Genomic DNA, 72,089 nt, shown 5'->3' with positions numbered 1-72,089 from the left:
TCGGGATTGGGCATCCCTCATGCCTTTGCCTTACTCTCATGCAATGACAAGTGAATAAACACTCATCGTGAGAATAACACATCTAGCATGGAAAATATTAGCCACCCCCTCACCGCTCCGCGAGCGGTACGAACACACAAAAGAGAAGTTTATTTTGAAAATTAGAGATGGCACATACAAATTTGCTTAGAACGGGAAAAGAATACCACATATAGGTAGATATAGTGGACTCATGTGGCAAAACTTGTTTAAAGGTTTTTGGATGCACAAGTAGTGATCATACTTAGTGCAAAATGAAGGCTAGCAAAAGATTGAGAAGCGACCAACCAAGAAACGAATAATCTCATAAGCGAGCATTAAGCATAATTAACACCAAATAATGCACCACAAGTAGGATATAATTTCATTGCATAATTATTGACTTTCGTGCTTGCATAGGGAATCACAAACCTTAACACCAATATTCTTACTAAGGCATAATTACTCATCAACATGACTCACATATCACATCATCATATCTCAAAACTATTACTAAGAATCAAGTTTATTTTGTCCAATGATCTTCATGAAAGTTTTTATTATATCCTTCTTGGATATCTATCACTTTGGAACTAATTTTCATGTGTTGCCTTTGATAAGCTCAAACAAATATAATTGAAGATCATGAGCATAATATTTCTTTCTCTCAAATTAATTTAAGTGAAGCAAGATAGAATTTCTTGAAAATCTTACTAACTCTCAAATAAATCTAAGTGAAGCAAGAGAGCATTTCTTGAAAAATACTAAAGCACACCGTGCTCAAAAATATATAAGTGAAGCACTAGAGCAAGTCCATAGCTCATAAAAATTTCAGTGAAGCATAGAGAGCAATTCTAACAAGTCATGACATTATTTTGGCTCTCTCAAATAGGTGTGTCCAGCAAGGAATCAAGACTTAAAACACAAAATAAAACAAGCAAAGACTCATATCATACAAGACGCTCCAAGCAAAACACATACTATGTGACGAAAAAAAATATAGCTTCGAGTAAAATACCGATGGTCGGTAGAAGAAAGAGGGGATGCCACTCGGGGCATCCCCAAGCTTAGTTGCTTGCTATCTTTTGGATAATAGCTTGGGATGCCGGGGCATCCCCAAGCTTAGGCTCTTCTTACTCCTTATTCGTTCATCCATCGTAAGATAACCCAAAACTTGAAAACTTCAATCACACAAAACTCAACAAAACCTTCATGAGATCCGTTAGTATAAGAAAACAAATCACTACTATAAGTACTATAGCAAACCAATTCATATTTTGTTCTTGCATTATATCTACTGTATTCCAACTTTTCTATGGCAAAAACTCATCAAAGAAAACCATAGAGCCATCAAAACAACCACAGAACACAAAGAAAACAGAATATGTCAAAACAGAACAGTCTGTAGCAATCTGGATATTTCGAATACTTTTGAAACTCAAAAAAATTCTGAAAAATTAGGAAGACATGAGCAATTTGTATATTAATCTTATGCAATAAGAATTGGAATTTTATCATGCTCTGGTAAAAAATGAGAATTGTTTTCGTGAGCGCATTAGTTTCTGTTTTTCAGCAGGATCAAACAACTATCACCCAAGAAGATCCTAAAGGCTTTACTTCGCACAAACACTAATTAAAACACAAACATAACAGTAGCATAATTGTGCAAATACTCAAGAATAGAAAGCAAAAGGCAAAAATAAATTTTATTCATTGGGTTGCCTCCCAACAAGCGCTATAGTTTTACGCCCTTAGCTGGGCATAAAGCAAGGATCTAAGTTTTGTCATCTTTGTTTTGAGATCCATAAGATGCCCTCATGATTGATTCATATGGAGGCCTAATTCTTGTTCTAGGAAAGTGTTCCATACCCTTCCTCAAAGGAAATTGGAACTTAATATTGCCTTCTTTCATATCAATCACGACACCGATGTGCGTAAAAATAGTCTACCAAGAATAATTGGATGTCGGTGTACAAAGATAGGGGCTCTCCTTTGTACCCCTTACTTGTGCACGGGCAGTCAGAGCCGCGCCTGCGGCCACACCTAACATGGCAAGGGAGGGAGGCCGAAGCACAAGGCCACCAAAAACAACGCCAAGACAAAGAACACAAAGAGCAGAGGGACGAAGTAGGTTCCCCCGACAAGAACCTTGCCAGGGCAGCCTCAGCAGCCCCGGCAAGAGCCTTGCCGGGGCAGCTCGCCCAACACCAGCGGGGCGTGCCACCCTTGAGCCCACGGCTTCCAACATAACCAACCACAACGGGAGGAAGGCTCGGGAGGCGCCTCCATGGTGGCATGCAGATCTTTGTCAAGATCATAGGTACACAAGTTCAGATGAGGACTAGAAGACGACGATCATCGGCAAGATCCTTGCCGAGGAGATCCACAAGACCCCCGGCGAGATCCTTGCCGGGGACAACCATGCTACCGCGGCAAGACCCTTGCTGGGGCCCCAGCAAGACCCTTGCCGAGGATGCCTGCGGGTCCACAGCCAGGCCCGCATCAAGCAAGACTCCGCCGCCGTTCGCATGCAGTTGCCAGCCCAACCAGCTGGGCAGGCACCTGCGTGGTGGCATGCAGATCTTTGTGAAGGCCCTGCCACCGCGCCACCTCAGCAGCTTGCCTGCCTACATGGCGCTGCACACATCGCTGGCCTGGGCGCATGTCGAAGCGAGGCGGAGTGGCGACGGACGGGACGGGCTCGTTCCCGTCCTCGATAAAGCTAATGGACACCTAAGTAGCGCATTTAATGCACTTTGTCCCGTAATGTCGGGCGATAAGCTCGCGCACTGCACACCTTTCCACCTCCTGTGTGCCACTGTGGCAACCCCTTTTCGACTATAAATGGAGGCCCGAGGCATACTGGAGGGGGATTCGGCTCTTTGGAACTACGCAGCCACCATAGCTAGTTCGAGAGCTCAAGAACACTCTGAAGTACACCAACGCAGGACTAGGGTATTACGCATCCTCGCGGCCCAAACTTGGGTAAACGATCTTTGTTCTAGCTCCTAAACCTGCTCTTCTCACAACCCCGTGCCCGCCGACCGTAGAAGGGATTCCAGTGATCCCGTAGGTGTCGTTTCCCCGACATCTTTGGCGCGCTAGGTAGGGGGTGCAGTTGTGATAATCTGGTTTAGTAGTTAGCTAGTGGTTCTTCATCGCCATGGCTCCCAAGAAGAAGGCGATCACCGCGATAGATTCATCTGGAGCCGAACGGCCCTTGCCAGTGCGGGCGGGCGACGGGGTGGTCGCGGATGGAAGCCGAGGCGCGGCCCACGAACCCCCACGTCGCTCTAGTAGTCGAAGCCTGGCGAGCGGCGTCGTTCGTGCGCAAGACAACGAGCCGCACGCCACCAAGTCCACAGACGGAGCCGGGCCCCCCGCAGGCGGCGCGGGGCCCTCCAAGGGCGGCGTCGTGCCACATACGGCCGGCGCGGCGACCTCTAAGACACCCACACCGGCGCCCACAGCGCGCTCCTCCCAGATTGTGCACGATGAACAGCGTCGCCACGCTGATGACCCTGGCGCTGCCGCGAGAAGAGTCCCGTGCATCATTCGCAGGACACAGAAGACCAACACGCTTGCCGAGGCGCTGGCGAAGACGGCGTGTAGCCGCAGGGCCGTGATAGAGCTCCTCCTAGCGTGGTTAGAAGTCAGAGCGCGTCATGGTCCACGCAGGCTTCGCCGCCGCCGACGCCGACAGAGGCCTTAGCGCGCGCACAGTTGCTCCTCGACTTCCCCCTGCTGCGGAGAAGCTCGACGAGTGGAGAGCTACCATCCGGAGCCTCGTCGGTATCGCCAACAAGGACGAGACACAACCAGCGGGGCCCTCGGGCCGGTGCTCCATCGAAGCACCATACGCTAGTGGTGAGAGGACCAGAGGCGCTGGGGCTACAGTGCATTCTCCTCCTCCTCACCAGTTACCGCGGGCGCCGGTCCATCATGACGACGCGTGTGATAACATTTCCATAGCATTGTCCGACTTACAGACCCACCGCGACCAGCGCCCAGTTCTTCGGGAGCAAGCCCATGAAGACGCTCGAACCACCATCGAGCGCCGGCATGAAGCGCGCCACTAGTTAGATAGGCGAGCAGGACCCACTACGGACCACTCAGCACCGGGAGGCCCTGGGGGCTTACCTTACGAGGTAGGCTGTCCGGCCTTTACCCGTGAGCTGCGGCAGTTCTAGTGGCCCACTCACCGCACGTTCAAACCTGACGTTGGTGAAAAGTACAACGGCAAGACTCACCCGTCAGAGTTCCTCAGCATATACACCATCGCGATGCAAGCTGCCGGAGCCCGCGACGACAAGGTGCTTGCCAATTACTTCCCGTTGGCGCTTAAGCCCAACGTTATGTCATGGTTGATGCACTTGCTAGTAGATTCTATTTCTTCCTAGTCGGATTTGTGCCATGAGTTTGTTGGCGCCTTTACGGGAGTCCACCAAGCTCATGGCCAGGCGAGCGACTTGCATGTCATCCCCCAGAAAGAAGGCAAAAGCCTGCGCAAGTACATACAGAGGTTTAGCCGAGTGCAGTACAACATCCCAGACGTTCACCCTGCCGCCATCATCAGCGCATTCCATCAGAATGCGCGAAATCGCAAGATGCGTGAAGAGCTGGCGATGAACAAGGTGAAGGATGTGGCAGAGCTCTACATTCTGGCCGATAGGTGTGCTCGGGCTGAAGAAGGAAGGAAGTACCCCGGCGAAGATGCCGGCGTCAAAACCGACTCCTCAGACGAAGACGTTGCCGCCCCGGCAAAGAAGGGTCGGCGCCGCAACAGGAAGCGGAAGGGCTAGACTGTGCTTGCCGTCGAGGGGTCCGACGACACCGGTGCTGCCAAGAAAGCCAAGGAAGACGACCCCGGCAAGGAAATTGCCGGGTGCGTCGCCTGCTGGGCCTTGGCAGCTGCCGAGAAGCCAGGAGGTTCCGACAGTATTGCAAGATCCATCGCACCAAAGGCCACGACCTCCAGAACTACCGACAAGTTGAGCTACTCGCTGAAAAGCAGAAGGCTGAGTATGAGAGGCGGGACAAGGAGAAGGGTCAGGATGGTGCCGAGGGATCCGGCAAGAAGCGTGGCGGTCAAGGAGGTCACCACGGCAAGGATAACCAACAAGAGAGGCCCGCTCGGGGCCGCAACAAGAAGCAAGAAGATGATGATCACGATGAGGACGACGAGTCCGGCGAGCAAGAGTTCCAGAAGCCTACGGAGGCCCTGTGCGTCTACGGTGGTGCCTCCCTGCATAGCTCTCACCGCCAGCTCAAGCAGTGGGCGCGTGAGATTACAGCAGCAGAACCATCATTCGACGCCCAGAAGCCGCTGAAGTGGTCCAGCACGCCTATCATTTTTGATACCGAGGACCACCCTGATCGCACAACTGCGGTCGGGTGTTTGCCGTTGTTGGTTTCTCCAACAATACGCAACCTCAAGGTGACAAAAATGCTAGTTGACGGTGGGGCCGGCCTGAATTTGATTTCGCCTGCCGTGATCAAAAGGCTGCAGATCCCTGACGAGGACCTCGAAGAAACAGGCACTTTCCAAGGGGTCAATCCAGGAAGGAGTCGGCCGAAGGGAAAGGTTACACTACCCGTTACATTCGGAGGCGAACCGAACCACAGGACGGAGAGGATTGTCTTTGATGTTGCCAAGATCCCCTTGCCTTACAACGGGATCCTTGGCCGCCCATCGCTGGCCAAGTTCATGGCGGCATCGCACTATGCCTACAACACGCTAAAAATGCCAGGGCCGATGACCATCATCACCGTCCCCTCCGACAAGAAGGATGCGCTGATCTGCACTAACCAACTCTACCGGGAGGCGGTTGCAGCAACTGCCGCCAAGGCACTTGCTCCTGCCGCTGAAGCCCCAGGGGGGGGGGAGAAGACCGGCAAGATCTCTCACACCCACTCCGGCAAGCGCACCTCTTCGGAGTGTAGTGCTCCCGTCGAGGACGTGCCGGAGAGCTCCACTGGCAAGAGCAAGAAATCCAGAGCTGCACCGCCAGAGACCAAGAAGGTGTCCGTCAAGGGGGATGGCACGGGAGGGGCTTTCACCATAAGCTCCACCCTCGACAGCAAATAGGAAAGCGTGCTCGTCACTTTCCTGCGGGCGAATGTCGATGTGTTTGTGTGGCAAGCATCCGACATCCCCGGCGTTCCCAAGGAAGTGATTGAGCACCATCTTGTGTCTGTCCCCATGCGCGTCCCGTCAAGCAGAAGGTCAGGAAGCAAGCTTTGGAATGACAGGAGTTCATCACAGAGGAGATCAGGAAATTGGAAGCGGCAGGCTTGGTGAGAGGAGTGCTCCATCCGACGTGGTTGGCCAATCCGGTGGTGGTGCGCAAGGCAAACAAGAAGTGGAGGCTGTGTATTGACTACACAGATATCAATAAGGCTTGTCCTAAGGACCCCTTCCCGTTGCCGCGTATCGACCAGATTGTTGACTCCATGGCCGGGTGTGACCTGTTGTCATTCCTTGACGCCTACTCAAGCTACCACCAGATCTTCATGACAAGGAAGACGAAGAGAAGAAACATTCATCACCCCATGTGGTATGTATTGCTTTTTACGGATGCCTTTCGGGTTGAAGAGTGCTGGCTCAACGTTTGCAAGGGCAGTCCAAATTGGTTTTGAGCCCCAGCTACATAGAAATATGGAAGCTTATATGGATGACATAGTGGTCAAAACCAAGGACAGGGCAACACTCATACCAGATTTAGAAGAGACGTTTGCGAACTTGCGCAAGATCAACCTCAAGCTGAACCCGGAGAAGTGTGTCTTCGGCGTCCCGTCCGGCAAGCTTCTCGGGTTCTTTGTATCCTAGCGTGGGATCGAGGCGAATCTGGACAAGATCAGGGCCATTGAGCAGATTGAGGCGCCCAGGCGGATCAAAGATGTGCGTCGGCTTGCTGGCTGCGTTGCCGCCATGAGCAGATTAATCTCCAAGTCTACCGAGCGCGCCCTTCCCTTTTTCAAGATTTCGAAAAAGGCGGGCCCAATGGAATGGACCCCAGAGGCCGAAGCAGCACTGCAAGATCTGAAGAAATACCTCTCCTCTACGCCAATACTAGTTGCGCCTAAACCACAAGAGCCGTTGCTGCTGTACTTAGCGGCAACGAATCAAGTGGTCAGTGTTGCGCTAGTGGCACAGAGAGAGGTTGACACAGAAGTGATAGCAACAACAGAGCCTAACGCCACTGGGGCAAAAGCGATGCAACCAAGCGGAGTGGTGCAGAAGAAGAAGATGATGCAACACCCGATCTACTTTGTTAGCTCCCTCCTGCAGGGGGCTAGATCAAGGTACTCCGGCGTGCAGAAATTGCTCTTCGACCTCCTTATGGCCTCGAGGAAGCTGCATCATTACTTCCAAGCACACGAAATCACCGTCGTCACTCGCCTCCCGTTGCAACGGATATTGCATAACCCAGACGTGACCAGGAGGATTGTGGAGTGGGCCTTGGAGCTATCAAGTTTTGGTTTAAAGTTTGAGAGCACCTCAACAATCCAGAGTAGAGTCCTGGCGGAGTTCATTGCAGAATGGACCTCAACGCCTGAGGAAGAGATCCAGGAGACCACTCTCCCCGGCAAAGAAACAGCTCGCGACTGGATTATGTACTTTGACGGGGCTTTCTCGCTGCAAGGCGCCAGTGCTGGTGTGCTGCTCATCGCACCCACCGGAGAGCACCTCAAGTATGTGGTCCAGATGCACTTCCCCAGGGAGATGTCGACGAACAACACTGCTGAGTACGAGGGACTGCTTGCCGATCTCAGGATCGCGACAGACCTCGGAATCAAGGAACTCATCGTCAGGGGTGATTCACAGCTTGTCATCAAGCAAGTTAATAAGGATTATCAAAGTCCATTGATGGAGGCCTATGTAGATGAAGTGAGGAAGCTGAAGGAGATTTTTGACGGTATACAAGCGGAGCATATCCCTCGAGTGGAGAACGGCATCGCCGATTACTTGTTGAAACGCGCTGCCCTCAAACTACCTGTGGAACCAGGTACTTTTGTGCTTCGATTAACTCAGGCATCCGTTGAACCATCAAAAGAGCAGAACAAGCGGAGAAAATCAGGACCCGGCAAGTACTTTCCCGCCGAGTTCCCCGATGCCGCCGACAAAGATGTTGCAGAGGACACTGAGCCTGCCGTGGGACGACAGACTTCGGCAGAGCGTCAAGCCCTTGCCGTAGAGGCAACTGCTCCCATAGCAGAAGAGATGCCTTTAGTCCTTGCCGTCGAGCCTCAGGCTCCGGCATGGGCGCAGCATACCGTCCGATTTCTCCAAACAGGGGAGCTTCCTGAGGAGCAGGAAGAAGCAGAGAGAGTAGCCCGTCGGTCTGCCATGTATCAATTCATCGATGATGTTCTATATAGAAAAAGGCCGAACGGTGTGAAATAGAAGTTCATTCCCCGGGAGGAAGGATTGGAGCTGTTGGCAGAGATACATGGAGGCATATGTGGCTCCTACATAGGGTCGAGGGCCCTTGTCGGCAAGGCGTTCCGGCAAGGTTTCTTCTGGCCCACTGCCCTCCAGGATGCAACGGCGCTAGTAACCAGGTGTGAAGCGTGCCAGTTCCATTCAAAGAAGCTTCATCAGCCAGCTCAAGCCCTTCAAACAATTCCTCTCTCCTGGCCATTTTCGGTCTGGGGGCTCGACATACTGGGCCCTTTCCCCCGCGCTGTCGGGGGCTTTGAGTACTTGTACGTTGCAATCGACAAGTTCACAAAGTGGCCGGAGGTGGAAGCAGTGAGGAAACAGTCAGCCGTCAAGTTTTTCAAGGGGCTAGTCTGCCGTTTTGGTGTGCCAAACAGAGTCATCACCGACAACGGCACGTAGTTCACAAGCCACACCTTCATGCAATACATCCAAGACCTCGGCAGCAAGGTCTGTTTCGCTTCCGTGGCACACCCACGGAGCAACGGCCAGGCGGAGAGGGCAAATGTTGAAGTACTGCGAGGCCTGAGGACCAAGACTTTTGATAGGCTGCACAAGTGCGGAAGGCGCTGGATCGATGAATTGCCGGCAGTTCTTTGGTCAATCAGGACGACACCAAATCGAGCCACCGGCCAGACACCCTTCTCCCTCGTTTACGGGGCAGAAGCAGTTCTCCCCATGGAACTCACATACGGGTCACCACGAGTGCTCGCTTATGATGAGCTTGAGCAAGAGCAATTGCGGCAAGATGACGCAACGCTCCTCGAGGAAGATCGTCTTCGGGCGGCTGTGCGAGCAGCGCGCTACCAGAAAGCCTTGCGCCGCTATCATAGCCGCAAGGTTCATGCCCGAAGCTTTGAGGAAGGCGACCTTGTTCTTCGGCGCGTTCAGTCGGCCAAGAATTCCAACAAGTTGACGCCGAAGTGGGAAGGCCCTTATCGGGTAATACGAGTCACTAGGCCTGGCGCAGTCCGCCTGGAGACCGAAGATGGTATTCCAGTGAGCAACTCCTGGAACATCGAACATCTTTGCAAGTTTTACCCATAAGGCGCGGTTGCCGGGCCTCCCGGCAAGCCACCCTTTTGTACAAGCCTTGCCGGCAAGGCATGTAACCCTTTGTACAAAGCCAGGCGCAGACCCTGAGCATAAATAAATGAAGCGCTGGCGCCTTAAGTTTTAGCATGCATGCTAGGTTGAGTCCCTCCCTCGGTTAGGGTTGATAGTGCTTAGCGGCGACTAACCCCTAGCATATGAGGTCGAGTATGCATCTTTATGTTCTTTCCCGTCCTTTTTAGGTTCACAGGATGCATGAACATCTCTGCTGGGCTGTTTGGAGGAAAGAGGACAGGCCGACGTCCCGACCCCGGCAAGCCAAGGTTGCCGGGGGCTGCAGACCCAAAGGTCCGACCGCAACAAGCCAAGGTCGCCGGGGGCTGCTGAACCAGATAAGTCTTTTATCCCCTAGTATGCATTCTAGTACGTAATTGGGACGTATGAAACCTCATTTATTCCTAGACCACCGTGCTCCCCTTTTCCTGTACCCAAGAATTATTCTCTGGGCCAGAACTTGGTTGTAGTGCAGTAGCAAGGAAGTAAACGAGAGGCCTAGACCTATTTCACTCCTGCCTCCGCCGAAAGCGTGAGTGTGGTCATGATTGAAGTAGGGAAACGGCAAGGCCTGTTGCCGGGCGTCGATGTTTATCTTAAAAATAACAAGGATTCGCTCCTTGGCGCGGGTCTCACTCACGCACAAAGAACCCGACAGGCCCCCTTTTTCATTAATACGTTCCTAACAGGTACAGTTCGTACAGAACGTAGGCGTGAGCCAGGGGATTCCAAGATTTAAATTTTACAAAGGCCCATATGCTTAAAGACTAAAAAGAGATAAGGTGCCCGTAATCCCTTTCTTGTCCCTCTCCTCAGGAACCGGAACAAGATAATGGGAGGGCAAAAAGAACGCCTAGGCGAGGCACGAGCAGCAGAAGGCGCCAGGAGAGCATCCCGGTGGCCGCCCCAAAGAGAGCCTGGTGATGATGATGACAGGAGAAGAGCTGGAAGACGAGGCAGCGGGCCGGCAATACGCGATGAAGGCATCGATGCCCGCGCACTCCGACTTGACGGCCCGCCACCCGCCTTCTTCGTCTTCTCCGGCCTCCCAAACCAGCCGCCCAAGGAGGCGACCCCGAGAAGTTCAAGGAGCTGGCGATGCAGATGGAGGTGATGCCGGCGTCGCCTTGGACGGCGCATCCGACACCTAGTCGGACCCGTCATCCTCCCGCCTGCTACCCTCGTCGTCGCTGTCGCTGTCCTCCTCATCACTCTCGCTCGAGGAAGAATCTTCATCATCGGAGGAGCTCTCCACGCAGCACTTTAGGCGAGTTCCCATGTCCCCAAAAACCTTGATGGAGAGCAGGCCGTTCTCCATTAATTTGAAGTAGAGAACGAGCCCCTCCGTCAGGCTATGGACGCGAGCGAAGGTCTTCCATCCGCAACGAAGATACATGACGTGAGGGGCGGGAAAGTCGACGTCGACCCGCGTGCCGCCGTTTCCGCAGCCCCTCATGTGCAACCTCAGGGTCTGCGGCGGGTCGAGCTCCATCTCTCGAGCAAATGGAGTGGGAAGACGAAGACGGCGGCGCACCGGCTGGTGCAGCCTGATGAAGAACTCGCGAGGCTGATCCCCGACGTGGCCCTCCATCGAAGGAGGGGCTGCTGGTGGAGGCGAGGTCGATGCGCCGCCCCGTCCTCCTCTTTCCCGAGCACCACAACGACCTCGCCCTCGCCCCCTCCCCCTTCCTCTCGTGGCCGGCTCCGCCACCACGAGCTCTTGCGGAGGAGGGGCACGCTGTCGAGCGGAAACCCTCGACGCTACCGTGGAAGCACCACCGCGCTCTCCCGCCATAGCAGAGGAAAGAAAGGAGCCAAGATGGGAAGAGATGGATGATGAAGGATTGAGGGATGCCGCCCCCTCCCCATCTTATAAAGGGGCGGGGTCGGGACTCAGCCGCAAGGAATCCGGACCGACCCGCGGCCCCAATCAGCGATGCCCGGCCCCCCGCCCCGGCGTAGAAACCCACGTGTCCTGCGTCCGCTGCCTGCCCTTCTGACGCACGGGGGACACATGGCGAACGAGTCAGGGCTCGAATGGCAAGTGGAGCGGCCGTTTCGCGCCCCGTGATCAGGAAGGCGTGGGAATCATAATGACCACGCCCCAGGTCCACTTAGTAAATGAGCCGCGCCTCTGCGGCTTCCTCTAATTTAGGAGGAAGACGCGAACCACCTCTTTACTGTTTGGCCCGTGGGATGACGCGAGCAGGCCACGATCGCCCTACGCATGACCCCCACGTCACGCATTCAACATGGGTCGTGGGGGAGAACAACGAGCGAAAAAGCTACTGCAGTAAGAAGGATTCGGCCCCGCCTACCCGCGCACCGTTCTGGGCCCAGCCCAAAAACGGGTCGCGCTTATGTGTGGCCCAGGCCCGGGGGCTCCTGTCGGTGTACAAAGATAGGGGCTCTCCTTTGTACCCCTTACTTATGCACGGGCAGTCAGAGCCGCACTTGCTGCCACACCTAACATGGCAAGGGAGGGAGGCCGAAGCACAAGGCCAACAAAAACAACGCCAAGACCAAGGACACAAAGAGCAGAGGGACGAAGCAGGTTCCCTCGGCAAGACCCTTGCCGGGGCAGCCTCAGCAGCCCCGGCAAGAGCCTTGCCGGGGCAGCTCGCCCAACACCAGCGGGGCGCGCCACCCATGAGCCCACGGCTTCCAACATAACCAACCACAACGGGACGAAGGCTCGGGAGGCGCCTCCATGGTGGCATGCAGATCTTTGTCAAGATCATAGACACACAAGTTCAGATGAGGACTAGAAGACGACGATCCTTGGCAAGATCCTTGCCGAGGAGTTCCACAAGACCCCCGGCGAGATCCTTGCCGGGGACAACCATGCTACCGCGGCAAGACCCTTCCCGGGGCCCCAGCAAGACCCTTGCCGAGGGTGCCTGCGGGTCCACAGCTAGGCCCGCATCAAGCAAGACTCCGCCGCCGTTCGCATGCAGTTGCCAGCCCAACCAGCTTAGCAGGCACCCGCGTGGCAACATGCGGCTTCCAGGCCAACTCAGCAAGCACCTGCGTGGTGGCATGCAGATCTTCGTGAAGGCCCTGCCACCACGCCACCTCAGCAGCCTGCCTACCTACATGGCACTGCACACATCGCTAGCCTGGGCGCGTGTCGAAGCGAGGCGGAGCGGCGACGGACGGGCCGGGCCTCGTTCCCGTCCCCGATAAAGCTAATGGACACCTAAGTAGCGCATTTAATGTGCTTTGTCCCGTAATGCCGGGCGATAAGCTCGCGCACTGTACAGCTTTCCACCTCCTGTGTGCCACTGTGGCAACCCCTTTTCGACTATAAAGGAGGCCCGAGGCATACTGGAGGGGGATTTGGCTCTTTGGAACTACGTAGCCACCGTAGCTAGTTCGAGAGCTCAAGAACACTCTGAAGTACACCAACGCAGGACTAGGGTATTACGCATCCTCGCGGCCCGAACCTGGGTAAACGATCTTTGTGCTAGCTCCTAAACCTGCTCTTCTCACAACCCCGCGCCCGCCAACCATAGAAGGGATTCCAGTGATCCCGTAGGTGTCGTTTCCCCGACATTGGACAAGATGGATTGCAATCAATATCAAGAACAATAAAATCTATGGGCACATAATTCCTATTTGCAAGAACATCATTAATTCTTCCCATAGACTTTTTAATAGTAGAATCCGCCAAGTGCAAATTCAAAGAACATGATTCAATATCGGTAAGACCAAGCACATCACATAAAGATTTCGGAATTGTAGAAACACTAGCACCCAAGTCACACAAAGCAAAACACTCATAATTTTTAATCTTGACTTTGATAGTAGGTTCCTGTTCATCATGCAATTTTCTAGGAATTGAAACTTCTAATTCCAATTTTTCTTCTAAAGCTTTAATCATAGCATCAACAATATGTTTATTAAAAGCTATGTTTTGTTCATAAGCATGGGGTAAATTTATCATGGATTGCACAAAGAAATATAATCGATTAAAGAGCAACTATCATAATTAAAGTCTTGTAATCCAAAAGAGTGGGTACATCACTAGTTAAAGTTTTGACCTCTTCAAACCCACTTTTATCAATTTTCTCAACAAGATTTTCACCCTCCAAAATATCGGGACGCCTTCTAGCTAAAGTTGACTCTTCTCCAGTCCCTTTTTCATCAATTTTAATTTTACTAAACAAGGAATCAATAGGAGAAACACCAATCATTTTAAGATCTTCATCACTTTTATCTTATAGCGAGATTGGTTTAGCGGCCATTTGATTTACTAGGGTAGCTTGTGCATCGGATATTTTTCCTAGCAAACTATCAGCAAAGGCATACTTAGATTGGAGATTGCAAACTTCTCTACTAACATCATCAAGTTGTTTTGTTATAGCATCTAGCACAACAGAGTGCTCCTTGAGTTCTTCAGTAAAATACTTATTATGCTCAAATTGTGTAGTCATATATTCCTTAGTACTTTTCTCAATTTCAAGAAAAATGTTGGGGTAAGGAACATCATAATATTTTCTTTGAGGCATCATGACTACGCAAACAAGAACGCATTCAAAAACTGATCCGGCAAGAAAACGACGATCGAAAAAGAGGGGTGAATAAAACGACAAATTTTTGTGAAGTCGGGGAGAGGAAAACGAGAGGCAAATGGCAAATAATGTAAATTGCAGGGAGATGAGATTTGTGATCAGGAACCTGGTATATGTTGAAGATCGTCCCCGGCAACGACGCCAGAAATTCCTTTTGATGCGGCTCGAAGCTACGTCGGTATTTCCCCAAAGAGGAAGGGGTGAGGCAGCACAACAGCGGTAGGTATTTCCCTCAGTGATGAAACCAAGGTTATCGAACCAGTAGGAGAACCAAGAAACACAACGTAAACAACACCTGCACAAAAATAACAACCACTCGCAACCCGACGTGTTAAAGGGGTTGTCAATCCCTTTCGGGTAACGGTGCCAGAAATTGGCACGACGGACGTGAATAAATTGTAGTGGATTGATAGATTGAACGCCGTAAAATATATGAGAATAAAACGCAGCAAGGTATTTTTGTATTTTTGGTTTAATAGATCTAAAAATGAAAGGCAAATAAAATAGATCGCGAAGGCAAATAATATTAGAAAGAGACCCGGGGGCCGTAGGTTTCACTAGTGGCTTCTCTCGAGAAAAATAGAAAACGGTGGGTGAACAAATTACTTTTGGGCAATTGATAGAACTTCAAACAATCATGACGATATCCAGGCAATGATCATTACATAGGCATCACGTCCAAGATTAGTAGACCGACTCCTGCCTGCATCTACTACTATTACTCCACACATCGACCGCTATCCAACATGCATCTAGTGTATTGAGTTCACGGAGAAACAGAGTAATGCAATAAGAACGATGACATGATCTATCTATGTAGAGATAGACCCCATCGTATATCCTTAGTAGCAATGATACATACGTGTCGGTTCCCCTTCTGTCACTAGGATCAAGCACCATAAGATCGAACCCACTACAAAGCACCTCTTCCCATTACAAGATAAATAGATCAAGTTGGCCAAACAAAACCCAAATATCGGAGAAGAAATACGAGGCTATAAGCAATCACGCATAAAAGAGATCAAAGAAACTCAAATAACTTTCATGGATATAAAAAGATAGATCTGATCATAAACTCAAAGTTCATCCGATCCCAACAAACACACCGCAAAAAGAGTTACATCATATGGATCTCCAAGAGACCATTGTATTGAGAATTCAGCGAGAGAGAGGAAGCCATCTAGCTACTAACTACGGACCCGAAGGTCTACCAAGAAATACTCACGCATCATCGGAGAGGAACCAATGGAAGTGGTGAACCCCTCCATCATGGTGTCTAGATTGGATCTGTTGGTTCTGGACTCTACGGCGGCTGGAATAGATTTTCGTTGACTCCCCTAGGGTTTCTGGAATATTGGGGTATTTATAGCAAAGAGGCGGTCCGGGGGCACCAGATGTGGGCACAACCCACCAGGGCGCGCCTGGGCCTCCTGGCACCCCCTGGTGGGTTGTGCTCCCCTCGGAGCACCCCCAGGCGCAACCTTGGTCCATTGGGTGTCTTCTGGTCCAAAAAAAATCTCCGTAAAGTTTAGTTGCATTTGGACTCCGCTTGGTATTGATTTCCTGCGATGTAAAAAACATGCAGAATATAGCAACTAGCACTTGGCACTATGTCAATAGGTTAGTACCAAAAAATGATATAAAATGACTATAAAATGATTATGAAACATCCAAGATTGATAATATAAGAGCATGGAACAATAAAAAATTATAGATACGTTAGAGACGTATCAGTATTCCTTCACACCAGCCTTGGTGTACAACTGCCTAAGATGGTAGTTGTGTTTCTTTATGCTATATGTCAATGAACATGACCATAAATTTTCATCAAAGAATTTCCCTCTAAACTTCTTTGAGAAATTTGATGCCAAATGCCTCATGCATTCTCTATGCTCCACTCCTGGGAACATAGCTTGTACTGCAGTCTCTAGTCCTTTGCGTGCTTCTGTGTGGATAACAAGACCTGGTGGGTGTCCTATAAGCTTTCTTAAATTCTTGAAAAACCAAGTCCAACTCTCTATGTTTTCAATCTCTAGAACTCCATATGCAACTAGGAAGATCCAATTTCAAGCACTCTCCTAAAGCACTCTTTAGTAGTTGCAAGCATCCAAAACACATGCAGTAACTAGTTGCCCTCTAAATCTGCCATTTAATGCAGTGGCATCTACTGCAAGATAAGGCCTACATCCATTCAAAAAACCTAGCCAAGATGCTTTGAAAGAAACAAACACTCTCCTAAAGCACTCTTTCTATCTAGTTTTCCCATTTATTTTCTACTCTACAGTGTGTTTATAAATGTGTACTACAGTACCAGGAGATGCTTTCTCCACCTCTGCGTTGAAAGTGTACAACAACTGGAAATTGTAAGTCCACTTACCATAGATATTGTCAAGTGCCATTTGCTTCCCATAGATAACTCTCATGTATGGAACTGCCAGGCCATACTTCTTCAGTTTTTTTGTAGTTGTGTTGGACCCACTTCCGAATCCTCTAAAACCCAGTTCTTCACTTCATCAACCACCCATCCGCTCTTAGCTGACCTCAATCTTTGCCTCCTGCTGACACTTGGACATGTATGAGCAGTTTTGTTCACCTTAACCTGCATACATGAAAATCCAAACATATGTCAGAATGTGATGTGGTTCAACAAACAAAATGTGACTTACTACACATGCACTATTAGTAGCTAAAGTTAATACCTGAAACAGTGTGATATGTCTCATTAAGGAGGCATGCTTCCTCCATTGACACCTCTTATAGGCACAATGTACTATCAACCTAGTACTGTCACTCTTGTATATCACAAATTCACTTTGAGTTTTTATTGAGAAAGTTGCAACGGCATTCCTACAGTCTAAAGCACCGAAAAAAGAGTTCCCTCTTTTAAAGAAGGATCATCTCTATTTCATTGCACATATGGTCTTTTCTCATCAGATGTCTTAGAATATCCCATTTCCATGTCCTCCTCCTTCTCATCTTCACCTGCCTCAGCAAACATGCCTTCTAGTGATGGAACATAATCGTCATCCCCCTCATCTTTCTCCTTGCCCTTCTTCCTTGTAACAAACTGTGGAAATAGCCTTTCATCCGCATCATCAATAGGCCAATCATCAGGTAGTCCCTCTTCAATGTAGGGATCATCAAAATATCTGCTATTAGTGGGACCTGCATGCCTAGGAACTTATTCAGTAGGTGTTCCTTGTACCTTCATTGAGTTGGCTGCTGCTTCTGTAACTCTACTCTGAGCTACTTTTTTTGTCCCTGGATTGGCTGCTCCCACCTCTACCTCTAGAACTACACTATGATCATGTTTCTCTGCTCTCTAGCTGTCCACTTTTCCTTTGTATGACACTGATTCAAGTTTGGCAAGGAAAGAATCATGTATTGCAAAAATGATCCTCAGCTCATCATCACACTGGACAGGGACCCAAGCTGATTTATCAATGTCATAATACCTGAATTCCACTGCATCATGTTCCCCATGGATATTTAGTGCATATGGAAGATCTAAACTAGTTAAACTTCCATTCACTGTCTGCAACAAAAGGAAATGAGAAGCCTGTATTGGCTGCTTTTGTTCCAACATGACCTAGCAGTGTGGTTTCCATTCTACATTCCATCCCAATTGCTCTATCGGGATCAATCCTATGATAACCATGGAAAACACAAATAGGAACAAATGCCATGAGCAGTATGAAGTAGGTCAATAGATTAAACTACAAGGACTAATCCAACTACGAACGCCATGAGGATGCGGCAGATTTGAAATAAAAAACTTACCCTGCCGAAGAATGCCCCCAAAGAATTCTTCTCTGGCAGTAGTGTGCTCCATGGTTGGCTGCCACCACCAAGACCACTGTTGCCCTCCATCACCTGGCCCTGATCCGTCCTTCCAGCCATAGCAGGTGCACCATGAATCAGATTTGAAGCTCCACCACGGCCGCCATCAGTCGAACGAGCCTTGCTCAATGGGGATCGAGCGAGCTAGGGTTAGGGTTACGGCGCGAGGCGAAGCGATTTGGGGGAGAGAGTGAGAGCATGTGGCTCGGGCGAGAGAGTGTGAGGGAGAGAAAGTGAGTCGGCAAATGGGGCCCAGCCGTAAGGACGAAGGGGCAAAAATGTCAAAGAAACGGCCGGTTAGCGGTCAAATAGCCTTGACTGGACATAAACGCCATGGAAGGGCATTTATATAAGTGCAGATGACGGCAGAGGGCAAATTTGAGAAGCCTTGAAAATTAGGGGCAAATATGAGTGGTGGGTTCCACTTAGGGTCACATATGTAAAATTAGGGGCAAATATGAGTGGTGGGTTCCAAGAAGAAGATACCAGAGTCACGGAGGACTCTATCTCCACTGACGATAAGTCGACTATGATTCGTAACTCTAGGCCCCGAGTACATTATATAAGCCCAGGGGCTAATTCATCGATAGTACACACACACACATACACAATACCTTGGTATTCACGTGTAATTTGTACACACCCCAACACAAATATACACTACATAGGGTATTTCCTCGACCGCAAAGGCCTGGACATTGGTAAAACTTTGCCTCTTATTACCATCTAGCCTAATCGTGAGGGATATCCTACCGAATGATCTGATGGAATCATATCCGCCAACTAATAAGAGAGAGAGGGGGGCAATGTGTGCGAGAGAGGCCTAAAGAGAGTGTGTGTGCGGGAAACACGTAGGGAGATATATGTCTAGAGAGAGGGCTAACAGGGACCGTGCGTTCGTATGCATGTGAGAGAAATAGTGTTTCTGACTGAGATTAGTGAAAAGAGTCGTAGATAGTAGTAAGAGAGAGAGGGAGAGGGAGATATATAGAGAGTGTGTGCGTGAGACACCCCGAGAGAGAGTGTGAGCATGTGTGAGAGAGAAATGCGGATGTATATAAAGTGTGTGCGCTTATATGTCAGATAGAGAGATAGCACGTGTGTGAGGAGGGGCCGAGGCATAGTGCATCTACGAGTAAAAGATGGTTCTACGCATCAACTTAAATATAAATTGTATTAAAAAAATTGGATGGGATCATGAATTTTGCAATTTGTGTATGAACGAACACTAGTCTATCAAACACCCATACTCTATTGAATTCGAGCATGTGTACAGGTTTATTTCACATTATTGATCCATAGAGTGAGAGTGGTTTGAAATCCAGACAATGCATGGCTTTTGCAATTCACATATAAATATGAGTGCACTTTGTGTTGTCAGTGTCAAGCACTTTATACATTTGTCATATACATGGAGACATTCCACATTGCTAGCTACAAACTAGAATACATGTTGAATTTAACATAAAAGTGGTTTTGAAGATTCAAATTCATAGGAAGTGCATTCAACTATTTGAATGCGAGATAATGACATTTGTAAATCACATCTAAAAGGGGGCATCAATCGTTGTTTTGTGTTTGAACATGCTATATATTCATACGCATGTCTAACTATTTTATTGCAACCAAGGAGATTATATCTGTAAGCATGCATGAATTGAGCTAAGCTGCAAAAAAATTAATATATACTCGTGTATAAAGTAGATTCAAATTTACCCCCTCCATTCCAAAATAATTGTAGTTTTAGGATTATCAAGAGTCAAGATTTTAAAGTTTGACAAATCCTAAAAGTTCAATTCAAGAGAATTGTAAACGTTAATGCTTCTGCTCCCAAATATTGAACGAAGTGCCAAACAAGCCTCTCGTCACCCGAAACCACGCGAGACCAATGTTTGGTGGTTGGAAATTACTATCCCGACTCTGACCCGTGTAGCCTATTGGCCTGGCGTTCAAAGGTCTAAACCGGGGTAGGTTTGTAACTTCACCAAGGCGCCAGTCAACCGCCTCCAAAAAAATATTCATACATCATGGGCGCGTCAACACCCATGTGCTCGGCCATAATCGTTCCCGCCCAGTATTTGGGACACCTGAGATTACTGTCCTATCCCCGACCCACAATATGTTTGAAATTTTAGATGTGGGCAAAGTTTGTAACTTTCCCCAAATTTCAAACAAGCACGTACCAAACCGAAACATTCATACTCCATGGGCGCCAAAACGCCCTCTCCACGAGCCACGAAACCCCAGCCTCCTTTGTCCTCCACCCCATCGCGCCCAATCCACCGCCACACTACTCCATCATGCCGGAGCTGGTACCCCACGTCGTCGTCCACCGCAACCGCAACCGCAACCGCAACACCCTCAATGACTTTGCAGCTAAAGCCGAGGCAGAGCTTCCTCCACAACACCGACGTGCGACGTACCCGAACCACTTCGACCACGCTGTGCTGCGCCTCACCGCTGTCGCAACCGTCCACCGCACCAGACCTGTTCCCATTCCGCTGTCATTCGTTGCCTCAAATATGCTTCCACACCGCCGAGAGACGGCAACCGCACCACACTCAACAACTTGGCAATGGGTTCATCCAGGGCTCAACTGCCCTGAACAACATCTTGTTTCCACCGAACCACAAGAAGATCGTCGAAAAAATAAAAGGAGGACACATCACTGCCAGCCGAAAATGGTACTCCTTTTCCCTTATTCATGAAAATCTCACGTCTCTGCTTACACGGTATTCATCCCACAAAAGAAACTAGTCGACCGCTTCTTACTGCACCTTCTTCGTGATACTAAATGTTCCAAGTAACTCGCCATTCACAAGATTTCCCCCCATTTACTATTTCACCTTAGCTAGAGGTCCATTCCCGCCTGGATTTCAATTGTCATTTGATTCCCAATTAAAAGAAGTAGCACCCACTGAGGCGCACGGAGCACCTAGTCCGCCTGTTCACCGTGGAAGCGATGCATGAGTGTCTATCTTAGGGGCGTGGGGCGCAGGAGCTGCTGCCGCATGATCTGGCGGTTGGTGGGGCTTAAAGGGATGGCCAGGGGACAGTGCCAAACATGGCTGTGGGGTGAGGTCGAGGGGAGGGGAGGGCGAGACAGGGGACTAGGCCGGTGGTCGCTTGCGGTTCAAGGAAGATCGTCAACACTGACTAGCTGAAGGTAGATGAAGGCCATCTGTCCGTTCTTTGTACATCGGACGGTGTAGAAAAATTGGACTGGCCTATTTGTTTTCATTCGACTATTATTTTCATAGGACCACACTTGGTGCTTTGCCGGAGGATTACCTGCACTTGCAAACCATCCCCGTGCTCAGATTCAAAATCCTATAATCTAATTTCGTGTGCCATGCATTTCTAGAGCTATCATATGTGTGCCTTCATTTATTTTTGACCAACATACTATCTGCTACATTTGCAGTGTCCTACTTGTGCACACACTTCACCCCTACTCACACTATTGTTTTTTATGCATGGGTATCTCAGACTCTGGCGCACTGTTGTCAAATTCACAAAAGAAAAGACAGAAGTGGCTCCAGTCTAATTCGTTGATAAGTGATACGTCTCCAATGTATCTATAATTTTTGCTTGTTCCATGTTGTTATATTATCATTCTTGGACGTTTTACCATCATTTTATAGCAATTTTATATCATTTTTTGGGACTAACCTATTGACAAGTTCCCAGTGCCAGTTGTTGCCTTTTGCTTGTTTTTTACTTCGCAGAATATCAGTATAAAACGGAGTCCAAACGCACCGAAAGTTTTTGGAGAATTTTTCTGGACCAAAAGACACCTAGTGGGCCAAGAAAGTACCAGAGGGGAGGCCCGTGGGGAGAACTACCCACCAGGGCGCGCCCAGGGAGGTTGTGCCCCCACGGAGACCTCCTGCACCGCCTGTTTGCCCTATAAATTCCCAAATATTCCAGAAACCCTAGGGGAGTGGACGAAACACAATTCCAGCCGCCGCAAGTTCCAGAACCACTAGATCCAATCTAACACCATCACGGAGGGGTTCATCATCCTTATCGGTGCCTATTCAACGATGCGTGAGTAGTCCACCCTAGACCTACGGGTCCGTAGGCAGTAGTTGGATGGCTTCCTCTCTCTCTTTTGATTTGCAATACAATGGTCTCTTGGGGATCTATTTGGTGTAATTCTTTTTGCAGTGTGTTTGTTGGGATCCGATGAACTTTGTGTTTATGATCAGATCTATATTCATGAATATTATTTGAGTCTTATTTTGATATCTTATATGCATAATTATTTATAGCCTCATATTTCTTCTTCGAATCTTTGGTTTAGTTATCGATTTTTCTTGCCATGGGAAGAGGTGCTTTGTGATGGGTTCGATCTTGCGGTGTTGTTTCCCAGTGACAGAAGGGGCAACAAGACACGCATGTATTGTTGCTATTAAGGAGAACAAGATGGGGTCTATTCCTACATGAATAGATCTCGTCTACATCATGTCATCGTTCTTATTGCATTACTCCGTTTCTCCATGTACTTAATACACTAGATGCATGTTGGATAGCGGTCGATGTGTGGAGTAATAGTAGTAGATGAAGGCAGGAGTCAGTCTAGTAATCTTGGACGAGATGCCTATATATTGGTCATTGCCTTGGATATCGTCATAATTATTCGATGTTCTATCAATTTCCCAACAGTAATTCGTTTACCCACCGTGTGCTATTTCTCGAGAGAAGCCACTAGTGAAATCTACGACCCCCGGGTCTATTCTTTATCATATTTGCTTTGAGATCTATTTTTATTCTTTTTTATTTTCAGATCTATTATTCCAAAAGCCCAAAAATACCTTGCTGCACTTTTTATTCGCATCTTTTATTTCATGTGTTATCGAGAGCTATTTATCCAATCTACCACAAATTTATCTATCTTTTTACCGTGGAGGGATTGACAACCCTTCTTATGCGTCGGGTTGCAAGTTTTTGTTCTTTGTTTGCAGGTAACGTTTACATAGTGTTGCTTGGTTCTCCTACTAGATTGATACCTTGGTTTTACAACTGAGGGGAAATACCTACCGTAGCTATACTGCATCATCCCTTCCTCTTTGGGGAAATACCGACGTAGTTTCAAGCGACATCAAAAGGAATTTCTAGCGCCGTTGATGGGGATACATCATCAACATCCATCAGGTTCCTAACCACAAATCTCATCTCCTTGCAATTTACATTATTTGCCATTTGCCTCTCATTTTCATCTCCCCCACTTCACAAAAAATTGCCTTTTTATTCGCCCTCTTTTTCGTTCACCGTTTTCTCATCAGATATATCTTTTTGTTTGCGTGGTTACGATGTCTCAAGAAAATACCAAATTGTGTGATTTTTCCAATATGAATAATAATGATTTTATTAACACTCCGATTGCTCCTCCCGCCACTAGTGCGGAGTCTTGTGATATTAATGCTGCTTTGTTGAATCTTGTGATGAAAGATCTGTTTTCCGGCACTTCCTAATGAGGATGACGCGTCCCATCTAAACATATTCCTAGAATTGTGTGATATGCAAAAGAAGAAAGATGCGGACAATGATATTGTGAAGTTGAAATTATTTCCTTTCTCTTTGAGGGATCGTGCAAAAATTTGGTTTTCTTGTTTGCCTCGCAATAGTATCGATTCTTGGGATAAGTGTAAGGATGCTTTTATTACTAAGTATTTTCCGCTTGCGAAAATTATTTCCCTTAGAACTCAAATCATGAATTTTAAGCAACTTGAGCATGAACATGTTGCACAATCTTGGTAAAGAATGAAATTAATGCTAAGAAATTGTCCTACGCATGGTCTAAATCTTTGGATGATCATACAAATTTTTTATGTGGGATTGAATTCCGTTTCTAGACATCTTTTAGATTCCGCCGCGGGTGGTACTTTTATGGAAATTACTTTGGGTGAAGCTACTGAATTACTTGATAATATTATGGCAAATTATTCACAATGGCATACTGAAAGAGCTTCTACTAGTAAAAAAGTTAATTCTGTTGAAGAAATTTCTACTTTGAGTGAAAAAGTTGATGTTCTTATGAAATTGGTTGCTAGTAAAAGTGCTCCTATTGATCTTAATGATGTGCCTTTGTCTACTTTGATTGAGCAAAATAGTGATCTTGTAGATGTGAATTTTGTCTCGCGAAACAATTTTAATAACAGTGCTTATAGAGGTAATTTTAATCCTAGGCCTTTCCCTGGAAATTCCTCTAATAATTATGGTAATTCCTCTTGCAATAATAATAGGAACCCCTCTGATCTTGAGAATAATATTAAAGAATTTATTAATGCTCAAAAAGTTTTCAATACTACGATAGATGAAAAATTGATTAAATTTGAGGATATGTCTTGAAGCATTGATAGAATTTTGCATGATGTAGAAAATATCAAGATTAATAATTTTCAACCTAAGGTTGATATCAATGAATCAATTAAAGCTTTGTATGTTTCTATGGATGAAAGTAAGAAAAGAACTGCTACGCTTAGAGCTAAAAGAGAAATCTTAGAAAGAGCGTTTTCTAGCGATTGCTTTCATAAAAATGATGAAGGTCTTAAAATGATTGGTGTTTCTTCTATTTATTCCTTGTTTAGTAAAATTAAAATTGATGATAAAGGGACTGAATAAGAGTCAACTTTAGTTAGAAGGCGTCTCGATAATTCGGAGGGTGGAAACCTTGATGAAAAAATTGCTAAAAGTGGGTTTGGAGATGTCAAAACTTTAACTAGTGATGTGCCCACTCTTTTGGATTACAAAGATTTTAATTATGATAATTGCTCTTTGATTGATTGTATTTGTTTGTTGCAATTCATGATAAATTCACCTCATGCCTGTAAACAAAATAAAGCTTTTACTAAACATATCGTAGATGCCGTGATGAAAGCTTTAGAAGAAAAGTTGGAATTAGAAATCTCAATTCCTAGAAAATTATATGATGAGTGGGAACCTACCATTAGAGTCAAGATTAAAAATTCTGAGTGTTTTGCTTTATGTGATTTGGGTGCTAGTGTTTCCACAAGTCCGAAATCTTTATGTGATGTGCTTGATCTTACCGATATTGAAGAATGTTCTCTTAATTTGCACTTGGCGGATTCTACTATTAAAAAGCCTTTGGGAAGAATAAATGATGTTCTTATTCTTGCAAATAGGAACTATGTGCCAGCAGATTTTATTGTTCTTGATATTTATTGTAATCCGTCTTGTCCTACCATACTTGGTAGACCATTTTTACGCACTATAGGTGCCGTGATTGATATGAAAGAAGGGAATATTAAATTTCATTTCAATTTCCACTAAGTAAGGGTATGGAACACTTCCCTAGTACAAGAATTAAGACACCATATGAATCAATCATGAGTGAATCCTATGGATAAAAAACTAAAGATGACAATACTTGAATCTATGCATTATGCCTAGCTAGGGGCATAAAACAATAGCGCTTGTTGAGAGGCAACCCAATGAATAAAATTTATTTTTGCCTTTTTCTTTCTGTTTTTGAGTGTTTGCGCAATTATGCTACAATTATGATTGAGTTTATCATGTTTTAATTATAGTTTGTGCCAAGTAAAGCCTTTGGGATTATGTTTGATGATAGTTGATTTGATCTTGTCGGAAAACAGAAACTTTTGCGTCCAGTAAAATAATTTTAGTAAATCACAGAAGCGACGAAAAATTCTGAATTTTTATACAAGATTTATATACAAATTTCCTACATTTACCTATTTTTTCAGAATTTTTGGAGTTAAATAAGTATGGTAGAAGTCCAGATTACTACAGACTATTCTGTTTTGACAGATTTCGTTTTCGTTGCGTTGTGTGCTTATTTTGATGAATCTATGGATTGTATCGGGGGGTATAATCCATGGTAAAATTGGAATAAGTAGATATAATTAAATAATAAAATATGAATGGGTTTGCAACAGTATTTAGAGTGGTGATTTGCTTTATTATACTAACGGACCTCACGAAGGTTTTGTTAAGTTTTGTGTGATTGAAGTTTTCAAGTTTTAGCTAGGTGAGATCGCGATGGATGAAGGAATAAGGAGTGAAAAGAGCCTAAGCTTGGGGATGCCCCATGGAACCCCAAGTTAATATTCAAGGAGAACCAAGCAACTAAGCTTGGGGATGCCCCGGAAGGCACCCCCTCTTTCTTCTAACGACCATCGATATTTTACTTGGAGCTATATTTTTATTCATCACATATCATGAGTTTTGCTTGGAGCGTCTTGTATTATATGTGTCTTTGCTTGTTTTGTTTTTTTAGTTTGTGTCATCTATCGTTGCTGAACACACCTATTTGAGAAAGCCAAAATTATGCTATGATTTGTTAAAATTGCTCTTTATGCTTCACTTAAATATTTTGAGCTATGGAATTGCTCTAGTGCTTAACTTATATCTTTTTTAGCATGGTGTGCTTTAATATTTTTGGAGAAATACTCCCATGCTTCACTTAGATTTATTTGAGAGTTAGTAAATTTTTGAAGAAATTCTCTCATGCTTCACTTATATTATTTGAGAGATGAAATTTTTATGCTAATGTTCTTCACTTAAATTTGTTTGAGCTCATCAAAAGCAATTGCAACATATGAAATTAGTCCCAAAGTGATAGATATTCAAGAGGGATATAATAAAAACTTTCATGAAGATAAATAAACTTGATTCTTTGTAATAGTTTTGAGATATGATGATAGTGATATGTGAGTCATGTTGGTGAGTAATTATGCTTTAGTAAGAATATTGGTGTTAAGGTTTGTGATTCCCTATGCAATCACGAAAGTCAATAGTTATGCAATGAAATTGCATCCTATTTGTGGTGCATCATTCGGTCTTAGTTATGCTTAATGCTCGCTTATGTGAATTTTTGTTTCTTGGTTGGTTGCTTCTCAATCTTTTTGCTAGACTCCACTTGTACTAAGTAGAAATACTACTCGTGCATCCAAAATCCTTAAAACCAGTTTTGCTATATGAGTCCACCATACCTACGTATATGCGGTATTGCCATGCCTTCTAAGCAAATTTGTATGTGCCATCTCTAAATTTTAAAAATGAATTTCCTTTTTGTGTGCTCGTACCGCTCATGAAGCGGCAGGGGGTGGCCAATATTTTCCATGCTAGATGTGTTATTATCAAGATGAGTGTTTACTCACTTGTCATTGCACGAGAGTACAGTTGTAATAGGGATCCCCAGCCCCAAAATGAAAAATAAATTTACTTTATGTTGTCAAATAATAAATTCCTTGGAAAGTGTTGGTATGGAAGGCACCTGTGGATACGGCTAGCCATGGATTGTGAAAGAATGGTGGAAAAAGGAATAAACTTTATTTTATGTTTGGAACCGCCTATGATATATCTAGCATGGAAAGTGTTGGGAATTACTTAGTCGTTTTCGTTGACGGAAAAAGGAACTACTTAACTTATATCTTTTGGAGCATGCTGATATGTCTCCAACGTATCTATAATTTTTGCTTGTTCCATGCTATTATATTATCATTCTTGGATGTTTTACCATCATTTTATAGCAACTTTATATCATTTTTTGGGACTAACCTATTGACAATTTCCCAGTGCCAGTTGTTGTTTTTTGCTTCGTAGAATATCAGTACCAAATGGAGTCCAAACGCAGTGAAAGTTTTTGGCGAATTTTTCCGGACCAGAAGACACCTAGTGGGCCAAGAAAGTACCAGAGGGGACCCCCGTGGGGAGAACAACCCACCAGGGCGTGCCCAGGAGCCCAGACGCGCCCAGGGGGTTGTGCCCCCACGGAGACCTCCTGCACCGCCTCTTCGCCCTATAAATTCCTAAATATTCTAGAAACCCTAGGGGAGTTGACGGAACACAATTCCAGCCGCCGCAAGTTCCAGAACCACGAGATCCAATATAACACCATCATAAAGGGGTTCATATCCTCATTGGTGCCGATCCGATGATGCGTGGGTAGTCCACCAAAGACCTACGGGTCCATAGGCAGTAGCTAGATGGCTTCCACTCTCTCTTTTGATTCTCAATACAATGGTCTGTTGGAGATCTATTTGATGTAATTCTTTTTTGCGGTGTGTTTATGGGGATCCGATGAACTTTGAGTTTATGATCAGATCTATATCCATGAATATTATTTGAGTCTTCTTTTGATCTCTTATATGCATGATTATTTATAGCCTCGTATTTATTCTTTGAATCTTTGGTTTAGCTAGGCCAACTAGATGGATTTTTCTTGCCACGGGAAGAGGTGCTTTGTGATGGGTTCGATCTTGCGGTGTTGTTTCCCAGTGACAGAAGGGGCAGCAAGACACGCATGTATCGTTGCTATTAAGGATAACAAGATGGGGGTTATTCCTACATGAATAGATCTCGTCTACATCATGTCATCATTCTTATTGCATTACTCTGTTTCTCCCTGAACTTAATACAATAGATGCATGCTCGATAGCGGTCGATGTGTGGAGTAACAATAGTAGATGCAGGCAGGAGTCGGTCTACTAATCTTGGACGTGATGCCTATATATTGATCATTGCCTTGGATATCGTCATAATTATTCAATCTTCCATCAATTGCCCAACAATAATTTGTTTACCGACCGTGTGCTATTTCTCGAGAGAAACCACTAGTGAAATATAATCTATGACCGCTGGGTCTATTCTTTATCATATTTGCTTTGAGATCTATTTTTATTCGCTTTTATTGTCAGATCTATTATTCCAAAAACCCAAAAATACCTTGCTGCACTTTTTATTTTCATATTTTATTCTGCATTTTGTCGAGAGCTATTTATCCAATCTACTACAAATTTATCTATCTTTTTACCATGGAGGGATTGACAACCCCTCTTACGCATCGGGTTGCAAGGTTTTGTTCTTTGTGTGCAGGTACTGTTTACATAGTGTTGCTTGGTTTTCCTACTGGATTGATACCTTGGTTTTACAACTGGGGTAAATACCTACCATAGTTGTACTGCATCGTCCCTTCCTCTTTGGGGAAATACCGACGCAGTTTTAAGCGATATCAATATGCCTGAAGTGTTTCAGCGCTCTAAAGGGTGCAATTTCAGCAGATGGAGAAATTAAACGTAGCTCTGTAGTTTATAATCTCAATCGCCATACACAACCATCCCGGGTGCGTGCTTTAACTTCGCGGTGTTATCTTTGGTTGCATGTTGCATATGGTGTCTAGCTTGTAATGCTTCAATTTGGTTAAACTTCATCTACTTACTTTACACATTATACCTTTGATAATGACATGCCTTCCTGTTTTTGGTACATACTACATTTATCTATTAACCATGTTCTTACATCGAACTAATGCTCTTGTGTATCCCTCGTCAATCACTTATGATGAGATAGTCACGCCAGTGGGTTACTGTGAGACACACTACTCTTTTAAAGAGTGAAGTGTCATCCTCCTCACATGGTTCTCAAGAAACAGCAAGGCTAGATGAAGATAGTCAACATAGCTTTGTAGTTGATGACCGCAATTCCCCTACATCATCATCGCAGGCGCTTTCTCTAACTTGGTAGTGGGATATGTGTTTGCATGTTGCATATGGTGTCTACCTTGTATTGCTTCTAATTAGGGTAAATTGCATCTGCTTAGTTAACACATTATAGATGTGAATATGACATGCCTTCCTGATTTTGGTACATACTACGTCTTTCTACAAATCATGTTGTTACATCAAACTACTTTTCTTGTGTATCCCGCATCAATCACTTCTGATGAGACACCTTTAACTTCACAGTGTGATATTGGTTGCATCTTGCATATCATTTCAAGCATGTACTTCCTCTAATTTGTTGAAATGCCACTTATGATGTGACACTTTTAACTTGGTAGGGTGATTTTGGTTGGATCTTTCATATGGTGTCTAGCTTGCATTGATTCTAATTTGTTAAAATGTCTTATGCTTAGCGTTTTTCTACATATTCCATCCTCCTATAATGTGGTTACCTTACAAAAAAGTAGTGTTCATTAGTATCATGCATCCACGTATTTGGAAGAGCGAATTTCATTCCTTTTTCTTTGGGTTTGACTTGACACGGCAAAATCTAAAAGGATGAATGAATAGGATGATGGTGGTCCTCTAGAGCAACCGAAACGGATGATCTCTGCAGATTCTCCTACTACTCCTATTGCAGTACAAGTTCCAAATCTCATCTCCCCTACTCCACAACCCCAGGTGCTTGCTCTAATATGGCAGTGTGATATCTGGTTGCCTGTTGCATATGGTGCCTAGCTTGTATTGCTTCTAATTTGTTAAATTGCATCTACTTAGCTTACACATTGTACATGTGAATATGATGTTAGGAAACGTAGCATGCAATTTCAAAATATTTCCTACGCTCAGGCAAGATCTATCTAGGAGCTGCATAGCAACGAGAGGGGGAGAGTGTGTCTACGTACCCTCGTAGATCGAAAGCCGAAGCATTTGACAATGTGGGTTATGTAGTCGAACTTCTTCTAGCTCCGACCTACCAAGTACCAAACATACGGCACCTCCGAGTTCTGCACACGTTCAGCGCGATGACGTCCCTCGCCTTCCTGATCCAGCAAGGTGTTGAGGAAGTATATGAGTTCCGTCAGCACGACGGCTTGGTGACAGTGATGGTGAAGTGATTCTCGCAGGGCTTCGCCTAAGCACCGCAAAACTATGACCGGGGTGTAAAATGTGGAGGGGGGCGCCGCACAGGGCTCATGATTGTTTTGTGTGTTCTAGGCGCTCCCTTCCCCACATATATATATAGGTGGGAGGGGAGGAGAGGCAGCCATGGGCCGACCCAAGTAGGATCCGAATCCTACTTGGGGTTTCCCAAGTGGGGCCCCCCGTCCTTATTTCACCGGAGAGGAAAAGGGAAGAGGGAAGGGAGGAATGGAAGGGGGGCCGAACCCCCACTTCCTTCTCCAATTTGGCCTCCTTCCTAAGGGGGTGGGTCGCCAACCCTTGTGGGCTGGTGTGCTCCCCTCTTATGGCCCATATCTTTCCCCCAGGGGTTCCGGTAACCCCTCGGTACTCTGATAAATACCCGATACTATTCGGAACACTTCTGGTGTACGAATACTACCATCCTATATATCAGTCTTTACCTCTCGACCATTTCGAGACTCCTCATCATGTTCGTGATCTCATCCGGGACTCCTAACAACATTCGGTCACCAAATCACATAACTCATATAATACTAAATCGTCATCGAACGTTAAGCGTGCGGACCCTACGGGTTCGAGAACTAGGTAGACATACCGAGACACCTCTCCGGTCAATAACCAATAGCGGAACCTGGATGCTCATATTGGCTCCTACATATTCTACAAAGATCTTTATCGGTCGAACCGTAATGACAACATACGGTATTCCCTTTGTCATCGGTATGTTACTTGCCCGAGATTCGATCGTCGGTATCCACATACCTAGTTCAATCTCGTTACCGGCAAGTCTCTTTACACGTTCCGTAATAAATCATATTGTAACTAAATCATCAGTCACTTTGCTTGCAAGGCTTCTTATGATGTGCATTACCAAGAGGGCCCAGAGATACCTCTCCAATACTCGAAGTGACAAATCCTAATCTCGATCTATGCTAACCCAACAAAAACCTTTGGAGATACCTGTAGAGCATCTTTGTAATCACCCAGTTATGTTGTGATGTTTGATAGCACACAAGGTATTCCTCCGGTCTCCGGGAGTTGCATAATCTCATAGTCGAAGGAATATGTATTTGACATGAAGAAAGCAATAGCAATAAAACTGAACGATCAATATGCTAAGCTAAGGGATGGGTCTTGTCCATCACATCATTCTCCTAATGATGTGATCCCATTCATCAAATGACAACACATGTCTATGGTTAGGAAACTTAACCATCTTTGATTAATGAGCTAGTCTAGTAGAGGTTTACTAGGCACACGATGTTTTGTCTATGTATCCGCACATGTATCAAATTTCTGGTTGGTAAAATTCCAGCATGAATAATAAACATTTATCATGATATAAGGAAATATGAAATAACACTTTATTATTGCCTCTAGGGCATATTTCCTTCAGTCTCCCACTTGCACTAGAGTCAATAATCTAGTTCACATCACGATGTGATTTAACACCAATAGTTCACATCTTTATATGATTAACACCCAAAGTTCACATCGCCATGTGACCAATACCCAAAAGGTTTACTAGATTCAATAATCTAGTTCACATCGCTATGTGATTAACACCCAAAGAGTACTAAGGTGTGATCATGTTTTGCTTGTTAGAGAAGTTTAGTCAACGGGTCTGTCACATTCAGATCCGTATATATTTTGCAAATTTCTATGTCTACAATGCTCTGCATGGAGCTACTCTAGCTAATTGCTCCCACTTTCAATATGTATCCAGATTGAGACTTAGATTCATCTGGATTGGTGTCAAAGCTTGCATCGACGTAACTCTTTTCGACGAACTCTTTATTACCTCCATAACCGAGAAACATTTCCTTAGTCCTCTTTAAGGTACCTAAGGATAATTTTGACCATTGTCGAGTGATCTACTCCTCGATCACTATTGTACCCCCTTGCCAAACTCATGGCAAGGCATACAATAGGTCTAGTACACAGCATGGCATACTTTATAGAACCTATGACTAAGGCATAGGGAATGCCTTTCATTCTCTCTCTATATTCTGCCGTGGTCGGGTTTTGAGTCGTACTCAACTTCACACCTTGTAATACAGGCAAGAAGTCCTTCTTTGGCTGATCCATTTTGAACTCCTTCAAAATCTTGTCAAGGTATGTACTCATTGAAAGTCTTATCAAGCGTCTTGATCTATCTCTATAGATCTTGATGCCCAATGTGTAAGTAGCTTCACCGAGATCTTTCATTGATAAACTCTTATTTAGGTATCCTTCTATGCTATCCAGAAATTCTATATCATTTCCAATCAACAATATGTCATCTACATATAAAAATTAGAAATGCTACAGAGCTCCCACTCACTTTCTTGTAAATACAGGCTTCTCTGAAAGTCTGTATAAAACCATATGCTTTGATCACCTCATCAAGGCATATATTCCAACTCCGAGATGCTTGCACCAGTCCATAGATGGATCGCTGGAGCTTGCACACTTTGTGAGCACCTTTAGGATCAACAAAACCTTCTGGTTGCATCATATACAACTCTTCTTTAAGAAATCTATTAAGGAATGCAATTTTGACGTCCATTTGCCAGATTTCATAAAATGCGGCAATTGCTAACATGATTCGGACAGACTTAAGCATCGCTACGAGTGAGAAAATCTCGTCGTACTCAACACCTTGAACTTGTCAAAAACCTTTTGCGACAAGTCGAGCTTTGTAGATAGTAACACTACCATCAGTGTCCGTCTTCCTCTTGAAGATCCATTTATTCTCAATGGCTTGCCGATCGTTGGGCAAGTCCACCAAAGTCCACACTTTGCTCTCATACATGGATCCTATCTCAGATTTCGTGGCCTCAAGCCATCTATCGGAATCTGGGCTCATCATAGCTTCTTCATAGTTCGTAGGTTCACCATGGTCTAATAACATGACTTCCAGGACAGGATTACCGTTCCACTCTGGTGCGGAATATGCTCTGTTCGACCTACAAGGTCCAGTAGTAACTTGATCCGAAGTTTCATGATCATCATCATTAGCTTCTTCTCTAGTTGGTGTAGGTATCACGGGAACGGATTTCACTGATGTGCTACTTTCCAATTCGAGAGAAGGTAAAATTACCTCATCAAGCTCTACTTTCCTCCCACTCACTCTTTTGAGAGAAACTCCTTCTCTACAAAGGTTCCATTCTCGGCAACAAAGATCTTGCCTTCAGATCTGTGGTAGAAGGTGTACCCAATTGTTTCCTTAGGGTATCCTATGAAGATGCACTTCTCCGATTTGGGTTCGAGCTTATCAGGCTGAAGCCTTTTGACATAAGTGTTGCAAACCCAAACTTTATTAAACGATAGCTTAGGTTTCTTGCCAAACCACAGTTCATATGGTGTCATCTCAACGGATTTAGAAGGTGCCCTATTTAACGTGAATGCAGCTGTCTCTAATGCATAACCCCAAAACGATAGTGGTAAATCGGTAAGAGACATCATATATCGTACCATATCTAATAAAGTACAGTTATGACGTTCAGACACACCATTATGCTTGGTGTTCTAGGTGGCGTGAGTTGTGACACTATTCCACTTTTTTTAAATGAAGGCCAAACTCGTAACTCAAATATTCACCTCCGCGATCAGATTGTAGAAACTGTATTTTCTTGTTACGATGATTCTCCACTTCACTCTGAAATTCCTTGAACTTTTGAAATGTTTCAGACTTGTGTTTCATTAGAAAGATATACCCATATCTGCTTAAATCATCTGTGAAGGTCAGAAAATAAGGATACCCGCCGCGAGCCTCAACACTTGTCGCAGGAAACCACGGCCACCCATGGGACCAGAGGGCCCCTTGCTGGTTCGGCAGGGGGACGTCCCGTTGCACAAAGAACAAACGAGCATGAGGCAGCACGGCGGAGATCATGTAGGCAATTTTACCCAGGTTCGGGCCGTCGTGAGGCATAAAACCGTACTCTTGCTTTTGTGGACTGATGGTGGGAGAGTGGTGGTCGAGCGTAGTACACTTGCCCGACAAGGACGACAGTGGCTACGTGCGTATGGGCGTGTTTGTTCTCCCCCCTTCTAACCCTCTCTACGATTGCCACAAGCATCCTTTTATAGATTAAGGGGCTACCACAATGGCAAAGTAGTCATTATGCACTGATAAGATAGCAAGCAGTGCTATCATACCTAACTCTGCAGGCTGACAGGGTGCATTAAATGCACCGCTTAACGTCACGTCGTTGGTTGCCCGGCAAGCCTTGCTGGGCTATTTTGCCAGCTTCACACCTGCTCGCTTGACACGTCGCAGGACAGGTGTCGTTATTGGGTGTCTTCCGTACAGAATGGCTGCCATGTGGCAAATGGCTTCCACTTAGTCACTTTGCGGCTTGACACCATACTGATTGACGACGCGGGTCGTGGTGGATTGGTTGGGTGAGGTGGTTTCACCCTCGTGAGTCCCGGCAAGCCCTGCCGGGACATCTTGGGCGTCTTCTTCCGGGGGCGGCCCCGCCCCTGCCGAGCTCGTCCGCCCGGCGAGGGAGGCTCTTCTCCTGATGGTATCTTGTTTCTCTGGCTTGACTTTGGTCCTCTTGGTGTGCATGTTGGTCCTTCGATGCTCTTGGTCTCTTTTACTCAGACTTGGGTTGGTGCCTCAGTCCTGTTCTCGTGCCTGTGCACAGTCCGGGCAACAGACCCAGGGTTTGTTGCACCGACAGAAGCCCCCGGGCCTTCCCCGAACACGCTGCCGAGCATCATCGGTGTAGGACCTAATAAGTGCAAGGCGGGGGTGCTGAAGAGGCTGGCCTCTTGAGGTCTCTTTTTTTGCTTCTTCGTCAATCTTGAGTCCAGGCCAGTTTTCGGCTTCCCCGCGTGTCGTGTAAAGCCAATACAGGTGGGGCCGCGCTTGTAATGGCCCGTGAATGACTTTAATGTACGGGGTAGAAACTGCCAATTCACTCTTCCCACCAGGCCCTTATCCCGAGCTACATACGCCGCATGCATCGCGCGGGGTAGGTAACGAAGGCACGTGGCACGGGAGAGTATTAAGGCGAGGGCCCAGCCTCCTCGAATTGGTGGAGGAGGACGGTGGCTGCCGGTTGAGGGAGCGGCTCCCTTCCCCAGCCTGCCTATAAAAGGAGGGGCGAAGGGAGGTCGGAGTCATTCATCCTTGCGTTCCCCCATCCTCTGTTTTCTTTTTTTGTTGGTTATGATGGAGAGAAAATCATGGGGCCAGGCTCCGGGCTCCATTCCGAGGCTTGTATCGCCGAATGTTGGTGCCTGGGGAGTGAGCCTGGTCCATGTTGTGGGAAATTTCTTGGCGTCTTCGGGGCTCGCCCGGGAGACAAGGCTGGAGACCATTGGTAATCCCAGTACCCCCCTCTTGGAGGTCTTGGGGCTGATGGCGATGAGAGGTACACCTTCCTGCCCGCTGAGGTGGGGAGCGGTGCGCCTCGAGCCCCCTGGCCGTCTTGGTCGCTCGCCGTCTCCCCGGAGAAGGTGTCGGACCGCGAGGCCGGCGCTCCCCAGGGATGGTGTCGATGAATATGAAGCCACGGGAGAAGGAGAAGGCGGGAGGTAGGCCGTCCAATCAGAGTACGATAGCATCGACGCGTTCGTCTCGTACTGGTGACCCGCTGCCTATCTGTCTAGCTCTTTCCCCCTTTCCCCGACGCTGTCATCGCCATTTTCCCAGCTGCCGGGGAAAGGCTTGCCCCTCTTGTGCTTCCGCTTCCTCCAGTGGTGTTCCAGCTGGGCCTCGACGTCCTCATCTGCCGGAGCTTGTGCTGGATTCTTCCGACTGGTCCTGGAAGTGGTCACCAGGGGCGCGTTGTGGTGCCCCTTCCGCCCTCCTCCTTCGCAGCCTCTCCACTCCCGATCTATTCAGGCTACGTTTGGCAGGCCCTAACGGGATCGGGGTGGCGTTGTGCCGGTGCGTGCCCGCCCTCTTCTCTTCCCACCTCACTACCTGGGACAAGAGGGATAGGGAGAGGAGTTTACAGAGCACTTATCTTTTTTCAATAATAAATCTGTAGGCATTTGCCAAATTTTAATTCAAATAATGTAATCTCTCGAGTCCATGTTTGTGTTCTGTAATGCTTGTACTTGCATTATCAGCATATTAATGAAAAAGATGAGCCTTGCTGGGAACCCGTGCATGTATATGTCCATGTAGAGGTGGGATGCCTCCTTAGTGTAAATAAACGAGTTTTCCCTGGCAGGCTACCCTGCCGGCACCCTTTTGTTTGCCAAAGAACTGTGTCTACCGGGCAAAAAATAAAGGACCAGCCCCTCACCAACTTCCTTTTACCAAAGGCCACTACGACCATCTTGACTGAAGCAATGTCCGAATCAAGGATGGGAGCACCTAAGTCTCAAAAGAGTGGCGAGACTTTCTCATGCGCAAGTTATAGCTTACAGAACACTAATGGACAAGAGGTAGAACTTATCTGTTTGGCTTGTCGGAGATCGCAATGTTGGTTTATCTTCCCAACTCCTTGTAGGGGCCAAGTTCACGACAGGAACCTGCAGCTTCATGCAGATGGGAGTGATGCAAGATGCGATCCTATCTATATGCATATGCAAATGCTCATGAAATGCTTATGTAATGCTCTTGGAATGCTCATGCATGTGCCCCAGCGCTTTGTTTATTTCTCTGCTGCTTAGGGTCATTGCCTGGCTTTGTACAAGGGGTTACATGCAACTGAGGCAAGGCCTGTACAAAAGGGTGGCTGTCGGGCAGGGACCGACAGCCGCGCCTTACGGGTAGAACTTGCGAAGATGCTCAATATTCCATGATTTTTGCAATTGAATGCCATCTCCGGTCTCCAGACGGACTGCGCCAGGTCTGGTGACTCGTACTACCCGGTAAGGGCCTTCCCACTTTGGCGTCAACTTGTTTGTACCCTTGGCAGACTGAACGCGCCTAAGGACAAGGTCGCCTTCCTCAAAACACCGGGCATGAACCCCGTGGCTATGATAGCGACGCGGGGCCTGCTGATAGCGTGCAACACGCATAGCAGCCCGGAGACGCTTCTCCTCGAGTAGCACAGCGTCGTCACGCCGGTGCTGATCTTGTGCTACTTCATCGTAGGCAAGCACTCGAGCCGACCTGTAAATGAGTTCCGTGGGGATAACTGCTTTTTCCCCATAGACCAGGGAGAAGGGAGTCTTCCTGGTAACTCGATTTGGTGTCGTTCTGAGGGACCAGAGAACTACGAGCAGCTCATCGATCCACCGCCTGCCGTGCTTCCGCAGCATATCAATGGTTCTTGTCTTGAGTCCTCGCAGCACTTTAGCATTCACCCTCTCAGCTTGCCCATCACTCCTGGGATGTGCAACAGAGGAAAATGAGATCTTGCATCCGAGGGCATGAACATATTGCATGAAGGCGCAGCTCGTGAACTGGGTGCCGTTGTCGGTAATGATCCTTGCCGGAACTCCAAAACGGCACACCAATTCTTTTAAGAACTTGATAGCTGACTGAGCAGTCACCTTTCTCACGGCAGTCACTTCCAGCCACTTTGTAAACTTGTCAATGGCAACGAACAAGAATTCAAAGGCCCTGATTGCTCGGGGGAAAGGGCTGAGGATATAGAGCCCCCAGACCGAAAATGGCCATGATAAAGGGATTGGCTAAAGAGCTTGGGCAGGCAGGTGGATGTACTTGGAATGGAACTGGCAGGCTTCACACTTGGTGACTAGCTCGACCGCATCTTGGAGGGTAGTGGGCCAATAGAATCCTTTTCGAAATGCTTTCCCACCAATGCCCTTGATCCAATGTGGGAGCCACACATGCCTTTGTGTATCTCAGCCAGCAGTTCCTTTCCTTCTTCCCGGCAGACGCACTTCAATTTCACACCGTTGGGCCTCCTTCTGTACAGAGTGTCATCGACAAACTGATACATACTGGCCCTCCGGACTACTCTTTCAGCTTCATCTTGGTCGCCGGGAAGCTCTCCGGTTTGGAGGAAGTGGACTATGTGCCCTGCCCAAGTTGGATCCTAGGGCTCGGCAACGAGGACTAGCGGCACCTCCTCAACTGCGGGGGCACATTCCTCGTCCGCGGGGTCCATGAGCCTGGCTGGAGGGTGCAGTCCGGCAGGTGGCAAGGAGTTGTTTCCGGCAGGGTCTCTGCCAGGAGCGGACGGCTCTACCGGGAGAGGCTTACAAGAGTCCAATTTTCTCCTTTTCTGGGCCATTGTTGTTGGGGATACGGTGGGCTGAGTAAGATGGAGAACAAAAGTCCCTGGTTCCACAGGAAGCTTCTGCGCAGCACACTTTGACAGATGATTAGCTATGCTATTTTCCGCTCGGGGTACATGCTCTGTTTGCAATCTGTCAAAGTGTTCCTCCAATCTCCTCACTTCCTCGACGTATGCCTCCATCAATGGGATTTGGTGATCCTTGTTGACTTGTCTCACCACAAGCTGTGAATATCCTTGAATGACCAGCTTTTTAATTCCCAATTTTGCGGCAATCCTGAGCCCGGCAAGGAGCCCTTCATACTCAGCTGTATTGTTGGTTGCCTCTTCCCGGGCAAAATGCATCTGGACGACGTACTTCAAGTGTTCCTCGGAGGGGGCAACAAGAAGCACGCCAACTCTCACACCTTGCAGGGAAAAGGCACCATCAAAATACATAATCCATTCTTGGGGCGGTTCCTTGCCGGGGATAACTGTCTCTGGCACTTCCTCATCAGGGGTTGGCGTCCATTCTGCAATAAACTCTGCCAATGCCCTGCTCTGGATTGTTGATGTGCTCTCAAATTTCAAACCAAAACTGGATAACTCCAAAGCCCACTCCACTATTCTGCCGGTAGCCTCAGGGTTTCGGAGTATCCTTTGTAGCGAGAAATGAGTGACAACCATGATCTCATGGGCTTCGAAGTAGTGGCGCAGTTTCCTTGAGGCCATGATGAGACCAAAGATCAACTTTTGCACGCCAGAGTACCTCGATCTAGCCCCCTGCAGCAAGGAGCTGACGAAGTACACTGGGCGTTGCACCACTTTCTTCCTTACCGTGTCCTTGGGGTTGCTCTCACTATCGTGCTTACTTCTATCATGATTCTTATCTGACTCTGTTGGTACTTGCTCACTTTCTGCTTCATCCACTTCCCGCCGTGCTACAAAGGCTGCGCTAACACTTGGTTGGTTGCCGCTAAGTATAGCAGCAACGGCTCTTGTGGCTTGGGAGCAACCAAGGTAGGCACAAAGGACAAGTAGGTCTTCAACTCTTGCAAAGCCGCATCTGCCTCTGGAGTCCACTTCATGGGCCCTGCCTTCTTCAAAATTTTGAAGAACGGCAGGGCGCGCTCTGCAGACTTGGAAATGAATCTGCTTAGCGCGGCAACGCAGCCTGTCAAACGCCTCACATCCTTGACTGTCCTTGGTGCTTGGATCTGCTCGATAGCTTTAATCTTGTCGGGGTTGGCTTCGATCCCCCGATGGGTGATACGTCTCCAACGTATCCATAATTTTTGATTGTTCCATGCTATTATATTATCTGTTTCGGATGTTTAATGGGCTTTAATATGCTCTTTTATATTTATTTTGGGACTAACCTATTAACCGGAGGCCTAGTGCCGGTTTCTGTTTTTTGCCTATTTTAGAGTTTTGCCGAAAAGGAATACCAAAAGGAGTCCAAACGGAATGACACCTTCGCGATGATCTTTCTTGGACCGAAAGCAAACCAGAAGACTTGGAGAAGAAGTCGGAGACGCAACGAGGCGGCCACGAGGTAGGAGGGCGCGCCCAGGGGGGTTAGGCGCGCCCCCACCCTCGTGGGCGCCTCGTAGCTCCACCGACGTACTTCTTTCACCTATATATACTCTTATACCCTAAAACATCGGGGGGAGCCACGAAACCACTTTTCCACCGCCGCAACCTTCTGTACCTGTGAGATCCCATCTTGGGGCCTTTTCTGGCGATCTGCCGGAGGGGGAATCGATCACGGAGGACTTCTATATCAACACCATAGCCTCTCTGATGAAGCGTGAGTAGTTTACCATAGACCTTAGATGGCTTCTTCTCTCTCTTTGATTCTCAATACAAAGTTCTCCTCGATGTTCTTGGAGATCTATTCGATGTAATACTCTTTTGCGGTGTGTTTGCCGAGATCCGATGAATTGTGGATTTATGAACTTTATTATCTATGAATATTATTTGGCTCTCTGAATTATTATATGCATGATTTGATATCTTTGCAAGTCTCTTTGAATTATCGGTTTAGTTTGGCCTACTAGATTGATCTTTCTTGCAATAGGATAAGTGCTTAGCTTTGGGTTCAATCTTGCGGTGTCCTTTCCCAGTGACAGTAGGGGCCGCAAGGCATGTATTGTATTGTTGCCACCGAGGATAAAAAGATGGAGTTTATATCATATTGCTTGAGTTTATCCCTCTACATCATGTCATCTTGCTTAATGTGTTACTCTGTTCTTATGAACTTAATACTCTAGATGCATGCTGGATAGCGGTCGATGTGTGGAGTAATAGTAGTAGATGCAGAATCGTTTCAGTCTACTTGACACTGATGTGATGCCTATATTCATGATCATTGCCTTAGATATCTTCATAACTATGCGCTTTTCCATCAATTGTTCGGCAGTAATTTGTTCACCCACTGTAATACATGCTATCTTGAGAGAAGTCACTAGTGAAACCTATGGCCCCCGGGTCCCTTTCTTATTATATTTGCATTTCTTTTATTTACATCGCATCTCGTTTACTATTTTGCAATCTTTACTTTCCAATCTATACAACAAAAATACCAAAAATATTTACCTTACTATCTTTATTAGATCTCACTTTTGCGAGTGACCGTGAAGGGATTGACAACCCCTTTATCACGTTGGTTGCAAGGTTCTTGATTTTTTGTGCAGGTACTAGGTGACTTGTGCATTGTCTCCTACTATATTGATACCTTGGTTCTCAAAACTAAGGGAAATACTTATGCTACTTTGCTGCATCACCCTTTCCTCTTCAAGGGAAAACCAACGCATGCTCAAGAGGTAGCAAGAAGGATTTTTGGCGCCGTTGCCGGGGAGATCTACGCCAAGTCAATACATACCAAGTGCCCATCATAAACTCTTCTCCCTCACATTACATTATTTGCCATTCGCCTCTCGTTTTCCTCTCCCCCACTTCTAAAACGATTTTCGAAAACCCTTGCTTTTTCTTCACCTCTTTCCGCTTGCCTCTTGTGTGTTCGCTCTTAGTGCGGTTTGTTGCCATCATGTCTGAAACTTGGGAGGTTATTGTTGAAAAATATAGTAGTAACAATGGGGGAAACTTTGATGCTTTTGATAATCCTCATGAAGAACCTATTATTTTACACACTAAAAAGTTTCGGATTGGTAGTGGTAATATTATTGGAAAAGGAGTTATTCAAGATTTCTTTACTTGCACCGGTGCTTTGCCCACTATGGGTGGGTCTATTCTTCATAGAACTAGTAGTCTTGCGGAAGCTATATATTTGCTCGTGGTTGAACTTGAAAGACAATTTATCCACATGCATCCTTGCATACAAAGGATTTTTCTAGAATTATCCAATATTGAGCATTCTTCTATTAAGCGAGAAGCTACCATCTTTTTAGCACATGAGTTCAGATTTATAATAAAAGAGGCCAACAATTTTTTTGCGTATTATAGGGTAGATGCTGGCCGTCCTCCCATAGAGGCAATCCTTTTTTTATCAAGAAGACATAATGCGTTTACGATCTTTAGATCATGTTGCTTATAATGAAAATCTTAGAAAAAAGGTTCCTACCAATGTTCTAGTTGATAGGATTTCTGAACTTAATGATAATTTTTCTATTAAGAACAATGGGTTAGGATTTTCTCTTGAACAAAGGCTCATGACTTTTTGCCAAAAGAATGCTTATAATGATGAATTGATTGTGCAATATGAGGGACCAAAGGAGGAACCAATACCTCCCGAGCTTTATCTTGGGGACTTTTGTCCCATTAAATTTAGACCTTTTGATTACTTTTGCCCGCCACAAAGAAAACTTGCTGCTGAACGAAGGGAGTATGAGATGAGTTTTCGCGATTTGCCTTATCATTATGGCAATACCTAGATCTATTCTTGCTTTTATGCCTAGCTAGGGGCGTTAAACGATAGCTCTTGTTGGGAGGCAACCCAATTTTTATTTTTGTTCTTTACTTTTTGTTCCTGTTTAGTAATAAATAATTCATCTAGCTTCTGTTTATATGTGGTTTTATGTTTTGATTAGTGTTTGTGCCAAGTAGAACCTTTGGGAAGACTTGGGTGAAGTCTTTGCGATCTTGCTGTAAAAAACAGAAACTTTTGCGCTCACGAGATTAGCTGCCATTTTTTACTGGAGAGTGCTTTTAGGTTGATTCTTTTTGAAGATGATTAATAGAAAAATTCCTCACGTCCATCAATTTATTTCAGAATTTTTGGAGTTCCAGAAGTATTCGATTAAGTCAGATTACTACAGACTATTCTGTTTTTGACAGATTCTGTTTTTGTGTGTTGTTTGCTTATTTTGATGAATCTATGAGTAGTATCGGGGGGTATGAACCATGGAGAAGTCGGAATAAAGTAGGTTTAACACCAATATAAATAAAGAATGAGTTCATTATAGTACCTTAAAGTGGTGGTCTATTTTCTTATACTAACGGAGCTCATGAGATTTTCTGTTGAGTTTTGTGTTGTGAAGTTTTCAAGTTTTTGGGTAAGGATTTGATGGATTTTGGAATAAGGAGTGGCAAGAGCCTAAGCTTGGGGATGCCCAAGGCACCCCAAGTTAAAATTCAAGGACAACCAAAATCCTAAGCTTGGGGATTCCCCGGAAGGCATCCCCTCTTTCGTCTTCGTCTATCGGTAACTTTACTTGAGGCTATATTTTTATTCACCACATAATATGTGTTTTGCTTGGGGCGTCTTGTATGATTTGAGTCTTTGCTTTTTAGGTTACCAAAATCATCCTTGCTGTACAAACCTTTTGGAGAGACACGCATGAATCGTAATTTATTAGAATACTCTATGTGCTTCACTTATATCTTTTGAGCTAGATAATTTTGCTCTAGTGCTTCACTTATATCTTTTTAGAGCACGGTGGTGGTTTTATTTTATAGAAATTATTGATCTCTCATGCTTCACTTATATTATTTTGAGAGTCTTTTAGAACAGTATGGTAATTTGCTTTGGCTATAAAATTAGTCCTAATATGATGGGCATCCAAGATGGGTATAATAAAAACTTGCATATAAATTGCATTGAATACTATGAGAAGTTTGATTCTTTATGATTGTTTTGAGATATGAAGATGGTGATATTAGAGTCATGCTAGTTGAGTAGTTGTGAATTTGAGAGATACTTGTGTTAACGTTTGTGATTCTCGTAGCATGCACGTATGGGGAACCGTTATGTGATGAAGTCGGAGCATATTTATTTTTTGATTGTCTTCCTTATGAGTGGCGGTCGGGGACGAGCGATAGGCTTTTCCTACCAATCTATCCCCTAGGAGCATGCGCATAGTACTTTGTTTCAATAACTAATAGATTTTTGCAATAAGTATGTGAGTTCTTTATGACTAATGTTGAGTCCATGGATTATACGCACTCTCACCCTTCCACCATTGCTAGCCTCCCTAGTACCGCGCAACTTTTGCCGGTACCATAACACCCACCATTATCTTCCTCAAAACAGCAACCATACCGACCTATTATGTCATTTCCATAGCCATTCCGAGATATATTGCCATGCAACTTTCCACCATTCCGTTTATTATGACATGCTCCCTTATTGTCATATTGCCTTGCATGATCATGTAGTTGACATAGTATTTGTGGCAAAGCCACCTTCATAATTTTTATACATGTCACTCCTGATTCATTGCACATCCCGGTACACCGCCGGAGGCATTCACATAGAGTCATATTTTGTTCTAAGTATCGAGTTGTAACTCTTGAGTTGTAAGTAAATAAAAGTGTGATGATCATCATTATTAGAGCATTGTCCCAGTGAGGAAAGGATGATGGAGACTAAAATTCCCCCACAAGTCGGGATGAGACTCCGGACGAAAAAAAGAAAAAAAAAGAGGCCATAAAAAAAGAGAAAAGGCCCAAATAAAAAAAATAAAAAATGAGAGAAAAGGAGAGAAGGGACAATGCTACTATCCTTTTACCACACTTGTGCTTCAAAGTAGCACCATGATCTTCATGACAGAGAGTCTCCTATGTTGTCAATTTCATATAATAGTGGGAATTTTTCATTATAGAACTTGGCTTGTATATTCCAATGATGGGCTTCCTCAAATTGCCCTAGGTCTTCGTGAGCAAGCGAGTTTCTTTTTGATCTTTCATACACTTATAGCTCTAGTGCATCCGTTGCATGGAAATCCCTACTCACTCACATTAATATCTATTGATGGGCATCTCCATAGCCCGTTGATACGCCTAGTCGATGTGAGACTATCTTCTCCTTTTTTGTCTTCTCCTTTTTGTCTATTCCACCTATAGTGCTATGTCCATGGCTCACGCTCATGTATTGCGTGAAGATTGAAAAAGTTTGAGAACATCAAAAGTATGAAACAATTGCTTGGCTTGTCATCGGGGTTGTGCATGATTTAAATATTTTGTGTGATGAAGATAGAGCATAGCCAGACTATATGATTTTGTAGGGATAACTTTCTTTGGCCATGTTATTTTGAGAAGACATGATTGCTTTATTAGTATGCTTGAAGTATTATTGTTTTTATGTCAATATTAAACTTTTGTTTTGAATCTTTCGGATCGGAACATTCATGCCACAATAAAGAAAATTACATTGATAAATATGTTAGGCAGCATTCCACATCAAAAAATTTGTTTTTATCATTTACCTACTCGAGGACGAGCAGGAATTAAGCTTGGGGATGCTTGATACTTCTCCAACGTATGTATAATTTATTATTGTTCCATGCTATTATATTATCTGTTTTGGATGTTTAATGGGCTTTAATATGCTCTTTTATATTATTTTTGGGACTAACCTATTAATCGGAGGTCCAGTGCCAGTTTCTGTTTTTTTGCCTATTTTAGAGTTTTGCAGAAAAGGAATACCAAACGGAGTCCAAACGGAGTGAAACCTTCGCGATGATCTTTCTTGGAACGAAATCAAACCAGAAGACTTGGAGATGAAGTCGGAGACGCAACGAGGCTGCCACGAGGCAGGAGGGCGCGCCCAGGGGGGTAGGCACGCCCCCACCCTCGTGGGCCCCTCGTAGCTCCACTGATGTACTTCTTTCGCCTATATATACTCTTATACCCTAAAAACATCGGGGGGAGCCACGAAACCACTTTTCCACCGCCGCAACCTTCTGTACCCATGAGATCCCATCTTGGGGCCTTTTCCGGCGATCTGCCAGAGGGGGAATCGATCACGGATGGCTTCTACATCAACACCATAGCCTCTCCGATGTAGCGTAGTAGTTTACCACGGACCTTCGGGTCCATAGTTATTAGCTAGATGGCTTCTTCTCTCTCTTTGATTCTCAATACAAAGTTCTCCTCGATGTTCTTGGAGATCTATTCGATGTAATACTCTTTTGCGGTGTGTTTGCCGAGATCCGATGAATTGTGGATTTATGAACTTGATTATCTATGAATATTATTTGGTTCTTCTCTGAATTCTTATATGCATGATTTGATATCTTTGCAAGTCTCTTCAAATTATCGGTTTAGTTTGGCCAACTAGATTGATCTTTCTTGCAATAGGAGAAGTGCTTAGCTTTGGGTTCAATCTTGCGGTGTCCTTTCCCAGTGACAGTAGGGGCAGCAAGGCACGTATTGTATTGTTGCCATCGACGATAAAAAGATGGGGTTTATATCATATTGCTTGAGTTTGTCCCTCTACATCATGTCATCTTGCTTAATGTGTTAATCTGTTCTTGTGAACTTAATACTCTAGATGCATGCTGGATAGCGGTCGATGTGTGGAGTAATAGTAGTAGATGCGGAATCATTTCGGTCTACTTGACACGGACGTGATGCCTATATTCATGATCATTGCCTTAGATATCTTCATAACTATGCGCTTTTCTATCAATTGCTCAGCAGTAATTTGGTCACGCACCGTAATACATGCTATCTTGAGAGAAGCCACTAGTGAAACCTATGGCCCCCGGGTCTCTTTCTTATTATATTTGCATTTCTTTTATTTACATCGCATCTCGTTTACTATTTTGCAATCTTTACTTTCCAATCTATACAAAAAAATACCAAAAATATTTACCTTACTATCTTTATTAGATCTCACTTTTGCGAGTGACCGTGAAGGGATTGAGAACCCCTTTATCGCATTGGTTGCAAGGTTCTTGATTGTTTGTGCAGGTACTAGGTGACTTGTGCGTTGTCTCCTAGTGGATTGATACCTTGGTTCTCAAAACTGAGGGAAATACTTACGCTACTTTGCTGCATCACCCTTTCCTCTTCAAGGGAAAACCAACGCATGCTCAAGAGGTAGCAATGGGACACAAAGAACCCAAGCAACTTGCCAGAAGGAACGCCTAACACACACTTCACCGGGTTGAGCTTCAAGTTGATCTTGTGCAGATTAGCAAATGTCTCCTCCAAATCCTGAATAAAGGTGGCCTATCCTTGGTCTTGACCACAGTATCATCCATATAAGCTTCGATGTTTCTGTGTAGCTGTGGCTCGAAACAAATCTGGGCTGCCCTTGCAAAAGTGAACCCAGCACTCTTTAACCCGAACGGCATGCAAACAAAATAGTACGTACCACATGGAGTGATGAACGATGTCTTCTCTTCATCTTCCTTGGACATGAAGATTTGGTGATACCCAGAATATGCATCCAGAAAGGTGAGCAAATCACAGCCTGAAGTGGAATCCACAATCTGATCGATACGCGGGAAGGGGAACGGGTCTTTCGGGCAAGCTTTGTTGAGATCTGTGAAATCTATGCAAAGCCTCCACTTCCCGTTAGCCTTCCGGACTACCATTGGATTTGCCAACCACGTGGGGTGTAGCACTCCTCTGACCAAACCAGTTGCTTCAAGTTTCTTGATCTCTTCCGCAATAAACTGCTGCCTCTCCAAGGCCTGCTTCCGGACCTTTTGCTTGACAGGTCAGGCGTGTGGGTAGACAACAAGGTGGTGCTCGATTACCTCCCTGGGAACACCGGGGATATCAAATGGGTGCCAGGCAAACACATTGATATTCGCTTGAAGGAAGGCAACAAGCGCGCTTTCCTATTTGTCATTGAGGGTGGCGCTGATAGTGAAAGTACCATCAACGCCAGCCAGCCCTGCCGGGACTTCTTCACTTGGGGTGAAGCGACCTTGGATTTCTTGTTGTTGGAACTTTCCGGCAAGTCATCAATAGGCGCAGCGCACTCTGAAGAGACACGCTTCCTGGACTCCTTGCCAGCATCCCTACTACCCTTCTTCTTTCCTCTGTCCTCCTTGGCGGGAACTGCTGCTGCCGCTGCCTCTGCCGCGACTGCGTCTCGTTACATCTTGTCCACACAAATGATAGCATCCTTCTCGTATGATGGGATGGTAATGACTCCCACAGGCCCAGGCATCTTCAAGGTGTTGTAGGCATAGTGGGATGCCACCATGAATTTAGCTAGGGCTGGGCGTCCAAGGATCCCATTGTACGGCAGGGGGAGGTCGACCACATCAAACACAATCTTCTCGGTCCGGTAGTTCAGCACTCCCCCAAACGTTATCGGCAGCGTGATCTTTCCCTTAGGATGGCTCCTGTTGGGATTAACTCCTTGAAACATGCCGGTAACCTTTAACTCTTCCTCTGCTATCTGAAGTTTGCTGATAATTGCCACGGAGATGAGATTCAACCCGGCCCCGCCGTCCACCAACATTTTTGTGACCTTGAGGTTGCGAATTGTTGGAGAGACCAACAATGGCAAACATCCTACCGCAGTGGTACGGTCAGGATGATCCTCTTCGTCAAAGATGATGGGCATGCATGACCATTTGAGTGGTTTCCGGGCCTGTGGCGCTGGTTCCACGACATTGACTTCCCGTGCCCATCGCTTGAGCTGGTGGTGAGAGGTGTGCAAAGATGCACCCCCGTCAATGCACAGGGCATTAGTGGCCTTCTGAAACTCCTTCTCACTGGTTTCTTCTTCATCCCGTCCATCACTCTCATCATCACAGGCTCCCTTCTCTTGACCTCTGGCAGGCTTTCCTTTGCTCCCGAGGGGTTTGCCCGGGCGATTTACTTCACCGCCTCGGCCCTTACCGCCAGCAACATTCTGACCATTTTCCTTGTCACGCTTCTCATACTCTGCTCTCTGTCTCTTGACGAGCTACTCAACCTGATAGCACTCTTGAAGGTCGTGGCCTTTGGTCTGATGAATCTTGCAATACGGCCCATAACCTTTCCCAGCCTTCTCGGCAGCCGTGGCCTCCCGGCAGTCAGCGCACACGGCAGCTTCCTTCACTCATCCATTCGAGCACACTTATCCACCAAGGCGTAAAGCTCCTTCGTAGTCTTGGGCAACCGCACGTTCATCTTGGAACGGACCCGGCGGTTGCGCACATTGGACTGGAAGGCAGCTATCACAGCTGCCAGATGGATATTTGGGATGTTCCTATGGACCTTGCCGAATCTCTGTAAATACTTACGGAGGGTCTCTCCTTCCTTATGTTGGAGAAGCTACAGGTCGCTGGGTCGGCCTGGCTCTTGATGGCCACCGGTGAAAGCGCCAATGAACTCGTGGCACAGGTCGGCCCATGATGAAATGAAGTTCTCCGGCAGGTGCATCAGCCAAGACCTCACATTGGACTTGAGGGCCAAAGGGAAGTAGTTGGCAAACACCTTCTCATCTCTTCCCCCAGCAGCCTAAACAGCGATGGTGTAGATGCTCAGAAATTCTGCCGGGTTCAGCCTCCCATCGTACTTCTCGGGTATCTCTGGCTTGAATGTGCGAATGGAGGGCCAACGGACTTGCCGCAGCTCATGAGTAAAGGCAGGGCACCCAACCTCGAAAGGTAGGCACCCGCCAATACCGAGCGCAGGCTCGTCGACGTCGGGGCCATCGCCCCCATCGGTCCGGCAGTGGTCGTTGCAGCGTCGCTCGACGGCGACGCGCGCGTCTCACCTTCGCCTATCCTCCGGGGTTCACCGTCGGCCTGGACATGCTCGAGGGTCAGAAGAGGCCATCAAGACGTCGTCAGGTTCTTGATTCTGCTGTGCTCACGCTGGCTGCCGTGGCAGGGACTGCACCGTGGGGGTGGCCCCTTCCGTACGGCCAGCAGCACGAGCCATTGTCGTCGCTTGGGGAGGCCGTGGCGGGCCAGCTCGCTGCGAGCTCCCAGCCTCGGCAAAACCGAGCAGACTTTGGATGGTGGCACGCCATTCGTCCATCTGCTCGGCCGCTGGCGGAAACTTCAGCAACAACTGAGCCTGCGCCATGGCCTCCATGGTTGTACTTGGCATGGGTGATGATGAAGTAGATCGCACCGTCACTCGACTCCTGACGGTGCCAGCGGCGGCAGCACCGCGCCCCCGCTGTTGCGGAGCAGCCACCTGGATGGCAGGGTGGTGCGCCGAAGGCGCTCGAGGGCCAGCGGCTCCGTCGGGCGCAGTGATTTGGTCGACCCGTCCCCGGGGAGGCGCACGCGCTGCGGTCGCTCCCGTGGTGGGGGCGGCCGGAGGGCGGCGATTCGGCCCGGACCGAGCGCCGTTGCTGCAGCTGTGCCCGTCGGTGAGAGGAGGGGGCGCGGACGGAGTAATCCCCTCACCACAGGAGCGTGGCCGTCAGGGCGCTGCTGATGTTGTTCTCCTCTGATGCCTCCTACTCCTTTGTCGGCCGCGGGGGAAGTGGCGACGGTGCCGCCTGCGCCGACCACATCCCCAGCAGCGTCCACGTCGTCATGTGCCTCCACGTCCCTCGTAGCATTAGAGGCCACGAGCAGTGGAGCCTTCGAGATGGATGGATGAGCTGAAGCACCGGATTTCTTCTTGGGCGCCATAGTCGATGGTGTCGGCGTTCTAGGAACGGGGGTGCCCAGACTTGCCTGCCTGCGGCCCACGGCGTGGCTTCATCGACGGCCTGGTATGGCCCAGCTTCAGCAACAAACAAATCAAGACCCTCGCGAGGGGCCAAGCCTCGCGAGGCGGACGACACCAATACCTCCACGGGGGGCAGCCTCCTTAGGCTGGCTCCTGAGGAGCGGAGATCTCTATGGAAGGCTCACCTCGTGAGGTTCGGATGACGTGAGCCATGACGACCAATGCCAGGCGGGTGCCAGCGGGCGTAGTGTACCAGTTTCCTATTTGGTGCTAAGGAGGCAAGCGCAGGCGCGAAGTCCCGAGGAATCAGCCAAAGGTTTCCACTCCGGTACAACAAGACCAAGACTGCCAGGACGGCAGGACAAAGGTCATCATCGAGCCCACCATGGCGTCATGGACAGAGGCTTTTTCCAGGCGAAGACTACTTTTTTCAAGATAGCATGTACTAGTTGTCTCCCTTCGAATTTGGCCATTGTGGGATCCCTTCCCGCCTTCATTTTGGGAAGAGGACCAAGGTCCCTATAAATAGAGCAGCACCACCACCGTAGAGGGGGGATCAGCCGGATCATCCTCACACCCACCAGCTCATCAAGCACAAGAACACTCCTCCTCATGAGGTTGTTCTCCCACTTTACTAGTTCATCCTCAGCCCCTCGAGGCCAATCCACCACAAAGCAGGAGTAGGGTTTTACACCGCAAGGTGGCCCGAACCTGGGTAAACTGTTGTGTCCCGTTTTCTTCCAGTTCATCGAGCTAGGCCATGAGATCGACGAGTGGGCAGACTGGGGATGTCGAGTTCTTCGCACGCACCCCAGAGTTCGAACCTATCAAGGGTCTGCGGAACCCGAAATCTGACATATGGCACCATCGAAGGTGAAGATGGTGATGAAGATGACGCGCTGCACACCCCTTCAGGTTCGAGCAAGCGATTGCCCCCTACCTGGTGCGCCAAAGATGTCGTGGGAAACCATGGCCACCTATGGGACCAGAGGGCCCCTTGCTGGTTCGGCAGGGGGACGTCACGTTGCACAAAGAGCAGACGAGCGTGGGGCAGCACGACAGAGATCACGCATGCAATTTTACCCAGGTTTGGGCCGCCGTGAGGCATAAAACCCTACTGCTGTTTTGATGGATTGATGGTGGAAGAGTGGTGGTGGAGCGTAGTACACTTGCCCGGCAAGGACGACAGTGGCTACACGCGTATGGGCGTGTTTGTTCTCCCCCTTCTAACCCTCTCTATGGTTTCCACGGGCCTCCTTTTATAGATTAAGGGGCCACCACAATGGCAAAGTAGTCATTATGCACTGATAAGATAACAAACAGTGCTATCATACCTAACTCTGCAGGCTGACAGGGTGCATTAAATGCACCGCTTAACGTCACGTTGTTGCTTGCCCGGCAAGCCTTGCCGGGCTATTTTGCCAGCTTCACACCTACTCGCTTGACGCGTCACAAGACGGGTGTCGTTCTTGGGTGTCTTCCGTAGAGAATGGCTGCCATGTGGCGAATGGCTGCCACTTAGTCACTTTGCGGCTTGACACCGCACTGATTGACGACGCGGGTCGTGGCGGAGTGGTTCGGTGAGGTGGTTTCGCCCTCGCGAGTCCCGGCAAGCCCTATCGGGGCGTCTTGGTCGTCTTCTTCCGGGGGCGGCCCCATCCCTATCGAGCTTGTCCGCCCGGCAAGGGAGGCTCTTCTCCTGATGGTATCTTGTTTCTCTGGCTTGACTTTGGTCCTCTTGGTCTGCATGTTGGTCCTTCGAAGCTCTTGGTCTCTTGTACTCTGACTTGGGTTGGTGCCTCAATCTTGTTCCCGTGCCTATGCACAGTCCGCGCAACTGACCCAAACGTTGCACCGACAACACTCATCGAACTACATACATCGGTATTTATTATTTCCTAATAAGTCATTAGCTTGCTCCATTGTTCCGGAGTTTTAGTCATCTTGCCCATGAGGCATGGTTCGCAAGTATCAAATGATTCATAATCAAGTGATTCCAAAAGCCCATCTGCATGGAAGTTTCTTCATGCGCTTTTCACCAATACGACCTAAACGGCAGTGCCACAAATATGTTGCACTATCATTATCAATTTTGCATCTTTTGGCATCAATATTATGAATATGTGTATTACTACGAGCGAGATTCAATAAACCATTCACACTGGATGTATGACCATGGAAGGTCTTATTCACATAAGCAGAACAACAATTATTCTCTGACTTAAATGAATAACCGTATTGCAATAAACATTATCTAATCATATTTACGCTCAATGCAAACACCAATAACATTTATTTAGGTTCAACACTAATCCTGAAGGTAGAGGGAGTGTGCGATGGTGATCGTATCAACCTTGGAATCACTTCCAACACACATCATCACCTCACCCTTAACTAGTCTCTGTTCATTTTGCAACTCCTAATTCGAATTACTAATCTTAGTAACTGAACCGGTATCAAATACCCAGGGGCTACTATGAGTAAGGTACACATCAATAATCTGTATATCAAATATACCTTTGTTCTCTTTGCCATCCTTCTTATCCGCCAAGTATTTGGGGCAGTTCTGCTTCTAGTGACCATTCCCTTTGGAGTATAAGCACTCAATTTCAGGCTTAGGTCCAGCTTTGGGTTTTTTCACGGGAGTGGCAACTTGCTTGCGATTCTTCTTGAAGTTCCCTTTCTTTCCCTTGCCCTTTTACTTGAAACTAGTGGTCTTGTTAACCATCAACACTTGATGCTTTTTCTTGATTTCTACCTTCGCCGATTTCAGCATCGTGAAGAGCTCGGGAATCGTTTTCGTCATCCCTTGCATATTATAGTTCATCACGGAGTTCTAGTAGCTTACTGATGGTGACTATAGAACTTTGTCAATCACTATCTTATATGGAAGATTAACTCCCACTTGATTCAAGCGATTGTAGTACCCAGACATTCTGAGTACATGCTCACTAGCTAAGCGATTCTCCTCCATCTTGTAGGCAAAGTACTTGTCAAATGTCTCTTACCTCTCGACATGGGCATGAGTCTGAAATACCAATTTCAACTCTTGGAACATCTCATATGCTCCGTGGCATTCAAAACATTTTTGAAGTCCCGGTTCTAAGCCGGAAAGCATGGTGCACTAAACTATCAAGTAGTCATCATACCAAGCTTGTCAAACGTTCATAACGTCTGCATCTGCTCCTGTAATAGGTCTGTCACCTAGCGGTGCATCAACGACATAATTCTTCTGTGCAGCAACGAGCATAATCCTCAGATCACGGACCCAGTCCGCATCATTGCTACTATCATCTTTCAACTTTTCTCTAGGAATATATTAAAATATATATAGGATCTATATCGCGAGCTATTGATCTACAACATAGATATGCAAATACTATCAGGACTAAGTTCATGATAAATTAAGTTCAATCAATCAAATTACTTAAGAACCCCCACTTAGATAGACATCCGTCAAGTCATCTAACTGATACGTGATCCAGATCAACTAAACCATGTCCGATCATCACGTGAGATGGAGCAGTCATTAATGGTGAACATCTCTATGTTGATCATATCTACTATATGATTCACGTTCGACCTTTCGGTGTCCAGTGTTTCGAGGCCATGTGTATACATGCCAGGCTCGTCAAGTTTAACCCGAGTATTCCGCATGTGCAAAACTGTCTTGCACCCATTGTATGTGAACGTAGAGTCTATCACACCCGATCATCATGTGGTGTCTCAACACAACGAACTTTCGCAATGGTGCATACTCAGGGAGAACACTTATACCTTGAAATTTTAGTTAAGGGATCATCTTATAATGCTACCGCCATACTAAGCAAAAATAAGATGCATAAAAGATAAACATCACATGCAATCAAAATATGTGACATGATATGGCCATCATCATCTTGTGCTTTTAAGCTCCATATCCAAAGCATCGCCATGATCTCCATTGTCACCGGCTCGACACCTTGATCTCCATCGTAGCGTTGTGGTCGTCTCGCCAATTATTGCTTCTACAACTATCGCTAACGCATAGTTATAAAGTAAAGCAATTACATGGTGTTTGCATTTCATACAATAAAGAGACAACCATAAGGCTCCTGCCGGTTGCCGATAAATTTTACAAAACATGATCATCTCATACAATAGCGTATATCACATCATGTCTTGACCATATCACATCACAGCATGCCCTACAAAAACAAGTTAGACGTCCTCTACTTTGTTGTTGCAAGTTTTACGTGGCTGCTACGAGCTTCTAGCAAGAACCATTCTTACCTACGCATCAAAACCACAACTGTGATTTATTAAGTTTGTTGTTTTAACCTTCAACAAGGACCGGCCGCAGTCAAATTCGATTAAACTAAAGTAGGAGAAACAGACACCCGCCAGCCACCTTTATGCAAAACTAGTTCCATGTCTGTCGGTGGAACCGGTCTCATGTGCGTGGACATGTAAGGTTGGTCCGGGCCGCTTCATCCCACAATACCGTCGAATCAAAATAAGACATTGGTGGTAAGCAGTATGACTATCACCGCCCACAACTCTTTGTGTTCTACTCATGCATATCATCTACCCATAGACCTGGCTCGGATGCCATTGTTGGGAAACATCGCATGCAATTTCAAAATTTTCCTATGCTCATGCAAGATCTATCTAGGAGATGCATAGCAACGAGAGGGGGAGAGTGTGTCCACGTACCCTCGTAGACCGAAAGCGGAAGCGTTTGACAACGTGGTTGATGTAGTCGAACTTCTTCTAGCTCTGGCCGATCAAGTACCGAACATACGATACCTCCGAGTTGTGCACACGTCCAGCGTGAGGACGTCCCTCGCCTTCTTGATCCAGCAAGGTGTCGAGGAAGTAGATGAGTTCCGCCAGCACAACAACGTGGTGACAGTGATGGTGAAGTGATTCTCGCAGGGCTTCGCCTAAGCACAGCAAAACTATAACCGGGGTGTAAACTGTGGAGGGGGGTGCCGCACATGGCTAACGATGGTTGCTGTGTGTTCTAGGTGCCACCCTCCCCACATATATATAGGTGGGAGGGGAGGAGAGGCAGCCATGGGCCGCCCCAAGTAGGATCCGAATCCTACTTGGGGTTTCCCAAGTGGCGCCCCCCTTCCTTATTTCACCGGAGAGGAAAAGGGAAGAGGGAAGGGAGGAAGGAAAGGGGGGCCGAACCCCCTATTCCTTCTCCAATTCGGCCTCCTGCCTAAGGGGGGCGCCAACCCTTGTGGGCTGGTGTGCTCCCCTCTTATGCCCCATATCTTTCCCCCGGGGGTTTCGGTAACCCCCTCGGTACTCCGATAAATACCCGATACTATTCGGAACACTTCCGGTGTCCGAATACTATCATCCTATATATCAATCTTTACCTCTTGACCAATTCGAGACTCCTCATCATGTTCATGATCTTATCCGGGGCTCCTAACAACATTCGGTCACCAAATCACATAATTCATATAATACTAAATCATCATCGAACGTTAAGCGTGCGGACCCTACGGGTTCGAGAACTATGTAGACATACCGAGACACCTCTCCGGTCTATAACCAATAGCGGAACCTGGAAGCTCATATTGGCTCCTACATATTCTACAAAGATCTTTATCGGTCAAACCGTAATGACAACATATGTTATTCCCTTTGTCATCGGTATGTTACTTGCCCGAGATTCGATCGTCGGTATCCACATACCTAGTTCAATCTCGTTACCGGCAAGTCTCTTTACTCGTTCCGTAATAAATCATCTTGTAACTAAATCATTAGTCACTTTGCTTGCAAGGCTTCTTATGATGTGCATTACCAAGATGGCCCAGAGATACCTCTCCGATACTCGGAGTGACAAATCCTAATCTCGATCTATGCCAACCCAACAAACACCTTTGGAGATACCTGTAGAGCATCTTTGTAATCACCCAGTTATGTTGTGACGTTTGATAGCACACAAGGTATTCCTCCAATATCCGGGAGTTGCATAATCTCATAGTCGAAAGAATATGTATTTGACATGAAGAAAGCAGTAGCAATAAAACTGAATGATCAATATGCTAAGCTAACGGATGGGTCTTGTCCATCACATCATTCTCCTAATGATGTGATCCCATTCATCAAATGACAACACATGTCTATGGTTAGGAAACTTAACCATCTTTGATAAACGAGCTAGTCTAGTAGAGGCTTACTAGGGACACGGTGTTTTGTATATGTATCCACACATGTATCAAGTTTTCGGTTAATACAATTCTAGCATGAATAATAAACATTTATCATGATATAAGGAAATATAAAATAACAACTTTATTATTGCCTCTAGGGCATATTTCCTTCATATGACACGCCTTCCTATTTTTGGTACATACTACATGTGCCTATCACACCATGTTCTTACATCAAACTACTGTTCTTTTGTATCCTACATCTATCACTTATGATGAGGCAGTCACGCCCGTGGGTTAGTATGAGACGCGCTGCTCTTATAAATAGTGCAGTTTCATCCTTCCCACATGATTCTCAAAAAACAATAAGTCTAGATGAAGATATTCAATGTTGCTTTGTAGTTGAGGATCGCATTTCCTCTACACCACTGTCGTAGGTGCTTGCTCTAGCTTGGCAGTGTGATATGTGGTTGCATGTTGCGTATGGTGTCTAGCTTATCTTGCTTCTAATTACGGTAAATTGCATCTGCTTAGTTTACACATTATACATGTGAATATGACATGCCTTCTGTTTTTGGTACATACTACATCTATCTATTAACCATGTTCTCACATGAAACTACCATTCTTGTCTATCCTGCACCAATCACTTACGATGAGACACATTTATTCATTACATATTGCATATGATTTTAGCCTATTGCCATGTATTGCTTCTAATTTTGTTAAATACCCTTATGAGGCCACCCTTTTTGAGGGAGTCCTGGACTAAGGGGTCCTCGGGCGTCCGGCCTGTTGGACATGGTCCGGACTGATGGGCTGTGAAGGTACAAGACCGAAGACTCTCACCCGTGTCCGGATGGGACTCTCCTTGGCGTGGAAGGCAAGCTTGGTGTCTGGATATGAAGATTCCTTTCTCTGTAACCGACTTTGTACAACCCTAGTCCCCTCCGGTGTCTATATAAACCGGAGGGTTTAGTCCCTAGAGATAATCATAATCATATAGGCTAGACTTCTAGGGTTTTAGCCATTATGATCTCGTGGTAGATCAACTCTTGTAATACTCATATTCATCAAGAACAATCAAGAAGGAAGTAGGGTATTACCTCCATTGAGAGGGCCTGAACCTGGGTAAACATCGTGTCCCCTGTCTCCTGTTACCATTGACCTTAGACGCACAGTTCGGGATCCCCTACCCGAGATCCCCTGGTTTTGACACCGACATTGGTGCTTTCATTGAGAGGTCCGCTGCGTCGTCTTCAAGAGGCTCGATGGCTTCGTCAATCATCTACAACAAAGCTGTCCAGGGGGAGCTTTTCCTCCCTGGCCAGATCTTCGTGTTCGGCGGCTTCGCACTACGGGCCAACTCACTTGGCCATCTCGAGCAGATCGACAGCTACGCCCCAGGTCACCGGATTAGTTTTGGAAACCTGGACTATGTCGCTGACGTTCCGGGAGACTTGATCTTCTAAGGATTCGTGACCCCGACTTCCACTCTGGCCTTATGTCTGGAGCGCATGGCCAGGTCCGAAGACGGGCTTCCTGAGCCCGCCGGACTATCCGCGGCCACTAAGCCCATTACGGGAGAGTCGGAGGAAGTAGTGTCGCTCGCAACCATCATGAAGCTAGACCCTTCTCCGGACACCAGCCCCGAACCCTCGGAGTCAGCACCGTGTGAGTTCGGCCGAGGAGTCTTCCTCCCACCGTACTCCGCGGACTCTTTTCTTTCTGGACAAACATCGCCTTTAAGCGAGGCTCTGGACTTAATGCGATCCCTTGTTATTACAAAGAAGCAATGTCCGAACTATGCCCAGCCCGGACTAGGGCCTGAGAGCAGGGAACTTCACGTCCCACCCACCACCCACTTTATAGCCACTGTCGAGGACATAACCGACATGCTCGATTACGACTCCGAAGATATCAACGGTATGGACGACGATGCCGGAGAAGAGCAGGCCCAAAACCCGCCGTTTACCGGACGCTGGACGGCCAACTCTTCGTATGACGTGTACATGGTGGATACACCCAAAGAAGCTAACGGCGATGACAAAGAAGACCCAGTCAAGGATAAACCTCCTAAGATACAGCGAAAGCGCCGGCGTCAGCGGCGCCGCTCTAAATCACTCCGTAGAAAAAATAGCAATACCGGCACAGGAGAAAATAATACTCTAGACGATGCTGAAGACAATGAACACCCCGTTGAGCCAACCTTCGAACAGGACGAACGGGAAGATGGGCGAGTCAGCCCTGATGAACAGGCCGTAAACGAATACTTGGAGGACAGTAATTATCTTCCGCTCTCCAAGGATGAGGTGAGCCTCGGCAACGAGGATTTCATCGTGCCTGAGGAACCTCTCAAGCAGGAGCGCTTTAAGCGCCGGCTAATAGCCACTGCAAGGAGCCTGAAAAAGAAGCAGCAGCAGCTTCAAGCTGATCAAGATCTGCTCAACGATAGATGGACTAATGTCCTGGCAGCCGATGAATAAGGCCTCAAGCGCCCAACCAAAAGTTACCCGAAGCGCAAATTGCTACCTCAGTTCGATGACGAGGCGCTGGAGCCCGTTCCATCATCGCGCAATGGGGCTGACCGACCACCACGTGGCCGGGACAAAGCGGCAACTCAAGCCGAACACCAGCCCATACTACCGCACCGTAAAGGCAGAGATAAAACAGCTCGGGGATATACATATGACCTGCGGCAGGGCCTGGACCGTAGAGCAGGACATACCAGATCAATCTACAGATCGAGGGGGCGTGCCTCGACACGGGACGACAGCTACCTAGCCGGACGCGACAAGCATAATCACACCCGGGCCGAAAACCGCAGACGAACTCCATCCGAGCTACGTCACGACGTGGCCCGATATAGAGGCTCCGCACACCCCCTTTGCTTCACTGATGAGGTAATGGAGCACGAATTCCCAGAAGGGTTTAAACCCGTGAACATCAAATCATATGATGGGACAACAGACCCCGCGGTATGGATCGAATATTTCCTTCTCCATATTCATATGGCCCGCGGTGATGATCTCACACCATCAAATACCTCCCACTAAAACTCAAGGGACCAGCTCGGCACTGGTTGAACAGTCTACCCGAAAAACTCCATTGGCAGCTGGGAGGACCTGGAAGACGCCTTCCGCAATAACTTCTAAGGTACATATGTGTGGCCTCCAGATGCTGATGGTCCAACAGCCCGGAGAGTCGGCCAGGAAATTCTAGACTAGGTTCTTAACTAAAAAGAACCTGATCGTCGACTATCCGGATGCCGAAGCCCTAGCGGCCTTTAAACACAGCATCCGCGACGAATGGCTCGCCCGACATCTCGGCCAGGAAAAGCCGAAGTCCATGGCAGCCCTCATGGCACTCATGACCCGCTTTTGCACGGGCGAGGATAGCTGGCTAGCCCGTAGCAACGGCAAGCCCCGACGCAACAGACACAAGCGTCGAAGCAATGATAATAATACCGATGACACGGCGGTCAACGCCGGATTCAGTGGCTCCAAGTCCGGCCAGCGGAAGAAGCCATTCAAGAGGACCAACCCGGGCTCATCCAACTTGGACCGCATACCCGATCGTCCATGCCAGATACACGGCACCCTCGATAAACCAGCCAATCACACCAACAGAAGTTGTTGGGTTTTTAAACAGGCCGGCAAGATAAATGCCGAGAACAAGGAGAAGGGGTCGCAAAGCGAGGATGATGACGAGGAGCCCCGTCCACCGAACACATGGGATAGAAGAAGTTTCCCCCTCAGGTCAAAACGGTGAACATGATATACGGCACCCATATCCCCAAGAGGGAGCGCAAGCGCGCACTCAGGGACGTCTATGCGATAGAGCCAGTTGCCCCAAAATTCAACCCATGGTCGTCCTGCCCGATCACTTTCGATCGCAGGGACCATCCGACTAGCATCCGCCACGGCGGTTCAGCCACACTGGTCCTTGACCCAATAATCAGTGGATTCCACCTCACGCGAGTCCTCATGGACGGGGGCAGCGGCCTTAACCTGCTCTATCAGGATACAGTGCGCAAAATGGGCATCGATCCATCAAGGATCAAGCCCACCAAAACTACCTTTAAAGGAGTCATACCAGGGGTAGAGGCCCGTTGTATGGGCTCAATCACACTGGAAGTTGTCTTCGGATCCCCGGACAACTTCAGAAGCGAATAGTTGATCTTTGATATCGTCCCCTTTCGAAGTGGCTATCACGCACTGCTCGGACGAACCGCATTCGCTCGATTTAATGCGGTGCCACACTATGCTTATCTCAAGCTCAATATGCCAGGACCACGCGGGGTCATAACAGTCAATGGAAACACGGAGCGCTCCCTCTGTACTGAAGAACACACTGCGGCCCTGGCAGCGGAAGTACAGAGCGGCCTTTTAAGGCAGAATTTTAATTCAGCGGGCAGGCTCCCAGACACTTTCAAACAAGTCTGGACTACTCCACAGCTTGACAGTCTGGCTCATCAGGAGTCAGACTAGCAATTCGGCCTCCATCTCAGTCCTGACCAAATGGTGGCATACGTGCCGCGCGTACATAACTACGCACTCAAAATACCATGGGCAGGGACGGAGGCATAACCAGACTGTGGTCCACAATACGGCTCGTCCTTCCCTGGACACACATACTTTCACTTTTCTTTTTATCCTTTTCAGGTTTCTTTTCCGCAGGCCCCTAATGGTGGCCTGATCATCGGTCGTTTCAGTGGACGGATACACCAAGGTGGCAGGCGGCACAGACGTGTGGAGGAATCTCTAGACGTTCTCTTCCACGATCGTCCTACCTATTTTCAGGACCCGCAGGCAGCTCCCCCTTGGTTTTGGCATGTCAAATAGCCAGGTTGCTTATCGCACTATTTGTACAAATACGTTTTGACATATCAATCAAATTATAACGAGAACTGTTCGCGGCCCAACTTATGTGGCACTAGCTTACAATTTCATTTTATTTCGTTATTCTTATCAATTGCACACGTACACTTTGGTACGCTTTAATTGGCCAGGGGCTTCACTACGCTCCATACTATGGCAACAAAGTCGGAACACTTTTACAGTATAGTTCGGCACCCCGAATTTTAGCATTATATGCATTGACTCTGAATCATGTCTTTGGTCAATAGTTGGGTTGCCCGGCTCCTGTGCTTACTACCTTATGTTCCGCTCTATCAGCTAGGGTAGTAAAGGGAGAACTACTGCAGTTGTGTCCTGGTTTATCCAGATGAGCACCTCAGTAGAGAAAGCCAAAAACTGACTGTCATGATGCGGCATGAGCCGGTCAGCTGTTCGGAGGTTACAAATCATTTGCGATTTTTTCCGCATTATGCAACGGATCGGCCTCAGTCCGATCAGGTGTTTACATCACCCTAGTCTAGATTAAATGCTAACTAGGGGCTGCGCCTACATTTTTATTGTCAAACTCCTATGGCTAAGTGAGGGTGATAAAGCCACATAGTCCGATTGTCTGGTTCGCTGCGCTAAACACCTCCTTCAAGGACCAAAATTTTGGATCAAGAGTGTTTAGATTCCATCCCGAACACCCCCGTACTACCTATGTGGGGGCTGAAGCCGACGACTGGCCAACTCTCGGATTTAATAAAAACGGCCACACAGGAGGTAAAATTTTGAAAATAATAAGCATTATATTACATAACGATTTCGTTTCATCATACAAGGCAAAGATAACATGAATGTATTCATTCGAAGATAATGTCTTTTGCACATTGCGCCGCCACAATGAGGGACCCCTCCAGGACATCTTCAAAATACTGCTCGGGCGTGCGGTGCTCCTTGCCGGCGGGCGGTCCCTCGGTCGCGAGCTTGACGACGTTCATCTTCGCCCACTGCACCTTGACGCGAGCAAAGGCCATCCGCGCACCCTCGATGTAGACTGACCGCTTGATGATGTAAAGCCGGGGGCAGGCATTGACCAGCCGCTTCACGAGCCCGAAGTAGCTGCTGGGTATAGCTTCGGCAGGCCACAACCGGATTGTCAAATCCTTCATGGCTAGTTTGGCCACCCTATGTAGTTCGACCAGCTGTTTTAGCTGGTCGCTAAAGGGCACCGGATGTTCTGGCGCAAGGTATTGCGACCAGAACAGCTTCTCCGTCGAGCTCCCCTCTTCGGCTCGGAAGAACTCCGCAGCATCGGCAACACTGCGCGGCAAATCCGCAAATGCTCCTGGAGAACTCCAAATCTGGGTTGGTAAGAGATACCTCTTCTTCACATATTTTGCTCTGCATAATGAAGGCCTTACCCGCCGCGATCTTCTTGGCCTCTTGAATCTCGTGGAGAGCACCCCGGGCTTCAACCCGGGCATCTTGTGCGCTTTGGCGAGCCTTGGCGAGTTCAGTCTCTTGGTCCGCAATATTGCGCTCCAAGGACTCGCATTTCTTGACAGCGTCCTGGAGCTCCAGCTGGACCTCATCAACCCTGGCCTCATGTTTTTCACGGGCGGCTTGCTCCTTTGCTGCTTTATCTTGGGCCTCGGCTAGTGCCTTCTTGAGGGTTTCCACCTCGGTCGCCGCTCCTACAAATACCATGGCACTATAGTCAACATAAATCATCAATCCTTTCTGATATACAACAGGTCATTACATACCTTGCTTATCCTCCAGCTGTTTCCTTGCTTGGCCGAGCTCCTCCTTGGCTCGCTCCAGCGTCTGCTTCAGTCCAGAGACATCGGCAGCATGAGAAGTCGCGGCCAGCAGCGATGCCTTCTTATTCACATAGACATATATGGTTAGTCTCCTGCGAAAACTATTTGATCCTCTGTTCGGCTCTTCTTTCCAAACACCGGACAGAGTCTCAGGGGCTACTGTCTATACTGTGAATTTCTTTTTACATAATTGCGTCGTTTACCTCAAAGCCTGTTAGAAGGCTGATGCAGGCTTCGGTCAGTCCGCTCTTCACGGACTGAATCTTCTCAATCACCATACCCATGAGGGTACGGTGTTCCTCAACAATGGAAGCACCTCGCAGCGCTTCCAGTAGGATATCTGGTGCCTCTGGTTGGACAGAGGTCACCGGTGGAATGGGCACACCTCCTTCTTTCGAAGGGGACTGCTTGCCGGGTTCCGGAGCCGTATAGGTCTCCGGGACCGTATTCGGCTGGGGGCCGAATTGGATATGGCCCCCATCGCCAGTCTCCATGGGGATTTGCTCCCCTGCGTGTCCGGCGGCCGAGGTTTCACCCTCTGGTGCCGCCCTGATGGCCTCCTGTGTCTCTCCCTGGCCTGGGATCCTTCAGGACAACACCTCAGTGTCATCCATGGCCCTGGGAGAGGAGGCCGCCGGAAGGGACACGCTGTCCATCACCTTTGGGTCCAGCGAATTCCCCGAAGATGAGGATCACTCGAGGTCGGAACGAGCCGGACTGCAAGTCCATGGTTCAATACGTTAAAACTACGAAGATAAAGAGGCTGATATATGAATGCGTCAGGGTCTTTGAGTACTCATGATTCAGCTAGGGGCTTATCTCGGGGGCGCCGCTCTGGGCTGCTGTCGATGTCCCACGCGGAGTTATCCGCGAGGGAGACCTTCCCCTTCTTGGACGCCTCTGCCTCCAGATTTGTGGAGGCCGCCCTCTTCTTCCTTCCCCCCTCAAGGGAGAGTTTCTCTCCTCCTCCTCCTCCTCGTCCTCGGTAGCGGAGGAGTGAGTCTTGGTGTCTTCGGACGTCACGTCCGAAGCGCCCTTGCGGCGCAGACCACTTCTGGTCTCCTTGGCCTTCTTCTCCGGCGCCTGGTAGGGCGCCGGAACCAGCATCTTCGTCAGACGCGGGATAGCTGGGTCTTCGGGCAGCAGTGCCGGACACCGGATCCCCTCCGCCTTCTTTGTCCAGCCCTGAAAGTTAAATGGGAAGCTTAGACATCTTCCTCGAATATACAGGTGGAGGATATACCGTGTAATATGGAGAACTCACCGGACTGGCTGGATGAGTCAGGTCATGACCGCGATCCTCGGTCGTTTCTGGCCACGTCTGGTTTCCCTTGAATAGCACCTTCCAGATATCTTCATGCGTGGTGCAAAAGAATTGTTGCAAGGTCTGGTGCTTGGCCGGATCAAACTCCCACAAATGGCAAGTTCGGCGTTGGCAGGGAAGGATCCGGCGAACAAGCATCACTTGGATCACGTTGACGAGCTTAATGTTCTTGTCCACCATGCTCTTGATACGTGTCTGCAGTGGCGTCAGCTCATCTGACGAAGCCCAGTCCAGACCCTTCTCCAGCCAGGAGGTGAGCCGCATTGGGGCCCCGGACTTAAATTCGGGAGCCGCGGCCCAGGTGGTGTCGCGAGGCTCTGTGGCGTAGAACTACAGCTGTTGCCACCCTTTTACAGTCTCTACAAAGGTACCTTTGGGCCATGTAACGTTGGGCATCTTGCTCACCATGGCGCCTCCGCACTCTGCGTGTTGACCATCCACCACTTTCGGCTTCACGTTGAAAATCTTGAGCCACAGTCCGAAGTGGGGTGGGATGCGGAGGAAGGCCTCGCACACGACAATAAATGCCGAGATGTTGAGGAAGGAGTTGGAGGCCAGATCGTGGAAATCCACCCCGTAGTAGAAAATAAGCCCGCGGACGAATGGGTGGAGGGGAAATCCCAATCCGCGGACGAAGTGAGGGATGAACACTACCCTTTCATGGGGCTTTGGAGTGGGGATGATTTGCCCCTTGGCCGAAAGCCGATGGGAGATTTCCTTAGCCAAGTACCCGGCCTCCCGGAGCTTCGTGATGTCCTTCTCCTGGACGGAAGAGACCATCCACTTGCCCTGCGCTCCGGATCCGGACATGATCGGAGTGCTTTCTTGAGGCGGAAGAGAGATGAGGACTTGGGCGCTGGAGCTCCAGAATGGGTGGGCACAGAGAGAGAAGGCGTGGGTGAAAGGGGGTGAATCCTTATCCCCTTATAAAGGCAGCGAATACCAAGCGCCTCCCCACTCGCCTTAAAACTCGCCTGTTTCCCAAGGGCCGCGCAGATGGCACGATTGGATTACCCACGCCCGTATTGATGAGAATCCCGCAATAAGGGGACACGATCTCTGCTTTGACAAGACGTGCCAATGAAACCACACCTCAAAACGTGGAGTGGCAGGCAGCAAAATGGTTTGAAATAATGACCGGGTGGTGATGAGGCATCACGCTACAAAAGTTGTCAGTGGATTGAACTCATGAAATATTATACTCTCTGCGGTTGTGTGTGGTACTTGTTTTCCAGAGCCGTACACATTCTTTGTGTTCGAAGGTTGTTTTGGAGTATTCCGAGGAGGAACCCGTCTTACAATGCCGAAGACAATCTGCGCGCCGGACACCTCGTCATTGAAGCCTGGTTCAGGGGCTACCGAGGGAGTCCAGGACTAAGGGGTCCTCGGGCGTCCGGCCTGTTGGACATGGGCCGGACTGATGGGCTGTGAAGGTACAAGACCGAAGACTCTCACCCGTGTCTGGATGGTACTCTCCTTGGCGTGGAAGACAAGCTTGGCGTCCGGATATGAAGATTCCTTTCTTTGTAATCGACTTTGTACAACCCTAGTCCCCTCCGGTGTCTATATAAACGGAGGGTTTAGTCCCTAGAGATAATCATAATCATACAGGCTAGACTTCTAGGGTTTTAGCCATTATGATCTCGTGGTAGATCAACTCTTGTAATACTCATATTCATCAAGATCAATCAAGCAGGAAGTAGGGTATTACCTCCATTGAGAGGGCCCGAACCTGGGTAAACATCATGTCCCCTGTCTCCTGTTACCATCGACCTTAGACGCACAGTTCGGGACCCCCTACCCAAGATCTGCCAGTTTTGACACAGACACTTTTAATTTGGGAGAGTCATATTTGTTTCATCTTTCATATGGTGTCTAGCTTGTATTGCGTCTAGTTAGTTGAAATGCCTTCTGCTTAGTTTACCCTTTACACATCATAGGTGTCAATATGTCATGTCGTCCTGTTTTTCATACATATTCCATCCTCCTATCATGCAGTTGCCCTACATCAAAGTAATGTTCATCAGTATCATGCATCAATGAGTTCTGAAGAGCAAATTTTATTACTCTTTCTTGTGGGTTTGACTTGACAAGGCAAAATAAAAAAAGAAGAAGGAAAAGAGTAAGGAAGGGGATGATGGTTGTCCTCTACAGCAACTTAAACAGAGCATCTCTATAGATTCTCCTTGTACTGCTAGTGCATTACAAGTTCCAAGTCTCAGCTCACCTACTCCACCATCCCATGTGCTTGCTCTAACTTGGCAGTGTGATATGTGGTTGCATGTTGTATATGGTGTCTAGCTTGTATTGCTTCTAATTAGTGTAAATTTGCATTTTCTTAGATTACACATTATACGTGTGAATATGACACCGCTTCCTGTTTTTGGTACATACTATATATGTCTATCACACCATGTTCTTACATCAAACTACTGTTCTTGTGTATCCTGCATCAGTCATTTATGATGAGACATCTTTAAGTTGGCAGTGTGATATTGGTTGTGTCTTGCATATGATTTCTAGCATGGATTGCTTCTAATTTGTTGAACACCACCTATGACGAGATAGTTTTAACTTGGCAGAGTGATATTGGTTCCATCTTCCATATGGTGTCTAGCTTGCCGTGCTTCTCATTTGTTGAAGTGCCTTATGCATAGTTTTCACATCATAGGTGTGAATATGTCATGACATCTAGTTTTTCATACATATTCCATCCTCGTATCATGAGTTTGCCTTTCATCAGGATAGTGTTCGTCAGTGTCATGCATGAATGAGTTCTTAAGAGCGGATTTTATTCCTTTATCTTATCGGTTTGACTTCACAATGCAAATCAATAAAGTAGAAGGAAATTAGTAAGGCATTGGATCAATAAAGTAGAAGGAAATTAGCTTGCAGTGCTTCTAATTCGTTGGAATGCCTTCTGCTTAGTTACCACATCATAGGTGTGAATATGTCATGTCGTCTTGTTTTTCATACATATTCCATCTTCGTATCATGTATTTGCCTTTCATCAGAGTAGTATTCGTCAGTATCATGCATGAATGAGTTCTGAAGAGAAAATGTTATTCCTTTTTCTTACCGGTTTGACTTCACAATGCAAAATCAATACAACGGAAGGAAATTAGTAAGGAAGTGGATGATGGTGGTACTTCCGAGCAACTGAAACAGAGGGTCTCTACAGATTCTACTCTGCCATCCTCCCAACAAGATTCGCAAGATAACGCAAGGCTAGACAGTCAACGTTGTTGTGTAGATGATGATCACATCTCCCATACTCCACCATCACATGTGTTTGCCCTAACTTGCCACTATTATACATGGTTGCATGCCGCTTATGATGTCTAGCTTGTATTGCTTCTAACTTTGTTCTATTGCATCTGCTTACTATAGACATTATACCTGTGAATATGACATGTGTTCCTATTTCTAGAACATACTATATCTGATCACACCATGTTCTTACATCAGATTACTGTTCTTGTGTATACCACATCAATCACTTATGATGAGACCCCATTAAGTTGGCACTGTGATATTGGTTACGTCTTAAATATGATTTCTAGCATTTACTGCTTCTAATTTGTTGAAACACCAGACATTTTTAAATTGGCAGAGTGATATTGGTTGCATCTTTCATATGGTGTCTAGTTTGCAGTGCTTCTCATTTGTTGGAATGCCTTCTACTTAGTTACCACATCATAGGTGTGAATATGTCATGTTGTCTTGTTTTTCATACATATTCCATCTTCGTATCATGTATTTGCCTTTCATGAGAGTAGTATTCGTCAGTATCATGCATGAATGAGTTTTGAAGAGAGAATTTTATTCCCTTTTCTTACCGGTTTGACTTCACAATGCAAAATCAATACAACAGAAGGAAATTAGTAAGGAAGTGGATGATGGTGGTCCTTCCGAGCAACTGAAACAGAGAGTCTCTACAGATTCTACTCTGCCATCCTCCCAACAAGATTCGCAAGACAACGCAAGGCTACGCAGTCAACGTAGCTGTATAGATGATGAGCACATCTCCCCTACTCCACCACCACAGGTGCTTGCTCTAACTTAGCACTGTTTTTATGTGATTGCATGTTCCGTATGATGTCTAGGTTGTATTGCTTCTAATTTTGTTGAACTGCATCTGCTTATCTTACACGTTATACCTGTGAATATGACACGTGTTCCCTGTTTCTAGAAAATACTAAATCTGTCTATCACACCATGTTATTACATCGAAGTACTGTTGTGTATCCTGCAACAATCACTTACCATAATACACATTTAACTTGGGAGTGTGATATAGGTTGCATCTTGCATTGTCTTCTAGCTTGTACTGCTTCTAATTTGTTGAAATGACACTTATGATGAGACACTATTTACCTGGTAGAGTGATATTGATTGCATGTTCATATGGTGCCTAGCTTTCATTTCTTCTAATTTTGTTGGAATGCCTTCTGCTTACTATTTTTCATACATATTACATCCTCCTATCATAGATGTGGATATGCAATGCTGTCCTTTTTCGTATATATTCCGTCCTCCTATCATGCGGTTGCCTTACATCAAAGTAGTGTTCGTCTGTATCATGCATCAACGAGTTATAAGCTAATTTTATTATTTTTCTTGTGGTTTTAACTTAAGAAGGCAATATCAAAAAAGTGGAAGGAAAAGAGTAAGTTAGGGGATGTTGGCGGTCCTCCAGACCGACACAAACAGACGCTCTCCAGATTTGCCACTGTTACTTCTACTCCAGTTGAAGTTCCAATTCTATATGTTGAGTTCATTACCCCTACTCCACCATCACAGGTGCTTGATATAAGTTGACAGTGTGATAATTGGTTGCATGTTGCATATGGTGTCTAGCTTGTATTTCTTCTAATTTGATTAAATTGTACCTGCTGAGTTTGTAAATTATACATGTGCATATGACATGCCTTTCTATTTTTAGAATACACTGCATCTATCTATCACATCATGTTCTTACATCAAAGTACTGCTGTTGTGTATCCTGCATCAATCACTTATGATTGGACGCTTTTAACTTGGTAGTGTGATATTGGTTGCATCTTGCATTGATTTCTAGCTTGTACTGCTTCTAATTTTTCAAAATGCCACTTATGACAAAACATTTTTAACTTGGCATAGTGATATTGGTTGCATCTTTCATATGGTGTCTACCTTGCATTGCTTCTAATTTATTGAAAATCCTTCTGCTTAGTTTACACATCGTAGGTGTGAATATGTCATGCCGTCCTGTTTTCATACATATTCCATCCTCCTCATACATTTGTCTTACATCAAAGTATTGCTCGTCTGTATCATGCATCAATGAGTTCTGAAGAGCGAATTTTATTCTTTTGTGTTGTGGGTACGACTTGACATGGCAAAGTAAAAAAAGAGCAAGTAAAAGAATATAGTAGGGGATGGTGTTACTTGTCGGGTGCAACGGGAAAGGAGCTTCCCTCAAGATTCTGTTGGTAGAAGGTCCATGTCCATCGGCTAAATCTACAAACACAGTATCCCCTACTCCACCAGCTGCAACACCTCCTTCAATTGTACCAACATCTCAACGAGTTACTCGTTCGAATGCTCCACAAGTAGCATGTTCCCAAGCTACCTTCACACCTAACACTACTTCTGAAGCACTGCTGACACTACATGACTTGGCAAGATCAGATGAACCTCATGAGCATCAACACCAAGCCGGAGTCAAGTTGCAGTTGCATGCTCCTTTATTTGTACTCTCATAGTTTGATGTGCACTAACACATTCCATATTCATTATTGAACTAGCACCATGGCGCAAGAGGAAATAGGCATCAGGGATGCTTGACAGGTTAACAAAATCTAAAGGAGGAAGAATGGAGATCCATTTTGAGGCAGGTTTAAAAAGGCCACGTGATGCTACCGAGTCAGCCAAGTTAGTATCAGAGGCAGCCATTGCCATTAGGTGTCATGCACGTATCCTCCCAACGTGGATCCAATACAGGAATGAGAAAGACGATGCCTAACAGTGTCCTGGACTAGGGGGTACTCACCACGTCATCTCCCGACCAGCTGGATCGGGCCGAGGACCCCCATGGCGGTTCACTATATTGGGCCAGTTCGGACAGCCCATGCCGCACACAAGGAGGATTCTACAAGACTTGGCGCCCAAGACGAGGACTCCTCTAAACCCTAGGCCTATGGTGCATATATAAACCGAGGCCAGGCTAGTCAATAGACAATCTCCTATTCATTACTACAATCTCGTGGTAGATACATGTACTCTGTACTACACCCATATGAATACAATCAAAAGCAGCATGTAGGGTATTATCTCCTCGAGAGAGCCCGAAGCTGGGTAAAATCCCGTGTCCATGTTACCATCGCTCCAAGACGCCTAGCTTAGGACCCCTACTACGAGATACGCCGGATATTGAACCGACATTGGTGCTTTCATTGAGAGCCTGCTAGCGGTCGCCACGGGGCGATGGGAATTCGGATCGTCTCCGGCGCGATCTACGCATCGGAGCCGAGCTTTATGGTCGAGGTCGGCATCTTTTGTCGCCGGCACAACTGGTCACCTTGGCTTAACCAAGGACTGTGCCCTACCTCCAATCATCATGTTCGAACGAGGGCCTTCGTCAACATCAACTCCGATCTCTATCATGATCATGGAAGAATCATCCATGGAGCTCGGGGGCTCAACGTCAACATTGCCCTCGGGCGACCGTGCTATTTTTTCGGAACAGCAAACTTGTATCCGCTGCCACCACCTCCGCGAGCATCGCTTTGACAATTTCTTCGGTGGAATTGTGCGGAATTAAGTGTACAACAACCATGCCAAATTTCGCCGAGTGCCGATGGACGAATCTCTGGCAATCTACGATATACCGGAGCCCTGTCAAATCTGGGTGGGAATCTGGACGAGTTTAGGGCGTGGTCTCCAGAGCCCAGCTCGGAGGTCCTTTGGAATATCCGATGGTTCAAACTCTGGGAACCTTCCGATGAGTGGACCAATTTTCGGATCTGTTTTTTGCGCGAATACGAATCCGGCCCGAGTTCATGTTTCTTCATGAACGGAACATTGGACAACCCTTTTGAAGGAATTTTTTTCTAGGGTATTGTGCGTTGTTTTTAAACACACACCCATAAAATTTTAAGCCTCCTCCGAGGTAATCTTCACCATCATGCTGGTGTCGAACCAGTTCGGCAATATTGCTCCACGGCTGCCGACCTGCGCTAGACACGTCACCGCTTTGTTGAGCCGAGCTCAACTTCTTCGATCATCATCTTGGCAAGCCGAACAAGAGTTCGGCATCGTGAAGGATAAATCATCACCAACATCGCTGCCCCACAGATTACACGGAGCGGGCACACCGGCATCGCG

Source organism: Triticum aestivum, chromosome 1D (assembly GCF_018294505.1).
Source record: "Triticum aestivum cultivar Chinese Spring chromosome 1D, IWGSC CS RefSeq v2.1, whole genome shotgun sequence".
Classification (NCBI taxonomy): Eukaryota; Viridiplantae; Streptophyta; class Magnoliopsida; order Poales; family Poaceae; genus Triticum; species Triticum aestivum.
This window is presented reverse-complemented; position numbering follows the sequence as displayed.